The following is a 72,089-nucleotide window of genomic DNA, read 5'->3' on the forward strand; positions in this document are numbered from 1 at the left end:
AAAGGATGGGAGGCATACAAATGAACAGGTACGGTGTAAAAATTTGCCATATGAAAATCTGCCCAGTCACTCTCCAAATGCAGCTCAGAGAACTACTGCTCTGCCATTGTCAGCCTTAATTCTGCATGTCACTAGGCCAGCCTTCTGACTCTGTAAATGCACTAAGTTTGTAATAGTACAGTAAAGCTACTTAAGCATCAAGATAAAGGAGTGAAGAATCACAGGGATTTCAGAGCAGGTCTACAAGATTACAATTGAAGTTCATCCGTAACAGTGTTTCATTTGCAATAGTTTACAGCAGAAGATGCTTAGAGAGAGAGATTCAAATCCAGCAAGTCTGTAGTGATATTTTCACTCATCACAGCACCATTTTCCAGCAATTGCCCACTGCTACTTCCCCAGCAAGAGGCAGCAATTTTGTATGAACAGCCTTTGGTCATTTTCACTTCTGTAAATTCATTTCTTCCTCTTTTTGACCTATATAGCTTTAAGCATCCAAAATCTAGGCTGTGGAGAATTATGCTGTCCACTTTGAAGTTTTGAAAGTGTTACTGGGAGAATGAAAGTTTCCATCCAGGGAAAAAAAAAAAAAACCAAAAAGAAATAATATAACAGATCAGAATGTGACAACATATCTCAAAACCTGACATTGTGTTTGATACAACAAACTGATTTTTTTCTTAAAATAGCTTTCATGAACTGGAAGCATTTCTTGTCTTTTTTCCTATGGAATGAACAGAGTTAGCAATTTCTAATGCTTGCAACTTGAGATGTGACAAAGCGGAGCTGAGCATACTCCTCTGATCATAAAATCATAGAATCATTGAGGTTGGAAAAGATCTCTAAGATTATATAGTCCAGCAGTCAGCTCATCCCCACCATGCCCACTTAATGAACCTCGGTGCAACATCACCTTTTCCCTTGAAAACCTCTAGGGTCATTGACTTCACTACTTCTCTGGGCATGCTGTTCCAATGCATTACGTCACTCTCTTAGAATAAATTTTTCCTAATATCCAAACTGATAAGACATTGAGAGGTGGGGCAGTGGGTCACTGAATCTGTTGTTTCAGGACCTTGGTGTAATTTACCAACAGCAAACACAGAAGGAAGCATTTATTTCTGGTACTCCATATTCTGTCTTAAGGTGTGAGATGTGTCCTTAATGAGCTTAGGGATGTACAGACACGCTGCTGGGCCTTTGTAGTTAATTATTCTGACTCATTCACACATAGAAAGTGAAGGGCCTGGACACATCACCGTAGAAGATGCTAAACTAGGTGTAGAAAGCCCATGAACTTACTGTCACATACAGCAGAATCCTCCAGTCCCACTACCCACATGGATGTTTCTAAGCTAACAGACCAACCAGCAGAGCTCTTTTCACTTGTGACAGGTGACAGGAAGAGGGGAAATGGCCTTAAGTTGCTCCTGGGTAAGTTTAGGTTGGATATCAGGAAAAATTTCTTTACAGAAAGGGTTGTTAATCACTGGAATAGGCTCCCCAGGGAGGTGGTTGAGTCACTATCCCTGGACGTGTTTAAAATCCCTTTGGATGTGGTGCTCAGGTGCATGATTTGGCAGAGGGTTGTTAGCTAGGGTAATATGGTTATGTTTTGGTTAGACTTGATGATCTTTAAGGCCTTTTCCACCCTGAGCAATTCTGTGATTCTATGATTCACATCCTATCCCATGTCACTGATTCATCTCAAGCGAAAGCAGTGGCTGGATCCCTATCCCTGGGAATACCTTCATAAACTGTATTTCAGCTAATTCTTTGTGGAACTCTGCAAGTTTTACAAACGCATAGGATCTACATGCTTTATGACTTCCAGATGAAAGTCTCAACTGGAGGATATCTTTTCTCTCCAGAGAGCTTACTGCTGATTACACAGTATTACATAATAACTAAATAAGGATGGACAAGATCCATAGAAAAGACCACACATCAGCTTATTGTATGATTGTAAGTACACTATTGTGATGGCAAGTGTAGAAGCCGGCACCAGCAAAAGAGCACAAGAGGACAATGGGAATGCACTGCAGATTTCTAGAGCAGATAATAAATCACTCAGTTTAATCAGATTCTACAAGAAGAAACATCCAGCTGACTTGGATGCGAGTGTCAGCAAAGGTATATCAACGCATATCAAGTACTAGTACTACAATTTAAGTGCTTACTTGCTTTCTCTGGAAAGGTGATTAAAACCACCAAACATTTTTTCTCTATTACATAAGCTGGAGAAGGGAACAGGTTCTTGGGGGTGGAGGAGTGATGCATTTTTACACAGTTTCCTCCTCACCATGTAAATGGAAGACAAACCTCATCTGATCAAGAAAGACAAATGCATATTGGATGTGATATGAGAACAAAAAAATGCATCCCACACAAAGGAGAACAGAATCAGCTAGGAATTAACATTAAGCCTAGTGTGAGGATAACTTTGGCTCAACAGTCACCGGACTCTGCTGAGATTAAGAACAGAATTAATTGACTGAAGGGACAACTATCCTGCATTAATCTGGAAGCCCAAGAGACAAATAACACTTGGTGCAGATAGAGTAAGCTGTTGTGAAATGCTGTCATGTAGAGGGAAAAGATCACAATGCTCTTCCATGAGCTTGCCTGGAACATGCACCTAACAAACCACAGTTTACTGTCTCAATTTAAGCTACTATTGAAGTTACAAAGAATATATTAAGAAAACAACCTCAAGAAAATTACCGTGACCAAATGCTGGTGATGAGGGAAGGAGAGGTGAAGAATCTGTGCACATCTGCTCTGAGAAATTACCCCAAACCAGAGCAAATTCCTGCTTCCTCAGTCAAAATAAGGTTGGTGGAATATTTTGAAAGAAGTGTATCTAAGTCTCCTAAAGAGTGTCACACATTATCACAGAAAGAGCACCCCATGAACTCTGTCAGATCATTCCTGAGTGAGGAGGAAAAGAATCCAAGTAGCTAAGACAGGGACGGGGTTATTATACATGTTCTGTATAATACTGTGGTGGGTTATAGAAAAAAAAACACACTGTTTTTCCTACAATTGTGAAAAACTAGAAGATAAAATATGTACAACCAGTCACATATTTACATAATGATGCCTCTTGCGTAAGACCATTGCTGGGAATAAATGAAAAAATCCTGAAAATATGATAATTCTATTGTATGAATGGTAACCTATCAACATTTTTAGTTCCTGTTTCTATAGTCTTACTGGAAGTCAAGATACACATGGTCTGCATTTCACAATTTTGTACTGGCTGGGTTTCAGACTTCAAAGATGCTTGGTTAGAAAGGATGGCTTATGTGGGATGGTAGGCCATGTGAATATGGAGCTCAGACTTTTTAGTCCAAGAATTCAATGAACATTCTGGAAGTTTTTTTCCCTATTTAAGTGTTAAAATGTGCAAGCTATATATGAAACATTGCCTGTCTTCCCTTGACTGGAAGGTTAGAAACGTAGCTATTGAGAAATTGTAAAATAAATGTTATTGACACAATACAGCACAATATTATCAGTACAGTTCAATTGTAATGGTTAAGCCATAAAAGGTAGGCTTATTATCTTCAGATATGCTTAGGATAGCTTTTGTTTGAGTTGGAGCCACAGGAACAGACATCAGTTGTTTCCTTCTGTCAGTGTGCAGTTCTGCATGAGCACTGGGAGAACATTTCATTCCCGGCCACTTTTGGAGGGAGATGCATCCTCTTTAAACTCCTTCAGCCCCATTGGGAAGAGACTGCATTGTCTTCCCCAGCACTAACAAGCCCTGCCTCCCACTGCTAACACTGATTTCTCTGGAAGAGAAGCAATGGTGCTGCCTGTGATAACCTGGTGTTATGTCCTGTGTTCTGCAGCTGTGCTAAATGAACCTATGCTTGATTACGTTCTAAAACCCATCAGTCTTGCACAGGGTTTCTAAACCCTCCACAACCTCCTCAGCAGGTATAATGGCAATCACCGTGTTTAAAGGTCATGCTTAGGAGCTTAATTTAAAGCTTTTATAATAATGCAATTTAATTCTAAAAAATGCCATCGTCTTGCTCTCTGAGGACTCCCATCAGACAGAAGACACTTACTGCTCACACACAATTTTGATTTATTTATTCCTTTGAATTACATCTAGGTCATTATTTTTTAAAATTACTAATGCTTCCACTTATAGGTGGTAGGCAGACTTTCATAGCTGCAGTACATTTCAAATGAAAGTCATGTTAGTATTCATTTCTACAATGGAAAAATGCTTTGTGGCTTTTTGTAGGTTTTTTGTTCTTGTTTTTTTGTAGGCTTTTTTTGTTTGTCAGTTTGTTTTTAAGAAAAAAGGAATAAGACACATGCTACATGCTTAAAAGCATTTGAGCACCAGAAGGTTTTGTGTCCTGCCCACCTATGCAAAACAGATTTCCAACACGTGGTTTATTTTGATAGATGTAACAGCAGCTAAATAAAGCTGAAGAGGTGTCTCAGTGATGTAAGGACCATCTCTGAAACACTCAGACTCTCTGGAACCACTGTTTTAAGTCTCAGCAGGGTTGACTCAGCCCTTCAGGCAGACACTGTGTTTCATGCACCTACTACGCAGTGGGGTGAGACTTTATGAACCAAAGCCTCGGCTCCTATGCACAAAATGTGTATCGCTTGTTCTGTCCTAGCGCATTACTCTTCATTTCTTTTCTCCTTATGGCTATAAAGCTTTCCTGATGCTGGTGGCTGCCAGACTCTGCTCTGCCTGCTGTCTGGCAGGGAAGAATGCAGCCAGCTTCACTCATCCCAAGGTACTTTCAAGACTAGAGAATCTGGATGATGGAAAGCAAAACTGATGTTAGACTCAACATTTCCCTTCATAAGACCAGCTTGTTACCTGAAGCACAACTCTGTGTAGCCTCAACACAGTGGTGAGATGCTCCTGGATCTGAGGGTGTGAAGGCTGCAGTGCAGAGACATCTCAAATGCCTCTGTACAGTTTTCCCATGCTTCCTGCCTGTCAAAGGAAGGCCTGGGTATACTACTGGATATCTCTTGTCCATATTACATTTGGCTTAAACCTGAACACTTGTTGCAGCTAATGGAAGGCTCACTGCATAATACTCAGGCTTGACACATGCCAGCAGCATATGCCATCCTACCATATGGAAGGTCCAAGTTTTTCCACAAAGCATTTACCTTTCCTGCTGCTCTAACATATAACATGGAAAAGGAAAGGAAAACCATCAAAAATACATTCACGGCTAATTAATCTCAGTGAGAAACATGGGGTATAAAAAAGCTGAGTTTCCAAGAGGATTGTCCTAACTCTGAAGTGATGTGCTATAAAACCTATTTCCATTACATTAATATACTCTGGAGCAAGAGCCAGGTGGCTTTTTACGTGCCTTAGGAAACCTGCTTGTTCTAACAGAGTGGAGTGCCCCTTCCCAGCACAGCATGGGGGAGAGCAAAATAAATAGCTCCAGCGCCAAACTGCCAGGCCACCACTACAGTGTCAGCAGACAGAGAAAGTAGATAATTTTGTAAAATTCAGAGGGACCAAATTGCTCTGGGGGGGGCTGATTCAGCACCACTGAATGGGGAACAGTGTTGTCCTATTGGCTTAAAACCAGTGTAAGCGTGCAAAGAGTCAGATACCAACTCACGCTCATCAAAACTGAATACATAGGCATTTCAGAACATCTTTAGCACCCTTATATACAGACAATATAGCTGCCTGCTTTTTCTTCACATGACCAAAGTCCAACAAAATCTTCACATCTTCCCATTGACTCTGTGAACTTTAGATCATACCCCTGAAGCACAGAGAAGTGCCTGAATAATAACAGAGAGCCAAGCACATCAAAAACTATCTTTCAAGTAAGTATGTGTTCCCATTTAAATCCCTGAACCCAAATTACAGGGTTTTTAAAGAACAGTTTTCTTAAAAGCCAGGAACAAAGTACTTATATTAGCTATGCTGAAATGAAAAGAGGAACAGAAGAAAGCTACACTATTCATCTGCTATTTAAAATCAAAATGACTGTTATTTTAAAGACTAATATCTGCCTTAATCTGACTTACATAATAAAAATATTACATCTTTCAGCATTAAAAAGACATCTTGAAATCAAATATGTAATAATAACATCACAGAAAATAAGAAAGAAATAGAGATCTCCAGCAGGACTCAGCTGAGAAGGTGTGGTGACGAGAATAGGAAATCGTTTGGTTCTCACTGATTATAGCTCTTTGTATCAAAATACTTGAGGCTGAAATTAGTGTGATCCACAAGAGCAGGTGTTTTGAATTTTAATTTAAGATATAATTAGAGTCTGTAAAAAACACACGGTGTGATGTAGTAATTGAAAGGGCTAATCATGGGATGCTTTATTTAAAAAAAAATACTTAAAAATAGACCTACAAGCAAAAAAAAAAAATATCATATTTCACAAACAGCTATTTTGACTGTCTATAAAGCTGCAATCCATTACTATTTTGATTTGAAAAAAAAAATAAACATTTCACTTCTGTCTTTAAAACTGGCATGTAATTATCAACTTCTTTATCTTTCATTTCGTCTTGTTTATATAAACATTGTTAAAATCTCTAATGCTTGTACAATCACTCCATGGAAATAATTGGCAAGACCAAATATTGGTTTAAATGCCACTTGGATTAAAGGATTATATTTATACTGAGCTAAAAGTTTTCCTTTAACTGTTGCCTATTGTTTACAAATGGTATTTCAGACTTCAAGTGTCTAATCTCATTTTGTAGTGTTTAGAGCTAGAGGATGTCAAATTCTGCAGATCGTCCTGTTCACAAAAGGCAACATACAGTCCCATCACTTTTCTAGACACTGCTCTGTAGTGCAGGTTGATAACCAAAGGAACTGATGCTGGTAAAAATCGGTGCAATGGCTCCTGTCTTCTTAAGCTATTACCTCTGATTTTGAACTAAAATGGCAATGCAATCAAGCAAGACAGGAACAAATCAATTAGATAGTGATCACAGTGAAATAAATGAGTCCTTAACTTTCTAGTGCATAAACTTAAGACAGCCTTAAAGATTTCTGTTGCTGTAGAGTGCTGCAGCTCAATCCAAATTAAGCAGACTGGAAGAAGACATTTGAGAGGACTAGTTGTTAAAATTGCCAGCTGATATAACTGTGATGCACTGCTCCCTCCTTACACCAGAAACCAGGGCAATTAATGGGGAATACAATTCTCTGTGGGCTACCACGCTGCTTGGGACTATGCATTATAATACCACACTGATGCTACCTCCTTCTATCCCAGATGTATAATTAATGGTGAAGTTCATTGTCTACTTAATAATGAACAAAATCCATATCTGATAATTTATTTCTGTTTTTCAAATATTATTTGTATTATGACTGTCAGAAAACCAAAAAAAGCCCAGAAAATCTCTCTTTTCTGTAGTCATGTCTGTTAAAGACAGATATTAACAGTGAATTCTGTAGTACATTAAAGAGCTATCTTCCAGACAGTCTGAATGCCAGAGAAATGTGCATTTTATTAGTGCAGCGAAATGTTTCACTTTACCTGCAGTTCAGGTGACAACTTGCCTTCGGGTCTTTGGTGCTGAGATAATGCCAGTGATCCTCAGATCCGCTGCCAGCACGTCTCGTGGTGGAGTGGGGTCGGAGGGCCCATGGGCCTGGTAATTATTGCAATGTCAATCTGGCTGCGGGGCCTCCGCCAGCCGCCCCACAATGGGACCAGACAGCTCAATTTCTGCAAGAATTTCCCTCCACTGAAGCACACTGGAAGTATTTCTTCCCTGTTCAAAGAGAAAACCTTTCATTCTGAATGTGTTTTGAACTCCTTCGAAAGTGCAGATGTTGTTATAGGGGAAAAAATTTTCTTTCTTTTTTTTTTTTACCAGGCTTTCTAAACATATTATTGAGGGGAAAAAAAAACAACAAACTTGGCAAGGTTCAACTTTGCTAAGTGCCAAATTCTTCAAACTTTGTAATTTAAATCATCATCCCACATATATATTGGAAAGCCAGATGCTTTGTATCCTTTTTATCTCCTGTTCTATCAGTCAGGCACAAAGATTTCTGTGTGTCGGCAAAGTAAGTGCTGCTTCTCAGCATGGCATTGCAAAGAAGCAGAGGGATGTTTTCATTAGGCTCCCCTTCCCTTGTTCTCACTGTATTTCTGTTTTTCAGCTTCAGGCAAAACTCATAATAGGGATCCTTTCTATATTTAGTCTTGACGGCTTGTTTCTTGTATCACAGCTAGGAGTTACCCATGAGAAATGTATTAAATGAAATCTTGGTTACTTCAACACACTTCTTAATCTAATTAATCGCTGAGTGAAGTAGATTTCACCCAGATATATGTGTGTGTACATCCTCCATAAATTGTCTTCTACTTTCATAGTATCTTGTCAATACTAGTCACTGGTTGTGACTCAGTCACAAGGCATCTGCTGTAATCGTAGGCTTCCAGACTTCCATTTCCAGAGCCTTAAGCCTTATTTGACCAAATATTGCAATATTAGAAGACTATTCAATTTTTATGTAAAATTATATGTGGTGGGTAACAGTGGCCTGCCAAATCCTAGGTTTCCAAAGGTAAATGCTAATAGAAACAAAATAAAGAGTTAAAGATCACTAAAAATTACATGAAGACATACTACCTTCCATACAGAGAGCAATGCTTCAAAGGAACTATACAATATAGACACTGTTTAATGAAAGAGCTTTCAGTCTTTGTTTTAAAACTCACAGCTCCATGAAGACCTCTGTCTCTTTGCATTATCCAAGCTCTGGTTTGAGTACAGTATTTCTGGTTTTGTCGGTATTTTCTAATGCTTCTGCAAATCATAGTTGGGTGATTCACAAACCATCTTTAGTCCCTACGCGTGAGTCGTATTTGTATTTTTTGTCCTACTCTACAGAGAGTACTTAAATACAATATTTTTTGAAAAGTTCCAAATATTTGTGGATGCTGAGCAGAAAATCTCAGATTTTTTTAGATAACAAGTCTGTTCAAGGAAGAGCTCCTAGTGACTGCAGTGGCATCTGCTGTCTCAGAATAATCCTGGTTAGAAGGCACCATCTGATCCACCCCCCTGCTCAAAGAAGGGCCAACTTTGAACTTACATACAACTTTGAAATCAGATCAGGGTTATATTTTGTCAAATCTGAAATATCTCCAAGGATATCCTGAAGGAAACGAGTCTCTGCCAACACTTAAAGGCTGTTAACAAATCACTGGTGTCTTTGAATACTTGTAGACTTCAAGTTGGATATTAGGAGAAATTTATTCTCAGAAAGTGCAGTGAGGTATTGTGAACAGGCTGCCCAGGGAGGTGGTGGAGTCACCGTCTGTGGAGGTGTTCAAAAACTGGCACTGCGGGATGTGTTTTAGTTGGTGTGGTGGTGATGGGTTGACAGTTGTATTAAATGATCTTAGAGGTCTTTTCCAATATTGATTCAATGATTCTATGATTCATGCAGATGGGGGACAGCCAGAGTGAGATTGCACCAGCTGTCAGCTTAAGTCCTACCAAAGGCACCTTGAAAAAGCTCCATCAACACTTCCATGCTACTGAGAGGTAGAACTTCTTTTAAATTCATTGAGATATTGGGGTGTTCAAGTGATGGAAGATACAAAATCAGCTGTGTTCTGGATAGTCTATGTAAAGATTAACAAAGAATAATCAAGTCAGTTGCCATCAGTTCACAGAGAAGAGTCAAGAGTGAAAAAATGCCTGTTTAGCAAAAACTTTGGTTTTGTTTTGCTTTTAATTTAACATTTAAACACAAACACACATTAAGCAACCAAAAAGTGAGCCTCGAGCTTTCTGTTGCAGAAAAGCAGACTTAATACGGAAGGGTGTGCTGTAGGCAGCAGTCCAATAGCATAAGCGAAATTTGTAAAAGTAATGGTTCAGGAAGATTGGTCCAAAAGCATGTTCCAGCAAAGACTGGGCTGAAATTAATCACAAAAGAAATCTGCAGGAGCCAGGTAGCACTTTAACTCTAGCATAAACTGGCATTGCTTTCTTGGAATGACTGGAGCTATGCTGATTTATAACAGCTGATGATCTGGTCTACAAATGTTTTTGTATTCCAAACGTAATTATTTCTCAGAGTGTAAGGGTGTCTATGTCTATCTCTGTTCATTTAAGATTTCCAGATGCTAGTCTGGAAGTACGCTTACCGCAAGTATTAAATTGGTCAGTTTGAATGAAATATGGGTTTCCTGACATCCTCATTGGTTACTTTTCTTTGAACTTATGAATATGATGGTTGTTATGAAAATCCTTCTTGTTCTTTTTCACCATTGAACTTTTAGTCAACATAAATGAAAGGAGCCTGTTCTCATAATCCACAAAGGTAAGCCACATTAATGATAGTTAAATGTTTACACTGAATGTAGTTGTACATGAGGGTGGCTTCTTATATTTAGATTTTCCAACCTAAGGAAAAAAAATCTCCCTGTTTATGAGCTACCAAAACCTTTGATTTCAAACAACTTAAAGTGGCATTTCTCAAGTCTTGTATTTATGGGTACACCCTCAGAGTCTTTTTCACTGCACCTGTACAAACAGCAACAAAGAAAAAACATGTGAGTGTGAAAAGGGCCTTCAGCTTCCCCACCTACTTAATGAAACTTCCCTGCTATTTCTTTTTTTGCAAGCAAATGAAAGACAATAAATTACATGGGATGCTTTTTCAATGGCAGCAGGAGTGATAGGAGTGTCCTCATTTGATGCTCCAGGGGATAAGGCTTATAAATGGTGCCATAAAAGTCTTTCTGGGATGTGAAAGCTTGCAGAGAATGAGGCAGTTCAGCAAGCTCTGTAGTTCAAAACATTGTGTTGTGCTTGTCATGCGTCTGATCTGGTTTGTCATGACAAAGAATCTGCTTAGATTTGTGTAGTTCAACTGGTTTCAGCAAAGTACCACAGAATTGCGACGACTCACATGTTGGCTAGGAATCTCTACAATACTTGAAGAGTTAGAAATGTTACCAAGAATTGTGTTTCTTTTGGAGTTTTTTAACCTCCAAGATAGCTGACAGTCTTTTTTCTCCAAGTAGTCTTTAAACTTGATACGGGTAACTCAATTAGATGCAGGTTTGAAGTCTAATTTGGATGTCAGAGAAGAACTGGTTGTACCAGAAGGCTTTTATCAACAGACCCTGATTGATTTTAAATTAAATGTGAAGATAAATACAAGTAGTTCTACTTTAAGTTGAACCTATTGTTTATAATCTCAAAAAATGCAGTTTGATGAACTGGGAAACTCATGGAGTTAAATGTGAAAGTTTTCTGCAATTTCTGATTGACAAAGGTACCGAATTTTCTCAGGCCTACACTGAAATCAAAGGGAGAAGTACAGACCTAAATGGGTGTTCAAAAATAGCTTCCTAGGAACAAGTAGACATCCCATGAAGAACGGAAAAATAGAGTAATGCAATCAAGCCTTAGAGGTCAGGAAGTCTATGGATAAAATAATTGCCAAAAGACCAGCTAAGTTGGATTTTTCAAACACAGCTAAATCAAATAGAGATTATTTTAGCCACACAAACAAAAAGATGATTTATAGCCACTGCTCAGAGAACATGGTGCTGAAGTTAAGGATAATAAGGATATGGCCCCAAGATGAATACGTTGGCTCAGTTTTCAACAGGGATGATGATGTCAAACAAGGCTGCATTGCTAATGGGAATATGAGAATGGAAATGGAATTAACCACATCTGAGGTGGACGCAAAACACTAAAGAGATTAATGTGACTGAGTCAGCTTGCAGTAGAGGCACATCCTAGAAGAGCTATGAAAGAACTAGTTTAAGAAACTGCAAGTCTGCTAACAAAGATTTTGGATGTCATTATTGTACGTGATAGCTCTTCTCTGAAAAAAACGAAACTCTGGATCTAAGTTAATTTAAATGAGAAAAAGTCTGGGCAACCACATGTCTGACTTCAGAAATAAGTAAAGTTTTGAAGTGCACTTTAGAGGAAAAACAGATAAAGATATGAAGATGAGAATGGAATAAAATGCCACTCATTTTAGGATGGGTGGAAAATGCTGGAATAATCTGACAGCTCAGTGTTATTAGTAAGAGAAGAAGAAGCAACACAGTTACTAGGAAAGGTTTTGACACAGTGCTGCATAGGAAATTGCTTGTTAAACTGGAGAAAATTTGGATTAGTGGAAGAATTGTGAGGTGGAAAAAAAATGAAAGATCATGTTGAAAAGAGAAATACCAAACTGAAAGGAAGTTACTAGTGGAGTTCTTCCAAGATGTATCTAGGGACTAATGCTATTTAACATTTTTAACAACTTTGGCAGAAGAAGTAGGACTATGCTCCTGACATTTTCTGATACTGCAATATGTAGTGTGAATGTGGAGGAGGACAGTATACAGGAAGAACTGGATAAGCTTTAGGACTGGAATAATAGAAGCGGGATGAATTTGAATAACCCAAAAGGTGAGGTCAGGCACTTCAGGACTCATAATTTTTCCCCAAGCAGGAAGTTTTGAAAAAAGACCTGAGGATGGACTATTGGATCTCCAGATGACACTGTATGATGTGCCTGCAGAGAACAAGAATGTAGTCCTCAAGTGTATCAGTGGGGAATTTCACCAGAAGTAAGTATCAGTGCCATTTTGAGACACTTCCAGTACTTCAACTGGAAATGAAATTTCTAACCAGAAGAGCAATACATCTACAACACCCATCCATCAACCCAAATATTCTGTTAAAAGAGAACTTCATCAGTGAATGGAAGGGATTGCAGTGTGGGAGATTGGAGCCAATAATCCAATAGAACTCTTCTGGATCCACCTACTTTCACAGCTCTCACTGAGCTCAGACACACAGCTTGGTATAATCATCCAAAGACTAGCATACGCTAGAATTCTACTTTTGATGAAAAAATAATCGGGTATTTGTAAGAAATACCAGTGGCTGCTTTGCTACACCATTTGACTCACTCCATCCCCACAAATGCCACTTCTCTGGCAAATTATCTCCATTAATAATGCATCCCCCATCATCACCTTTAACAAGTCCTGCTGGCTAGAAACTTTTGATCTTTGGGCACTTCAGTAGCACATCTGTCTGGAGTTAGTAAATTTTATTATTGAATCGTGATCTTTCTTTTAATAGGCAATAGTCACTGTGTATCCCCTGAACCTTCCAAATAGGTCACATAGAAATGTAGTCTTTGTGATTTTCACATAATAATATCAGAATATGAACCTTTTTTTTTTTGCTAGCTGGGGCTTCCAACTCCACCATTTTTACTCTGAGGTCCTCCACAGCTCAGACGGAATGCAGGCAGGTGAAGGTTAACAAAGATTGTCTATATCCTGTCCTCTGACCCAGAGCTTTGGGAGTGTCTCTTTTTGCCAAAATTTGATTTCCTAGCAGTGCATAATGAAAATAAAGGACCATAAGTGTTCTCTACTTAGCTGTGAAGAAGAGCTCAGATGAGGTTGCTGTGCTCCACTCAGTACATGGAGAACTGCTCCTTGAACCTATTAACTTATTATTTAGTCACTGGATGGGCACATTTCCAGTAGATGACTGGATGTTCACATTCTTTATTTGCTAAAGATTTCTTTGACCTTGGTGAAAACCAAAAGAGAGGAAACAGCATTCAAGAAGGCAGAACTTAAAATGAAAAACACATGAAACAGGAACTCCCTACGGAACGGAGGAATGGAGCACTGGCTGAACTTGAGGGTGTTTGCTGTTCAGCAGCTTTGCCAGGACGCATGCAGAACAATATTTGAACTTTCCATTCTCCATGTGCAAAGGGGGAAAAAAATAATATCTGAAGTGTTTAACATGAGAGGTAGCATCACTGAGATGCAAACATTTCCTTTTAATAACAATTAAAAATTGTTGACTATTTGTTGAATTCACTATTAGCAACTAGATTCGAAAATGTCTGTCATTTTATGTAAGCAAACTAAATTTTAACTGATTTCTATGGTCACCTTATTCTTTTTATGAGAGTGAGAGGCTGCTTAGTGAAAGGCATGCACTTATGACTAATTTGAAGTATAGAAGATTTGTTACAGTGGCCCACACCTGTCACAGACATTGATTTATACACCTACTGGATTGCCATGTTAGCCTATGGGTAGCTTAAAATTACAGACCTGGTACAAATATACTACAGAATTACAATTACCAAAATTATCATCAGAAAAAAATAGAATTTTCTACATACCACAGTCCAAAGAACTATGCAGCATAGATGCTTTCAGCTCGAGCTTGCATTTCACTTCTGTACAGACATGTAAATGAGATCTACCTTGTCTGGAATACAAGGCTGATTTAATATGAGAAAAACAAATTCTGGCTGTGATAGTGAATGTAGTTCTTAAGATTGCTAACACAGACTCATCCTTCCAAGGCTCAGACTGATTTTGGGTGGGAAAATAAGATGGCATGAAAATCTTTTAAAATCTCTCACAGAATGTCCAGAACCCAATTTCCCACAATGCTGCAATGTAATGGTGACAGGGGACTTTGGATTGGTTGTTTGTCATTTAGCCTTGTCCCACAAAGAACTGTTTGCAGAAGACAGTTTCAGAATTGATGACCTCAATCATAAATACGATCTGCTTATGGCCCTGAAACAAAATCTCACTGCACATGAGTTTAATGGGCAGATCTCTCCAGCTAAAATAGTTATGTTTTGCCTCCAGTGGTCTTAGTAGGCTCTAAATTAGTGTTCAGCCTTAGGTATTTTCTGTGAGTATTTAATACTATGGGGGAGGTAAAACACTCTTTGCTGGGTAAGGAACTGTTTGGAGGGCTAGGCCCAGAGGGTGGTAGTGAATGGAGTTAAATCCAGCTGTTGACTGGTCATGGTGTTCCCCAGGGGTTGGTGCTGGGGCCTGTCCTTTTCAGTATCTTTATAGACGACCTGGATGAGTGCACCCTCAGTAAGTTTGCAGATGACACCAAGTTGGCAGAAAGTGCTGATCTGCCTGGGGGTAGCGGGGCTCTACAGAGAGATGCGGACAGGCTGGATAGATGGGATGAAGCCAGTGGGATAAGTTCAACAAGTTCAAGTGCTGGGCCACTTTGGCTACAACAACCCCAGGCAATGCTACAGACTTGGGGCAGAATGGCTGGAAGACTGAGTAGAGGAAACAGACCTGGGGGTATTTGTTCATGCCTGGCTGAACATGAGCCAGAAGTGTATCCAGGTAGCCAAGAGGGCCAGTGGCATTCTGGCTTGTATCAGAAATAGTGATGCTAGCAGGAGCAGGGAAGTGATTGTCCCCCTGTACTCAGCACTGGTGAGGCTGTATCTCGAATACTGTGTCCAGTTTTGGGCCCCTCACTACAAGAAAGACATCGAGGCCCTTGAGTGTGTCCAGAGAAGGGCAACTAAGCTGATCTGGAGAACAAGTCTTAAGGGGAGAGGCTGAGGGAGCTGGGATTTTTGAGTCTGGAGGAGGTTCAGGGGAGACCTTATTGCTCTCTATTACTACCTGAAGGGAGATTATAGAGAACTGGGGGTCGGCCTCTTCTCTTGTGTAACTGGTGATAGGAATAGAGGGAATGGCTTCAAGCTGCACCAGGGGAGGTTCAGGCTGGACATTAGGAAATACTACTTCTCTGACAGAGAGGTCAGGCAGTGGAATGGGCTGCCCAGGGAGGTGATGGAGTCACTGACCCTGGAGGTGTTCAAGGAACATTTAAATGTTGTTTGAGGGACATGACTTAGTGAGAGCTATTGGTGACACGTGGGCAGTTGGACTGGATGATCTTGTAGGTCCTTTCCATCCATGGTGATTCTGTGATTCCATGATTCTATCTGGGACAGAGACAGGACTGGGGAGCAGGCAGGATGCTTTGCCTGACACATCCTCTAATGTCCGCTCTGACATCTGGCCCTACAAACAGAAGGAATGTAGCTCTATTAATGACCATGATGAATCCTTTCAGGAAGCAACACAGACTAACCCCATTTTACTTCTTTGGGGCAGGGACAGAGTACAGAAGATCCATTCCTACCTCCTGCTCCAGCCTTCCTGCTCCCTCCAGACAGTACATTCCATGGAGACTCTGGAACAAACTTCCCCATTCAGGAGACTGCTGGTTGCTTATGTGAAGCCCCATCATCACCAAGCAAAGACAGATAGATACTGCTAACACCATCTTTCTGAACTGATGTTTTTGGAGGGCTTTAATACTAAAAATTGATCCTCTTGCAAAGGAGTGTATGAAATAAAATATTGACTGTATGTGATAAAAAATAAATAAAAAGGAACATTTTTCCTCCTAAAAATTGCAGTTTCCTATTTTAAAGGATGCAATTTCTTTTCCTTATGGAAAAGAACACTAAATGCATTGTATTTTTGCCAAGCTTTATGGGACTAAACAGATTTATGAAACACTCCTGATTGACTTGGGGTGTGAAAATGGCTTATATAATTCTAATAATCTGACCTTTCTGCTTTTCCCTTTGCCTTCTCCTTTGCCATCACTCATGCTTCAGGAACACACAGGGCTATGGAGGGTGGGTTTTCTCTGTCTTTTCTACACAAGAAAAGTCTTTTTTTCTTATTCTTCCATCATCTTCCTACACAGGGTCACAGCAGAGGAAGGCTCAAGGTCTGCAGCAGTCTATTTGGCTCACTCTTAATGAGAAAAATATCTGGGGATCATCTTTCTGAGTTCAGACAATTACCTGTACATCATCTGCAGTTTTCTTGTTGATGTGACATGTGTATAACGTTTCGGTTTTGAGACAGTTACATCATGTAATTTGATATATACATAACATCTGTAATGTAATTCACAAAACAAGCTGTGGCATCTCACATAACTCTATATTTACTGAATCTCAAAATACAAAGGCTTTTCTTTAAAGCCTTGTGTACTTTTATCTGCATAAAGCTAAAAAAAAGCCAGCACCAAAACCACCACATGATTCTGAATATTAATACAAGGCTTAGCTGTGAGCAAACATAAAGCAATACTCCCAAATTATGTACCCATGGTAAAATCTCAGCTGCAGTTAAAGAAATGAAAAGCAAGACACTCCTTACTGTTACTAAAAGTATCAAATTAAGGAATACCGGCTGTCTTGATTGACTGAGTGAGGTTGGAAGCCAGATAGAACTTTCATATGGGTTTTTTCTTTTGTGTGTCTTAAAAATTATCTTATTGCTGAATATCGTATGTCTTGCTGTGTTTCTAAATTCATGCACATTTCCTGCTAAGAACATGTGGAAAAGAGTAGATGGTTCAGAGTGAAATCTGGATGACATAATAAACCATGAGAGAGAAATGGGAAGGATTAATTAAGATCCAAACCATGAATCTATATCTACTGTTAAGAACACACCACCATTTTTTGTAGTGGAAGACTTTCGTGAGGCACAAATAGGAAAATGCAAGTATCAGACTGTTACAGAATGTTCAGTTTATGTATGTGGATGTTCTGAATGTAATGTCAACTTAGAAATGACAATTCTTTACATATTTCCTCTTTCCAGAAGTCTGAGCAGAGCTTGTGTAAATGTTCAGCGTAAACTTGATCTTTTCTTTTTCTTGAGTTCACTGTCTTCTGAAGCAGATGGACAACAAGCAGTGCTCTCCCTCACCTGAGCAGGTGAATAATGCAGTATGCACAGAAGCGCTGCTGACTTCAGTATCAAGCAGCTTCCTAAATACTGCAGCCATGAATGTGGGATACCAATAGAGCTATACTCAACGATGATTAATAAGCAAGGTGGTATTTCTTATTATGTTCATGCCTATAAATATGTTTCTGGACAGACTCTCATCAAACAGAAATTTTGATGTGTAAATATCTGATTTCCACAGAGGTGTAGTAGACATTAACTCCAAAGGAAGAGGTCAGAGCTCATCTTGCTGTGTGTCTTTGTAGAGGTAGGGCTCTGTAGAGGGATGCCATGTTCTCACAGCTCAGCCTTCCTAGGTCAGTTGCAGCAGTAGGGATGCCACCTCATTACGTGGGCTGTTGCCAGGCTTGCTTCCAAACTGCATCTCATGTGAGCATACCCTGCTGCAGCTGCAATTACATCGACTCATGACATTACACACTAATCACTTTCATGTGTGTTTTCTGAGACGAGGCAGAAAATTCACAGAGGATTCCTCTCAAAAATTTCCAAGATGTTCTGCAAAATCTGAACCAGTCACCTTTGGTTCCTTAGCTGAAGGAGGGAAGGCAATTTGTGTGATCTTATTTAAACAACTCTCTTCAAATATCATGATTTGCCACCAGAACTTACCTATTTCTCTCAATGACTGTCAAGGAGACATAGAGCTGAAGCCTTCTGCTCCAAGTCAGCCATCTGACTTCCAAACCCTCCAGCTGAAAGTGATGAAAGTCACACAGAATTTTCCTAAAGTGTAAAATGCTTTCAAATAGAGCACTTTTATTTTTGTGGTGCTCATGAATGTGAGGGCATCTTAGGGCTGTGCTGCCCTGGAAGAGGATGGTGGTAGCAATGATACCCACCAGAAGCTGGAGCGTTGAGTAAGCAGAAGAAAAGGGCTTGAGCTATACTAGGCAATTTCACAGCTTGAGTCCTTCTGTTTGAAGACGAGCAGAGCAAGGCAGTCCCCCATCCTTTCCTTAGCTAACCTAAAAAGTTATCGGGGTGATTTAAGATAAGTTTAGAGAAAGAAGAGCTATGGATATGTAAAAGGAGGCTTTCACTGTTTGTCAGGAAAGCTAGATCATATCCTGAGATCTTTGCTTGTGAAACTGAGATGCAGTCTCCTATGAAAAGAAAGAAAATAGGTGAGGTGGAAAGCAGAGGTCTTATGTTGGAATTAAGCTTAAGCCAAATAGAAATATCTGTACTAGCAAGTACAAATCTGCTCTCTATTGATAAAGTGTGGGCAGTTTTCTCTCTGTTATGTGCTTTAATGCAAATAATCTTGTCCCTGGGGAAACAGAAACTAGTGTGAATATTTTATGCTGTTGGTCATGGAGTAAGCAGTGCTTAATAGTTCCTCACTGTGGGAATAGCAGTTCAATGTCTGCTGTAAACCTGAGAGACTTAGATATTTTGATGTGAGAACCAACCAGACATCTTATTAGAAGCACAGCTTTCTTTCTGTACACATCCTGGGCCAAGGACAGTCAGGCTCTCTGCAAGTGAAGGCACTAACAGGCAGAACTTGAAGCTTTTAAGAATAATATGGTGGAAAATTTCCCCAAGAGGCTGGTTTGACTTTAATTGTAAAAATATAAAAATTAAAAAAAAAAGCAGGAAACTGTCTGTAGTTGTAGCCCTAGTGATCTTTTTCACAAGTTATTAAAATGAGTTTCCAGTCACATCATGGTAAAGTTAGAAATAAAACCACTGGAAAAAAAGAGAGAAAGAAATCTTTCTTATCTGGCCACCTTCTTAGAATCCTTCAGCCAAATTTTAACACATAAAAATATTCTATTATTTCCTGGTGGGAGGCAAAAGGAAGCTGTCTTGCAGAATCTGCTTCCTGGCAATCAGAAAACACCAGCATAGAAACAAATCCAAGTTTGTTCAAGAGGCAATTGGTTGGTATTAATCTTTATGCATCCCACTAGTGTTGAACAAACCCCTTACTGAATGCTGAGGAGTCTGAGATGAAGTATAGAATTAAATATTAAAACTTTGGACGTCCATAATTTCCAATCTATTTTTTTAAACAGAATGATCTATTACTGAAAACTGTGTTCCCTGTGCCAAATTCAGCCCTCACCATAGCAAAATGCCTCTTTTCTAAAGCAGTTTTGACCAGGGAGGGTCTAAATGATTGTTTCCTTGACATTGTTTATCTCTGCTGATTACAGTGGAAAAACAAAGCAAAAAATAATAATAATAATTTTAAAAAATCCATAAAATCAGAAGTTAATCTTAGCCAGGAAACAAGTAATACTGAGTCACTAAACCTGGCAAAGGTGGCTGTTTAACAGTAGGTCTTCTGAGCCAATTCCTGTATATACTTCATTGAAGCATAGCCATGGCATTTAATTTAGTTACAAGTGCCAAATTAAACACTTAATTGAGTTTTCTTTTACAAGTTGTCTTAACTTTGGCTACACGTTGCTGTAGATGCTGCTACAGATATTAAACTGAGTATAATGCTCAGACAGTGCTGGTTTCTGTGGGAAAATTCACCATTTCAATGCTGTTCTTTATTGTAATAAAGAAATAATAATTAAAAATACCTCCCAAAGCTGTAGTCACAGCCTTACAGAAAATGACCATTTTGAGAACTTACATATTGTTTCTGTTTCTTTACTCCATCCAAGGCTGGGAAGATATACAATATTTGGTGAATTAACATTGTGAAGAAGCTTTCGGGAACAGAATTTTCTATCAAGCAATAGGCTCTTGAATCTATTTTAACATTTCGTTCTTGGATGTGTAAACGCATTGTGAGAAGCAGGCCTACTAAACCTTTCATTCTTCTGTCATCCTCCTAATGAATCACAGAGAAGTTATTCTCAGCTTTCACTGAAACCACTGTATCTCTAATTCACTTAGGTCTGGGAAAATGACACCCTGACTTAATTAAAAGAGCAATGAACATAAACTGACTTCAGAGAAGAGCTAAATTCTTTCTCTCCCCGTTAAAAATCCATATGCTGAGTGATGTGCGGCACGTATCTTTCTACCTGCCCTGGATGACATGTTGGCACTGACTTACCATGGCAGGATGATGTTATCAGAGCTACACAACTGAAGTTGGCTGTATTTTACGCCCATGGCCCTGCAAGGAGAATCTGGGCAATGGCTTCTCTGCTGCTTTTCAGCTGTTCTCCAAGAGAATATGTGTTGCTAATCTGACACCTCAGTAGCACGAACAGGGATATTTCCTGGAAAGGGAGCCCACAGAGCTCACTCCGGTTCTGCACTTTCCATTTGTTTCCTCTAAAGGTCTCAGTGTACATCAGTTGCATATTTTGTGAGACAAAAACCTGAAGAAATAGGATAGGTTGGTTAGAAAGTTTTGTCTGAGTTTGGACAAGCAAAATGTAATTAGTATGTAGTGGGACCCCTGAAGTTGTTATCTCTTGAATTAAAAACTAAACACACTGAAGTGGTCACGATAGCTGATTTGCATTTTCTCCTGAAAGATGTTTCCAGGAGATCACGGTTTCTTTCAGACATGTGAATTTGTCCCAGAAGCACTACCAGCAGCCATGGCTGTGAGCTGAGGCTGGCACAAACCACAGCGGGTCATTCAGTAGAGATCAGAGTACAACAAAAGGCAGTCTGTGAAAGGGGAGTGGGTGTTTACAGATACCACTCTCAGGTGTGGCCCCTCTCATCAGAGATGGTCACTGACTGAGGAGGTAATTCAGGAAGGAAGTCTGGAAGCATGTGGGTGTGATTCCTGCCCCAGGGAGAAAGTGGAATTGTTTATTCCAGCAGCAGGAAGAAGCTGGCTCTCTGTTAAGGTTAGTCCATTTATTACCAGCAAATAGATTATTCACTGAGAAATGCAGCTTTAGCTGGCCTGTAAATATCCTTGAATTCAATCCACATCTGTAGAGCTGTTTAAGATTTTTAGTTGGTTTTTTTTCCTAGGTGGTAGATGCATAGAGATTTACTTCCTCAGGGTTAAGTGTGAGAGTGGAGATGGTAGCCTCCCAGTCCCTCACCATCAGAGCGCTCATCCAGCCTGTGCGTGATTTGTGTTTGGCTATACCTTCTGTCCCAGGAGATCTGAATGCATCAGCCCATCAGCCTGGCAGCTGACTCCACCACTATGCTCTGAGTAAGGGATTTCTGCATCGTGTACCACATGATACACAAGTTTGTTTCACGAGTACTCACTGGGAGAGGATGGCTCCAGAGCCTGTGACCTTTTGGTGTTCACCAAAAGATGCAAAACATCATGAGTCTGGGCCTTGTTCTGCTGGTTTTTAAAGCTATTTTAAACAAAGTGAAATGTTGACATGAGGATCAGGGCAAGCATTCCTTTTCTTGGGCACCCTGTGGTTTGGGAGCTGGGCATTCTGCTGAGTGCCAAGTGACAGTAAGAGGGGGGATGCACCGTGGTGCTGTGGTCTCTCTTGGTCTTGTCCAACACTTTCCTTTTTATAAAGACTACTAAAAAAGACAGAAACACTTTTTAATTGATGTGAAACAATTTATACAATGAAACATTTGAAATCGTATGGGTTGTTTGGTTGGCAGAGTTCTAGATAAAAATAAAACAGCTTTGCTTGAGTTCTGAATTCTGTAGTGGCTACTTTGGGAGTCTGTGTTTGATTTTATTTTATTCAATGGCCAAAATTTAAAAAAAACAAAACCAACAACAAGCCTATACCCTTACTGATGGTGTGATTTTATTTCCACTAACGGAGCCTCCGCCGTTTTTTTTACTGGCTCTGCTGAGCCAGCAATCAGCTGGTTGGGATTCTGCAACAGCATTTTTCTGCAAGCATGAAAGATCCATGTCCTGTGATTTTTGGCTACTGATTGGCTCCTTGTCTGGATTGCAAGTTGTTGTTAAGTCCTGCTTTACCGCTTCTTTCTCATTTTGCTGACATTACCATTCTTGGTGCCACCAGAGGGATGGATGCAAGTGCAAGGCCCCTCAGTTTAAAGAGATGAAAAGTTTTAAGCACAATCTTTTGACCTTTAAAGCGTACTGCAAAGACTGTCTATTTCCTAATGCTCTGGGGGAAGAATAGAGGGAACAAATGGGACAGAATATATTTTACTGCTTTGAATTACTAACTGGCTAAGTTAATTTAATTCTGATTTCCTTGAGCTTTTGTTCTGGCCTTGTATGTTAAATAATTGGTAACTTGTCAAGAGCTATGGATAGTCATTGTCTTTTGTATTTTAATTGTACTAAATAAAATGGGAACAATGGAAGCAAAAAAATCCTATAGGTGAGTCATAAATAACCATTGCTTGGTTTCTAACAGACACACTTTAGTTTCCCAGTTATAATGGGAGACATTATAATAAGGCATTTAAATGTGTACTGAATAACTGAGAAACAAATAAACCTGGGTTCATTATTGTCAAAAATAAATACTTCTTCTTTACAAGCCACTAATAAAAATTAATTTTTATTGTTGCAGTTATGTTTATTTTGCTAATAGAATAAACAAAGAGCAAATGACAAATTAGTAAGGTCTCTAAAAGAAACTACTGCTATGTGACAGCTGATCAGCTGAACTTGAAGTTATGCTTTGAGCCTGCTGAGGGAAGCATGAAATATTGTACTGAATTGGACACTAACAGGAAAGCAGAGAAAATATGCACTGAATCTTCAGAGGAGAACCTGGTTTTGAAATTTTACATTGAACTAAAGTGCCTCATGTGACTGCTTAAGTACAATGGCTGTGGTAAAGCAGCACCAATTATTTCCTTTAACATTTGTGTCTAAAACCAAATGGGTTGTGTAGTGAGTGACCTTTTTAAGTGTTTTCTGGAAGAAAATATTTATACTTCCACTTGTCCACATTTTGTGGACAAATTTCGTCTGTTCCCATCTGTCATACTTTTATCTACCAGCAGCCTAGATGAATCATGGGAAGCTCCATCTCCTTCAGTTGCACCATTATCCACAGCCAGCCTGCATGACCTCCGCAAAAACTCTGTCATGTCTGACAACAGCCTGCAGTACTGGGGTCCTCTCTGGCATATTGTGTTAGTTTTACTTATTCTTCTCAACAAATTTTTGCTCACATCATCTCCTCTGTTGATTTCTATCCAAGCTGGTATGATTTGAGAGACATCAGTTTTGCCACACTGGCATGAAGGGTCCTTACATACATTGGTTGCTTGGTCACTGGGGAGGAGGCCTTGAAGAAATCTATGTGTAAGTCCATGATGGACTGCTTTGCATTGCCCTAGGGATTTCTACAGCAAAATCTCCAATTATTTGTGGCCTCAAATTATATGTAAATAAAATATGAGGACAAAAATCCTATTATGTGGTGGGAAATATGTAGTTTGCATAAATGCCCTCAAGTTTTCTGTTGATTCTTTTCATTGAGAGCACCTGTATATTGCTAAAGAGCATATAAATCTTAGGCTATTTGCATTTTACCCGCAAAGACTTCTAATGAGTCTCTGTTTTATTTTTATAAACATTTTATAAGCTGCCTACAGGCTTATATATGCTGCTGGACATAAGTTTTTGTTAAAATGTGTCATTTCATTAAAAACAAAGAAGAAGTTCCCCATCAATATTCTAAGAATGAATTTTCATCTTTGTTACGTGGCTCATCAAACAAATGGTTCCAATTCTTCAGTTTTAATGCTAGGCAGATGTCGTGTTAGACAGATATTACCACATTTTTTGGAGTTCTAAATGTTAGAGGATATATTCTTGCAGGCTGTGCTGCAAATCAGACAAAAACTTGTCCAAAAGGATGTAAAAGAACACTTGTGAAGCCTTAGTATTCCAAAACCAAAGATGTTATTGCATGCTCTTGGCCCAAGTCAAACAAGAAGGGAAGCAGCACAGCACACTGGAGTAGTTAGGATTTAAGTTTCTCATTATGAGTTCAGGTCTGCAAGTTGATTAGCACTCTGGCCCCAGTCCAGCAAAGCACTTAGAATGAGAAAGTACATGGCAGTTGGGTGTTTAATTCCTTTAAACCTTTCTTGAAAAACTTAGCCTTAAGCATTAACTGCCATAGGTGTATTCAATTGTCTGAATTAGCAGGGTTTTGGTGGGGAGCTTGAGTACTTATCGTTCTGTGGCTTGAAGTCCCATTCACTGGGCTCCTCTCATGGAGTTCAAGCATAGCTGAACTCTACCAGTGTTTTCCTCAAAGCCAGTAGATCTCTTCAGTCTCACAAAGGTCACAAGCACGGAGCACTGAGTGAATTCTTGAGAGATGAAGAGAAGCTAAGAAAGCTGGGCAAGTGCAGGGAGGGAGCAAGATCAGGAGGCAGGAGTCACACTAAGAACTGCACATAACCCTCTTCCAGTCCTGATAGGGTTTTGAAACAAGTCTTCTAGCTTCTAAAGCTCACCCACACTCTCCAGAAAAAGAATGAAATTTCTCAGTAACAGCTCTTTTTTTCATATGCAATCAATCCTTGTTCATTTCCTACTTCCTCACACTGCTGGAGCCCATCCACTCTGTTGCCTTCTGCACTACAGCCTTTTACTTCCACATGCTACATGGTGATCAGTCCTGAAGGTAATGGGACTTTTGCAGCTCTCAGTTATCTCCACAGTGGTTTGTTTAACAGGTTGAGGGAAAACTTAAATTAGTGATACATTAATACAAGATATTGAGTATGTCTGGTCATGGGCTGTAGTACTCTGCATGGAAATGGTCTTTCTCTTAGCATAGATGCACTATGACTGCAAAGGCAAGTATTTCTTTTTGGTGAAGCGCATAATGCTGTGGGTCCTTTTAAAAGTTTCCTACTTTTCAGCTTGAAATATACCCTCTGAGGATATGTCTAATGAAGGTAGCTTGGGTATTGCTATTTCACATTGCGCTCCACTGAAGTTAATATATTCTGCTTCTCCCCAGGACTAATTAACTCAGATATAATTCTGAGCTAGCAGAGCTATGCCACTTCCAACACTTGAGTTAGCTCTTTCACAGGTAGATCAGATATCTCTACATGGGGCTGAATTATGCCAATGAGACATATTATGGGTTTCTAAGCAGTCCTTTTTAAGGAAATTCAAAGCAAGGAAACTAAAGAATGCAAATGGATAAAACGTGCTGCATGTAACTTGAATTTGTCTCGATAATTTGATCCGCGACCATTTCTATTTTAATAAACTAACATCTATTTTTGAATTAGTCTCTTTGTGGCTTAAAAAAAATCTGTTCTAAGCTGCAAGACCTGTCTCAATAAAACTGAAAATTAAATAAGAAATACCCACAGGAAACTTGCAGGTTTTTGCTAACATCTTAATTAAATCCCACAGGTGGAGGAAAATTAATTGAAGATTTTTTACCACTTACCCCACTAACTTTTCCTACTCCAGGGATTCAGATAAATGGAGTTTACAAATTCACCCACTGTTTTGCTTTAAAACTTCATGAAACTTTTCTTTTTAGTAGGAAGTTAATTAGGTATAGTTCTTATTATACCTTTTATGTGGGTAAAACTCCTGAGGCACGGTAAACATTAATTAAGCCCCACAGTGCCCTCTGAAGTAGACAGTTCTTACCCACAGTAATACTGAGAATGAAGCCTCCCCCCTCACTTGAACTGATGATGTGCTCTATCCCTGTAACAGCAAATCTACTTTAAATATTGAAAAGTGAATATATCGAATGAAGGAGAGCAATGAGCACCATGAAATATTTTCCTGTGCCTTCATTGTGCCTGAGAATTGTTGAATGCCATGAAGTAAATCTATTTGGTGAAACGCTGTCGCAACCTACTGTTATTTAGATCTTTGCCTCCCCCAAATTTGTTACCTATTCCATGATGTTTTATGTGCCTATATAAAATCTAGGTATTATTCAAGCACCAAACTTCAAAAAAGGAGTTTGGATCTTTTTCAGTTTCTTTGCCAAAAATTATTTTCAATAGTTTAGGCATTTTCCAGTCAATAGTTTACAAGTGGAATGTTTCTGGGGGTTGTACGTGTTTGGACCATTTAGGGAGTCTTTGAAGACCTGAGTATGACTGTACCCACATGTCTCTTCTGACATACTTCCGTAGACATGGAGATGTAAGAGACTAATACATCTGCATCAAATTAATATTGTACTGGAATACTGGTGTAGTAGTGCTGTCGTAACATGATACCGTAGAGGAACTGCAATGACTGTAAGACTTTCATATGGTTCTGGTGCATGAAATCCATTAGTGTCAGCTGCAGCTTGTAGGGTTGTTACTTACAAACATGAGGGACCAGTAAATAGTCAGTTTGGTGCCTCTGAGTGTTATCAACTCCAGCACTGCATTTCCCTGATAAGAAAACAGATTCAGAAAAGAGTAATCCTTTTTTACAACTTTTGGTATCCTAGTACTAGCTTCCCTTACAGTTAATTGATTCTTGTCATCTTTTGGCCTACAAATAATTTGCTAAAATGTGCCATGTTACTGTGTATTTCAGGTAAGCATCTTTGCTCCTCACAGAATTACAAGATCTTATTGTTCATTTAGAACTTCCATAGTTCTGAACACCTACGAATATAGGCACAGCAGATCTGGTCCAAGACCCACCAACACTGAAGGAAAGACTCCTTTTTCCTTCATGGGGTTCTCAAACTATCATCTTCTGCTTTTCAATCAGGAATTATGCACAGACTTACAGGCTGCAACTGAACTGACAAATCAGGCTGGCAGGAAGCAGTTTCTGGCCCTGAAGGTGACTGTCAGAGGATGATGTGTCCTCATAGGGAAACTCTTTCCCAAGCCTTTCTGCCTCCCAAAGGAATAGGAATCAAGCTGACAGTTTTGGACTTCTCACCCCTGTCCATGTTCCGCTGCTACAGAGCTGCTTCACTGTATGGTGAGGCAAGAAGAAAGCTAAGCATGTGAAAAGGATAGTGAAACAAATAAACTGTAGCTCAAATTTTACACAAACATCATAGCTTTGGGCAAGACTCTCTGAAGACTGTGGGACTGCAGGAAAAACCATAAACTGGATTAGATCAAAGATCCAAGAGCCTGCATCCAGGAGTGTCAAATAGAAGATGCTTAAGAAAAAGCATAAAACCGTGACAAGCATACAATGAAATTGCCTTGGAATAGTCTTGCAGCTTTAGTGATTTCTGATGCAGGTGCTTCCTGAGCCAGCAGTATTTTCTTTATATTTATCAGTGCAAGATGGATTTCTCACCCATGAAGTTATCCAATTTGTTTGTGAGCTCTCCTAACGTGCTAATATCTGCAACAGCCTGTGGTTGTGAGTGAATGCGAACCATCGCATTTGTCCAGTTTGAATTTACCACTTAGCATCCCCTGGTCCTTCAGTTTTGATTGACACTCTGTAGCTCTTGTACTGAAACAGACAATGAATTATTTTGTGTTTGCCTCTTGCACCTTACTACTGCATTTTGGAGAGCTTTTGGAATGATGGCCTACATGCTGTCCATCTCCCTGCCTGCCAAGGAGTTACAGCCCCCAGGCAGACGAGACCTGGCCTTTTATTCAGGTTTTTTTCTGTGTGATTTTTTTTTTTTTTCTTTTTTTTTTTTTTCCAAAAGGCAAAGCTCTTAATCATCATCATTGGACAAAATCTAGCATAGCTGTTAAAGCCTGATGCAGGCTTTCATGAAATCTGCCTTTTCCAAAAGCTCTGAAGGAGGCAGGCTTTCATCAGTGAAGGATAAGTGGCACTTGGCAGTGTCCTTGCAATGATCTCTGATGTAGCTGCAGGAGTGTTTTGCTTTATGACTAGGAAAAGGTAACTCGTGTTTTTTCACCCACATCAGCATTCTTCCCTTTCCGAGTGTGTACTGCTTAGCCACAGAAAATTACAAAAATCCCCAGTGTGAGAGGATTTAGCGAAAGGAACAACGCCAACAGTCTTTTATCTATGCTGACTGAAAGTTAATCCATATATGCAAGAATCTGATGTTTCTGCTTACTGGGAGTGACAGATACATAATAGAATCTCTTGAGCGTTATCACTTCCCAATAACAGAGCTTTGTCATCTTTTGTCTGACTCCGGCCTATGCAAGCCCTTTGGAGAGTTTAAAATTCCTAGCACAAACTACAAGAATCTACCTCAAAGCTGTCATAGAAAAATGGATTGGATACAGATTAAAAAATAAATAAATATGTAAATAAGCTTTGAGGTCTCTGGGAGCCCTGCTCATTAATTATTTGAAAGTGATGGTATGCACAGGCTGAAACCCAAGAATAAGATAAATACATGATAAATAGTGAAAGTTTATATGTAAATATAGACTCTTTTTCTCTTCTTTTATTGTAAACCCCATATTTTCTCTTTCTTCTGTCTTTTTGTTTATTTGTTTGTTGTTAGGTTTTTTATTGTAATGATGCTGTCCACTTATACTTGATGCCTAATTCACAATCATCGCTTTTCAATTTTGAATCTTGGAATTTACCAAATCCATAATCACAAAGTGAAAGAATGATATTTCATAGAATCATAGAATCATAGAATTACCGAGGTTGGAAAAGACCTCGAAGATCATCAAGTCCAACCACAGCCTAAGCATAGTACCCTAAATTTCAGACTGTAGTTTCAGAAAGACACAATGGAATAGACCATGAGTCACCAAGGACCTGTAAGCAAACAGAAGACGCCTGCTGAGCTCAGGAGCCAAGAGAGGCCCGGTGCAATTGGGTTGTTGTTGCACCTTCAGAAAATGTACTGTGAAAAGAAGCTGATGTGTGATGTGAAAATACAAGAGGATGCTTATGGCCCTGCAGCAGCCATGCAGATCTCTGGAGTATAACCAGTTATGGAGCAAATGTAGAGGGTCTGATGACCTGAAGGTGTGATGCTGATGGGATGATGTGGCCCTTTCCAGAAAAATGAACTCACTGATTTCTATACTTCACTTGGAACTCCTGTTTGAAACTCTGTCATTTAGGAAAATGGATGGTCTTAGTCTGCAGGAATTTACTCACTCCTACACACATCATTCTAGTAGTTAATCACATTTAAAATTCAGAATCTTATTTCTAGACTGAATTTTGTCAACATTCATCTTCTAGGCACTGAATCTTATGATGATAGCTTTTTTTCCTGCTAGATTAAACACTCATTCAATTCTGCTGGATAAACTACTAAGCTTGTTCCAATATTTAGCTTGTATTGACTTTCAGTCTTCATGCCTTACCATGAAGGCTTGTGTCTTGCCGTATCATCATCTTGCTCCCTCTCATCTCTCCTTTGTGGTCCCACCAAAAAGATTTGCTTCCTATAATGAGGCATGCAACTTCAGGGGACAAGTTTTTCATAAATTTTACAAGTACTTAATTTTTCTGTATTGTTTTATGTAATAAAATATGCTGATGCTGTTATCTCCATGCTGACCCACACAAATCTTTTGTCACTAGATTTCACTGCAGCATCAAAAGATATAGGAACTGCCGAAGTTTGATGAAACAATAACCTGTATGTATTTTATATTGTCTGAGGAAAAAACTAATCATTTTTTTCCTGCATAACTGTGCTCTTACACTCACATCTGCTGAGACTGCAGTGCTTCGTGGGAGGCAGTTTCTACAGGAGTATGTATCAAGCTATCTTTAGTGCCGCAGTGACTGCGGCATTGTTCGTTGACTATTAGACTATTTATCTCAGTGTGCAAAGAACAGCAATAATAAAACAGGCACCCAAAGTGGATATCAGGAAATAGCTGTAAAGAATTTGTTCTGAGAAGTATTAAGATCTACCTCAGAGCAGAAACATGCAAGAGAGAGAAAACAAAGACACCAAGCTGCTATAACACTTCTTCAGATACCAGTCCTTAAGGCAAATACTCTCTGGGAACCAGACTTGTGTCTGGTATATCTGGCTGATGTCCAACTGTATACATACAGAAGATACGGCCATTGATTCCCAGTCATATATTATACATCATGTTTTATCTTTAAAAAGTGAAACAGCATTTCGTGAACTGGCTGGGTGAGGGAAAGTCTAATCACGTATTATGAAACTCTATAAAGTTTTTTGTAATACTTGTCAGAGAGACACAAAATAAAAATTAATGCTAAGCTTAGCAATACAAAACTGGATTGGTGATATAAAACAGGATCACCCTGTTCTTCATTGTTTTCCTTTGACTGCTGCTGAAGCAAATTCTACCTGGCAGCAGGTACAGTCATGGCCTTACCTACTTCAGATCTTGGCTATATCAACTTCTTAGCCTTGCCATGGCCTTTCAGCACTGACCACTGATTCTACTTTCCTCCAGTGAGATATACAGCAAAGAGTGTTACAATGTCCCCAATCAAGGAGAATCTTACATGGAATTAGTAGGAAGGGTCTTTGGAATCCCTAATATTTGTTGGAGGACTCTTCTCCTTTTAAACATGATATGAATAATCTTTTCCCATGTCGTTTTTCTTTTTTTCTTTTTCTTTAATGTTAGTGACAGAGAAACAGCCTAATTTCATCAGTATAAATGAAGCCCCACAGTCTCTTCTCTGATTTCAGCTTGTGCAACTGTGTCATGAGTTTGATCTTGGGCAGACTTCATAATGTTTCAAAATAAAGTAACTGATGATACATATTTTGATCTTGCATTTTTAAAAGGAACTGAAGCATCTGTCTTGAAATTGTTCTTTGGCAAGTATAATTAATTTTTCAGATATTAATTATGAGTGCAGCTGGCACTTCTCCAATGTGAACAGAATTCCTAAACAACCTTCTTTGCCATTTATGTTGAGCATTCTTCAGGAAGACTTGGCCTTGCCCTCTAACCCTACTCTTTAGATACATGTTTTGAAGTGTTAAGTGAAGACACAGGACACATTTCTTGGGGATGTAGGAGGCAAGATTTATTTTTTTATGATTTAGTGAAAGACATTAATGTGTTTGTTAGCTCTTATTTCTGTAGCTTCTATGCACAGTACAGAGAACTAAATGAAAACAAGGATATTAGAAGCTACTTAGTATTTGACTCTCATAGAATTCTTATTTTATCTTTACTCACATGGCATTTTTTTTATGCTGTTTAAGTCCTTACAAATCTCACTAACTTTGTTAATAATGTGGTAGTCAGCATTCATATGTATGTAATTAGTACTGGTAAGTACATAAGTATATACTATGGTAACACTAATGGAGTAGAGATGAAATTATAAATACTTAAATGGTATAAAATAGTACTTCTGAGTTGTAGTTATATACAAATGTGAACAGGCTAATCTGTACAATGGCTTTTGGGGATCAGTATCTCACATAGAATTAGAGAACCATTTACACTGGAAAAGACCTGGAAGAGAGCAATAAGGTCTCCCCCCTCAGCCTCCTTTGCTCCAGACTAAACAACCCCAGTTCCTTCAGTCTCTCCTCAAAGTGCATATTCTCCAAGCCCTTCATAAGCCTTGTTTCCCTTCTTTGGACCTGCTCCAGCACCAAAATGTCCTTTTTGTATTGAGGTGCCCCAAACTGAACACAATACTCAAGATGAGGCCTCACCAATGCTAAGTACAGGGGCAGGATGACATCCCTAGTCCTGCTCACCATACCATTACTGACATAAACCAGGATACCATTGGTCTTCTTGTCCACCTGAGCACACTGTAGGCTTATATTCAGTCAACTGTACATCAGCACACCAAGGTCCCTTTCCACCATGCAGCTTTCCAGCCACACTTCCCAAGGCCTGTAGACTGCCTGGGACCGCTGTGATCAAAATGCAGGACCCAGCACTCCGTCCTATTGAAACTCATGTAGTTTGCCTTGGCCCATTGATACAGTCTATCCAGGTCCCTCTGTAGTGCCCTTCTCCCCTCTGGCAGATCAACACTCGCTCCCAACTTGGCCAGCTTCTCCACGAGAATGTTGTGGGGGACAGTGTCAAAGGCTTTTGATGTATCACATCTGCACACCTCTTAAATACCCCCAGGGACATGGACTCCACCACCTTCCTAGGAAGCCTGTTCTAATGCCTAACTACCCTTTCCATGAAGAGTTCTTCCTGATGTCCAATCTCAGCCTCCCCTGGCACAACTTGAGGCTGTTACCTCATGCCTTATCATTTGTCACCTGAGAAAAGAAACTGACACCCTCCTTGATGCAGCCTTCTGTCTGGTTGTTGTAGAGAGCAATGAGGTCTCCACTCAGCATCCTTTTCTCCAGGCTAAATAACCCCAGTTCCTTTAGTCACCCCTTACAGCATTTATCTTCTAGTCCCTCTACCAGTTTCATTGCTTTTCTCTGAACGCACTCAAGCAACTCAGTATTCTTGTAGTGAGGGGCCCAAACACAGTTTCTGAGTTCTGAACACAGAACTCAAAGTGTCACCTCAGCAGTACCACGGAACAGCCTAATATGCTCAGGTAGTCTGAGAAGAGTTGAAAGAAAAGTATCATAACATTATAAATGTTTTAAAGAGGCAACTGATTAGGAGTGCTATGAGACAAGTTAAAAATCATCAGTCTGGTTCAAAATTCTTGTAACTGGCATCATGATTAGAATATTTCTGAAAGTCACTGTGCATGTTTTATTTGCCTCTGAGCTCTCGAGCCTTTAGAGATGACTTGTGTCTTGCTTCTTTCTTCTCTCTCTTACCTAAAGAGCTGGAAAAGTAGCTTTACTCTACTTGTGAGTCTCACCCACACATGTTCCAAAAAGCTGAAGCTACAGGTAAAACAGCTAATATCACAGGTCTTACATAAAGTCACAAGAGCTGGGAACAGTGAGCCAAGCAGAATTCCTTTTGCATATTAGCCTTCTTTTTTTTTTTTTTCTTTTTTTTTTTTTTTTCCCCAGAACAAACTCAAAGACATGTCCTCATGCTAACCAAAAATTCTGCACTCCTCCTTTCCCATGTCTGCCCATTCCTGGAGGTGGATTTTGGAAAACAGCAAGAGAGCACTGCTGTTCCTTCCTTTTCCAGATCCTTTTTCTTCTTCAGCTTTCAGCTGTGTGGGAGCCCTGCTACTGTAGTATAGCAATCTCTACAGAAGGAATTATTTTGAGTATGACAGAGGATAAGCACTGTGTCTCCTGTTGTTTTCCACATACATTATGCCTAAATAGACTAACATTCTCCTAGAACAGAAACTTTTGCTGATTCAGCCATAAATATTCTTCCCGTGACAACTGAAAACATAGAGAACTAAATGAAGAGAAATAAAACATTTTAACCGACACAAACAATAGCTGTGATTCAAATAAAAATGCAACAAAGCCCATAAATTTAGGAAGGCTTGAAACTTATTCAGGTGAGACTAGTTTATAGAGTGGCTGAAGTGAAAAATTCAGTGATGTTTATAACAAAGCTTCTGCAGTAAGAAAGAAATGAGAAAATAATCTAACTTGATACTGTTGAAATTCCTTGATCTTTGTGGTTGGAATAATAAAGAGAATCAATGAATTTTGATATGTGCAGCCCAGAGAAGCCAAAACAACACTTTGGGATGGTAAACAGTGCAAGAAAAAAAAAAGATTTCTTCATGAATATGGGCTTTAAAAAAAAATCTTCTCCTAAAAGGAATTTATTAAGGTTGTGAGAGCTGGCGAGCCACGCGACTGAAAGAGAAAATTCCCCTCTCAGTTCTGCAGCACAGTGATTAATTACAGTTTTTCCATCCATCGTTGTGCAGCAATCCCTGGTGTCATCAGGGCTGTCCTCCTGTGGGGGAAGAGCAGACTATTGGGGGCAAGAGAGATGATGCATTTCATCTGCAAAAGTTATAATATACATGGGGGTGTTAAACACGCTGAATCCAGCCCTGAGATATTTTTTTCTTCTACATGAGACTGCCATTGCACAACTCCCACCTCAACCAGTTTTGACATAGGTCTGGTTCTCCCACTCAGCAGCTTCTGAGAAAAGGCTTGACCTGCCAGGTAGTTTCCCCAGGCTCAGGCCCTTCCTAACTAGCAGTTGCATGATTATACTGGAGATAGCCATCCTGATTTCATCATCATGTTCTGATCTTCCCAGAGCATCCTCTATCAAACAGTGTGTGTGTGCCATCCTGGTCTGGTTCCAAACAGCCACCTGTCAGTGGAAGTCTCCTATGGGCTTTTCCCCAGCATCATGCATGCTGGCTGATCCCCCTTGGGAAACATGAGGGGTGGGTTTTCTGCCAGGGCATCTTCTGCTCCGGTGTTGGGAGCATTTGCCAGGAGTGCAGGTGCATTCAGTTCCTGTCCATAAGCAGAGCCCAGACTTAATTGTTGTTAATTTGAGGTTTAAAGAGAAAAGGCTCGGATAATGTCATAGTTAGAATTTAGTAATTTGAGTGCATAGATAGATAGGATTTAAGAAGTTATATCTTACATCCCAGCGCAGTATTTCAATTTAAAGTTGGTGTTTGGTGTTTATGTTCACATTACTACTTACACCTGTTCTCAGTTAAAAATGGAGAGGTTAATTTTTCTTTTTAATGCCGTTGTAATTGGAGTATGCCAACATTATGTATATTTTGTTATAACATATCTCAGCATATCCTTCTACAGCTAAAACATAGAAGATACCTGGAACTACACATTTCAGGAGTGTTTTCAGGCCTTGGTAGGAAAATGTACTAAATCATGAAGCTAACTGAAAGAAACTGGGAAAGAGAGCAAGATTGCTTGACATTCTCTATTATATTGCTGTTCTTCTAGTAGTGCTGTGTTTCTAATTTCAGAGGAAGCTTTGCTGTCGCATGACTTTTGATGATCCATGTTTTGATTTGGGTGGTTTTGTCCTTGGGAAGTGTAATTACATATCAGATATAGATCTACTCAAACAAGATAGTTCATAGACTACTTTAGATCCTGTAAAACTGCCAAATACAGAGATGTCTAAAATTACCCTTTCCTTTTTCTGATCAAGAACATAATGGCGTGGAGGTTATTTTGTATACAGACTATTGTCTTCTTCCTTCTGGAAAAATAATAATTAAAAAATAATAAATAAAAAAAAGATCTTACTTGACAAGAACTGTAGTTTATACACTGGATTTTAGAAACCTCTAAGGCTTTCTTCCTTAACAGTGAAAACACTGGAAAAATTAATGCTCATGATAATTCTGTTTTGGATACAATTAAATGTTAAAAGTACTCTAAGGTTACCTTTAGAAAAATCTTTAATCTCTTTTGCTGATAAGAACTTTCCTTTCTCATTTGAGTATTGGCCAGACTGATCTCCTCATTCACACTGTAACAAATGTTTTGTTCAATCACTAGATCTGCTAGTACCTACAGGATTAATTACAGCGAAAAGCTTTATTCAGCATACGAGTTTTTCAGCCCTGCCTGTGGTGTTTATCCAGTTGTACTTTCAGATCTTTCTTTTATCTACTCATCTTTGCCTTCTCTCTTCCTTTTCTCTCTCCCTTTACTTTCAGTATATACACGTCTATCTGGGGACATTTCAGCAGGTGGATAGCCTGAAACTCGGATGATTAGTGTGATGTCTGTCAGATTTCACCTTTGATCCTGTTGTTATTTTAAACTAGAAAAACAAGAAAATGCTTGCATACTCCTTAAAAGGGAGTGGGAATCATATGGATTTGGTCTTAAATGGGTAAACACTAACCCCAATTAGAGTATTAAAAAGCAAAAAAAGTGAAAAAATGTCTAATATTAACCATTGGTTTGCTATGCCATGTGTGTCCACAAATAGAGCAAACAAGTGCCTCATATATTGGAATTACGTGGATAACTGACAGTGTGCAGTGTTTGCTCTGAAGTCAGAGACCAAACTCAGATTTCTGTCTACAGAAGCCCTGCAACTTCTGGCAGGTAGGAGTTTGTCTGTTGGGCTGCTCTTATCAGTCCCTACTCACCCTCACTCTACATCAAGGTTTGACACTGGATCAGTCAGGGAAGGCATTCTGACTGCTTTTTAATTTTCTGTACTACAATATCTTGTAAGAATAATCTCAGGTGGCTATTTCAGACCTCACATGGAACAAAGGATCAGAGCACCTCCCTTCTCCACTTCTAGCATGAACTTCACATTAGCTATGTAGCTAATGTCCAGATCTTCCAATAACAAGACCTCTGGGTGATGACATCAGTGCAGGATTTAGATATATCATCCAAGTATTCTGCTTTGGTTTAGAAGAGTGCCACTGGGGCTACTTTAATACCCAAGTAATGTTTCAGTGTCCCATGTGCTCTCTGTCTCCTGATTGCAGCAGCTATATAAAGACCATAGAATCCTAGAATCACAGAATCACAGAATCACTCAGGTTGGAAAAGACCTTAAAGATCATCAAGTCCAACCACAGCCTACTACCCTAATTCTAACAACCCTCTACTAAATCATGTCCCTGAGCACCTCATCCAAACAAGTTTTAAACACATTCAGGGGTAGTGACTCAGCCACCTCCCTGGGGAGCCTATTCCAGTGCTTAACAACCCTTTCTGTAAAGAAGTTTTGTTCCCAGGAAATGGTAGAGATTAAGACCTCAGAAGATAAAGAGGAAGGTCTCCTCTCTCTGTGGCAGGTTCAGCCAGCTCTGTGAAGGTGACACACTTGCATCTCTGTATTGACTTTGGGGCAGACTTAACATCTTGTCAGTCAAGCTCTTAAATCCAACATGTTGAGGCATTTGTCTCTATTCCTGTTGCACAAGCTACAACCAGCAAATAATGGACGTTTTTCTTCTTTGCAACACTTTCAGTGCTCTGAGAAGTAGCTCTCTGCAACCCAGAGAAAACTATCAGTTAAAGATCTTTGGGGTAAAGCCTATTGGCTTTTTGTTTTGTTTTGTTTTGTTTTGGCACTGGATGGCAGAGACATGGTTCACACCCCGAAATCTGGTGATGGCCTTCCTTGGCTACCAGTGTGAGTCCCGGTCTCTTGGAGAACTTGGAAATTTTCCAAGGAAGGTATAACAAAGACTTGGGACACCAAGTTTAATTTGGATAATCTGGACAACTAGATTTGATGGGCAGGAATACCATTATCCATGTCTGGCTTCACTATGCACAAAAACCTGACTTGTTTACGAAGAAAAGGGTGCCATAAGAACTGGGAGCACTGCTGTCTTGAGGGGCTCTGTCTCCCTCTGCTCTTATAGCCAAGCACCTGCAGGTCCAGTGACCACCTACTTAGCTCTACCAAGGTTCTATATAGGGAACCTCCCAAGGGCACGGAGTACATACCTGTCACAGAGTCACACTATGACTTCAAGGGGGACGTGGAAATTAGGCAGCCCTGACTTCCAGATAGCTCTTCCATTACCACAGCATCTGAATCTTCTGAAAGTAGGTAAATATTGACTTGGTTTCAGAGAAAGTTAATTTCACATGATTTTCCAACACTGCATTAATAAGAAACTTGAAATCTAGTTAGATAAACTGTCAGTAGCGCCAGCCAAATAATTTACATGGGAACAGCATGTAACACATTCTAACACAATAGAATTCTTTAACCAAGATCAGCAATTAAATTTATACACAGATCTGACTGCTTTTATAAAAGCCTGAGAGATGCGTCTGGCTTTCCAGGTTATTATACGATTTTCTGACACATAAAGCTTTTTGTTCAGTTGCCATTTTGCTTCTCCCCTCATTAAATTACCCCCTGCAAATCAACAAGCAGCAGTAAAGCACTTTAAAGTCTAAAATGAAGATGCAAAACAAGGTCAATTCCAGGATGAAAAACATAATTACACAATTATATGAAAAAAAGAGAGAAAGAATACATGGTGCTTGTAGTGCATTTTTTCACTTATAAATGTTACACTAATTGCTCCTGACTGCAGTACATGGAGGAATTATCTGTTCAGGCTGCATCTCCTTGGGTGTCAACTCTCTCAGCTGGTCTTGAAGCCTTTCTCTTGCTAAATTTCATCTGAGCTTGAAAGCATTCAGTTGAAGTTTCTTTTGTGACATTTGGTTGTATGTTAGACAGAGGATACATGCAAACCACCTAACTCAGATCAGATATGGCCCTATTTTACTCCAGCCCAAGCCACCGGGGTGAGAGCCCCTATAAAGTAAGTTTCTGAGGAGCAGCCTCACTTAACAATTTTGAATTGCATTCAACCTGTTCCTCCATGTTCATTATAAAAAAACCTCAAAACCTAGGAGACAAATTAGGTGCCTAAAATTCAGTGGAGTGAATGACCTTGCAATGTGTTCACCTCTTTTAAAACACCTTTCACAGCCAAATGTTGTGAAATATTTCCAGCCATGTGGAAGCTGCAGAATCACAGCTCATACTTCGGGGGCCACGATCAGCAACTCGGGTGGACTTCAGAGCCAGCAACAGCTCTTGGCTGTGCAGGGGTGGAAGAGCCTGCCAAGTTGTGTCTGTATTGCATGACCCAGTGTTTGCATGCTTTATGCAACAACAGTTACAGGCCCACCAAGCCCCTTCAGTAAAACCATATTTGTTTGAATTAGCATGCTTTGTAAAAATATCTCTTTATCTCCTAAAGTCAACTTTGAGAGAGCTCACAGGTTAGGATTATAATGTGCTGTTCTCTAGTCTCCAAGTTTCTCTGTTTTGGTCTGCTGTTAATACGCTCAGATATGAACATAAAACATTACATTCTTCTCTGAACAATTCAAGAAGCACGATCAAGGTCACAGAAATCACTCCAGGAGGTCTGAGCTCAACATCTGCCAAAGCATTAGAGAAAACGTGTTTTTTCCAGGAAACACAACAGAAGAATTCAGGTCAGATTACTGAACTGGAAATCAAAGGCCACAATGATTCCTGAGACTTATTGAAATGCGATAAAAACAAGAACAAATACATTAACCTTCAAACTAGGATACACTGTGAATAAATCCATTGCTGGCTAGAGAGGTTGCTGCATGGACATCTGAATGTGCACTGTAGAGGCCAGTACTAATGGGAGGTAGTTTAAAGGCTCCTGAGGCCCATAGTAAATTAGTACTTGACACTCCCACATCTGCAGATAGAGGAAAAAAGCACTAATACCACTGGTGATGCTGTGTGTAGGGATATGGTTTTGGCTTGAACTCACCTGAACTCTGTGGGATCCAGGAGGACAACTGCAAGCATATTTCATGAAAGGCTCCATTATTGGTGTGTGGCTTTGAAATTTTCTGAAGCATTGAGACTCCAACTTGGAATGGTTAATTCACATCTCAGTTGCCAAAAAGTTTCAAAGCAGCGATGCTGACCAGATCAGAAATCACCCACTAACAGGACGTTGGTGTTGAAAGAGGAACAGCAAACTTTGACAAGAAGCACCAAATTAATAAAAAATACTCTGGTGGTAGTAAAGAATCGAATGTCCCAAAATGTGTTAGAAGAAGTATAATTCACAGGAAAAGAGAGGACACTGAATGAGGTATGGGACTTCTCAGAAGAGAAAGGATCCTTCAAGCCACCAACAAAAATGTTGCCTTTTCTCCCCTTCCCTTAGAATTGTGGGCAGCAGCTGACAACATGAAATCTGCCTGGGAATTCAAGTCAGGAAACTGGGAGACAGCCAAGAAATTCTAAAATGCCATCTTTTAATAAAGTTGAAGAAGTTTAAGTCTGCAGAACTTTAATTTCACTGGTGGAAAATTTATAAACAGCAGAGGCTCAACTGTAATATTCACGGTAAATTGCTACTCAGCCCCAGTTTGAAATTGTACAGTGGGCTGAAGCCATGGCAGAAGGACTCCCAAATAAGTGATTTCTATGTGTACTCTGCTTAGTGCAGCCCAAGCTATGTGAAGCTCCTTGAGCTGCTGAACGGTGAGCAACCATGCTAATTTTCTAATGCTAGATGTGAGTGCAACTTCATCCACTTGCACTTCTTTGTCATTCCATGGCCATGGTTGCACAGCATGCAAAGAGGGAGCTGGTGTCTGCAAAAGGATCAAATGGAAATATATCCTCATGGTACACCAAGAGGAGCTTTTGCTAGCATGGCTGTGCCCATCAAGAAGGGCTTGAGTGGCTGTGTTTGGTAAACAGGATTGTATTGCTTATTTAAACCATTAAAATCCTAAAGGCAGACACTTGCTTTGGCAAATACACATCAAGTAGTGGAAGGATAGCTTGGTTTAAGAGACTGATGAACATGGTACAAACATAATTTACCCAGATAAGCTGCACTTGTACTAAGCAAGTGCTTTCTAATTTGCGTGTTGTCCAAAAGGTGCTTTCCAGGAAGGTGATGATTTTGTTGAATGGTAGAAGAAAATGCCTACCACACTGAGGACTTCTGCCTCTTAGAAGCATGGGGGCTGTCCTGTCAGCCCTGTTCCTGCATGAATATCTTCTGATTTCATTTGTTCATATATGCTTTCTAAGTCATTATATTTATCATTTCTAGATATTTGCCTGTGAAGCAGTACCACCCCCATGTTTTTCTATGTTGTCCTTCTACCCACAGCTCTAACTCCAAAGGAAAGCAATGATGCTGGGAGGACCAGGGCTCAGTGGCAGTCTGCATGCTCCCCCACTCTCTCTGCTCTTTTGGGGTATCTCACCCTTTGTTCATATTTCCCCAGCATCTGAGTTCTCTGTTTGAAATTCTCTTCTCTGTGGGGAGCTTCTTGGTGTTACTGAAAAGTGGTAAAGAAAAATGTGTTATGAACAGCCTTGGTTGAACATGACAGTAAGTGTGGTTCACCTTTATTCAGCCATAGATTTTCCCTTGGTTTTCACTGTTCTGGTTTCCATTTTCATGTTGAAATAATCTTTTCAGGAAGCTGGATTATCTATGCAATTGAATTAAAAGGATTAGGATCTGACTTTCAGTTCATTGCTTATTCTTGAATTTATTTTACTGACTGCTAGAATTCATTCTCTTTTAAGCAGCACTTCGAGGCTCTCTTACTGAAATAGTGTCCATAATTAATCTGCTTATAATTCATAAGATGTTTCCCCATATCTTTTGTATTAATAATAAATGTAAGGTTCTCACTTTTATATAACATCAGGTGCAATTACCTTAAGTCAAGTGGAACTTTGCAACTTGCTGACATTTTTTTTTACAATAGTTTATAGTATCTGAAATTACTTAGATTAACCAAATGGAAACCTCAAGATCTGCCAAGGTCTGGAGAGCTAGCTAAGCAATAATCACTGGATAGAGAAATAAAAGGATTATGTTTATTTTAGATCATAGATTGGAAGATAATTTACAAGCTTCATAAAAATTGTTTTGGTAAGGGAAGAAAGTCAGGGAAGTTGATTCTTGTGGGTTTTGATCCTGTAGCATGCAGTCCTCTCTGATGGGGATCAGCAGCTTAATGGGAAGAAGCATTCCAGGACAAAACAACAGTAACTGAAAAAATGCCTCAGGCAGAGCATATCCACAATTCTTTCTAATAGCAAAAAGTTTTGGTGGCTAATGTGAAGCAACGTTTATTAGGGTCTCACTTTCACTGTGCACCACAGTCTGTAATTTCTTAGCATTTTATACTTCTTTTTTAACAGTTCTTTGTAATTAAAGTCCTCAACTCTGCAAATTCTTCTTCAGCTTTCTTGCCCGGCAAAAAAGTGTCCCTGGGCTTTGGACACACTTAAGACAGAGTTTAAATACTGATGATGTGAAGATTTCAGTGATGGAATTCCCACTAGAACTCCAGTTCTGGGATCATTGCAGCAGAAACCAGCTCATAGGTCAGAATACAGGTGTATTTGTGTAGGTACATCTAAGTTTGTAAATATCTTCTTGTAAAAAAATAAAATAAAGGGGGGAGAACTTTCAAAATAGAATTTACAAACAGAAAATAAATCTAGAAAATATATGTTAAAAAATAAACATCTAGAAAACAAGTTCCAGTCTACCTCTAGCTTTTAATATTGTTCAGAGAGCAGAGGATCCAACACATGCATTACCGAAGAAATGTGCTGTTATTAGATAGTCATATTCCTAAAAGTATAAATAAAGTTTGAGTTTATTCAAAGAAATTGAAAACAGACCCCAAATATTAGGCAAATTTAAGGAATACTCATGCATTACTGAATTCTTTTCTTTGTACTATCTTTCTGAATGTGATAATAAAACGTGAATGTTTTATGGAGGGAGAGGATGGAAAACAAAGATGTGAAATGTCATAAAAACAAATTCTTTAATTTAAAGTTTTAATATCGAAGAACTTTTTTATTTGCAAATCTTCATGCAGCACGACACAAGTCATGGAAATACAGGGAAGAACATTAGAATTGATGTTTGCCTTGTGAAAGGTAGGAGAGTTGAAGGTAGGATTTAAATTCTGTTTAGTTAAGCTGCAGTTCATAGTTTCATCACCTCTTTCATGATGCTATTTCTTTCGCTTGTTGCTTTGGAATAGACTTTATTCATTAGTCAATAAGAAATTGTTAGCTATGCTGAATATTTATGGTGTCCTGTATGTTCTCACCGTGTTTGAAATGGAGTCATCTTCAAACAGTCAAAGTTTACAGCATTCACCCATCATCTTTATAAGCAGAATACCCTGTTATGTTCTCATGGGGGTCCAGAAAATCTTCAGTATTTGAAGATCAGTGATAAGTGCTATAGATTTAGTAGACTATACTTCAGCATAAACAACTGAGTGACCACAGGGTTTATTTCCATGTAGTTCTTTGTGCTTTCTAAAAATTTCAGATTCAAAAATAGCCACCTGAATGAAGAGAGGTTGAAAATCTGGCAGTAAAGCAATGGAATAAAAATTTGGACAGAAGCTTGCTTGACTTGGCCTGCTCACCGACCTCACACAAATCCAACATCACATTTCCTGAAATACTTCATCTTCTTGAAAGTCATATTTTAGGCATATGCTACTGCAGTCTGCAGCGCATGTATAGAAATCATCTATAATGCATTAAGTACCAGCTGTAAAGAAACAGTTGCAATTCATGCTGCAAACAATGCACCAGGAAATAGACTGGCTTTCAGCAGAAATTAAGGCACACAAAGGGAAATTGTGTTTTTTTTTTTTTCAAGCTTGGTCTCTACAATACTCATCCCCTGGGTTGAGATCTGCAACAAGCGTAAAAAGAATACGGAGGAAAGGCAATGAAATCCACATGGCTAATCACCTCCTAACTTAAGAGGAGCAGACAGAGAGCAGCAACTAGGAAATGTAAGTTGGGCCTACTGTATGAGACCACAGCCACTGTCTTGTCTCTGTGCACTCAGAGTGCACTGACCAAGGACATGAATGGATCTAGCAGATAACCACATTACACTGTTTAGATGTTTTCCAGGCTATTTTTTTTTTTTTTTTGGTGTTTCAGCAGCAAGTTGCTAGAATTTCTCCACTGCTCTTTACTTGCCTGTGTCAAAGGACTGCATTGTGGTATAAAGGCCAGTTTCATGTCGTCCCACTTCTCACAATTACCTGCTAACTTCTGAAAAATCTGTTTATTGCAAATGACATTCTTCCCATTCTTGCGTGACCCATAAAGGTCTTGGGAAGAGGAAGATACTTTTGTTGCCTGTTTGTGGCTATGAGGTTAAAATTACAGGGTCAGAGACATTTAAAGAATTTCCTATAGCATAAAGTTAAGACTGAACTTCTATGAATCTTCCAAGGCAGTACATGAATTTTATCCAGAATCTCGAGCATGCTCAGAAGAATTTGCTATGTGAAATGTAGTATCAGAGAGGGAATTTTTTCCTTCTGACCGGTGTTCCTTATCATGCGACTTTGTTTAGCTACTTGAGTATTGACATTTACAGCTTTTTAACAGCTTCTGAAGTTTTGTTTTCATCACCATTTGTAACACAATTCCATATGAGGAAGATGAATGCATTTTTCTTGTGAAGTTTGGTTATGAAAGGATGGGTATACAACAGAGGCACATCAAGGTATTATTCCAAGTTTAACAGCTATTTCTTCAATGTCATACTAAACTTTTTGAGTAAGTAAAAGTTTAAGTTCAAGCTCAAGAATGACTTTACTGAAATGGGACACATCCTTGACTGCCTTGCCAAGCTGGAGCCTAATACATGCAGTAATTAATGGCTACATTATATAACTATTTCAGATCATCACCTTTAATCCAAAATGGATTAAGAGCATAAACCTTGAAATAAGATCTAATTTTGTTGTTACTGGGCTGGTGATTTAATTTCCCTAACCAGTTACCGTGTCCTTTACAGATAAATATACCCTTAACATATAGAATTTTAAATCTAGCTGCACGGTAATGCATACAGATGTTGTCCCTTCTGCAAGAAGCAATTTCCATGTTAGCAGTGCGCAGCTGAGATGAAAGCATCACATAACTGGGTGAGCCAGTGCCATGCTGCAAATGACCGTGGGTTCACTACAAAGAGCATCTTGGTGCGGCACCCGCGCTCCTCCTGAATTCCTCTGGCCACCTGTGTGCAGCTGGGGAGGCTTTGTAAAATGCAGATAAAAATAGAGAGCATGCTGCAGTCCTTGAAAAGCACTTTAACAATGCTGTGGAGGGGAGGGAATGAAATTAAAGGGCAGATTTTGATCAAAATCGCCTCTGGTCAATTATCTCATGCAGTTTGTGGTGTGTGTCACTGAAGTTATCTCAGCTTCTCCCCTTTTAATGATCCATTCTGCTGTAGTAGAAATAGTGAAATTTCTTTCAAGAACCCAAGACAAAATACAAATCCAAGTCATTACGGCTTGAATCTCATTCAAGATAGTGTTACATGTTAAATTCGCTTAGCACAAGAAATCCGATGCCAGCTTTAGAGTAGTTTAGCTGTATTCCCATTCAATGCAGCATATGCTAACCATACATCAAACTTTCTATGGGGCTTTGTGGTAAGTACAGCAATCATTTACAAATGTACAATTCTTTAGCTATGCATATTTACTGCTATTATTTTAACAAGAAATTTCTTTTAGAAAAACTAGTTTTTTGTCAAGTATCTGATAACAAAAGTTTCTGGTGGCTCCTGCAAGATACTTCTCCACAGCTGCTGTTGCTGTTAATTTAGAGTGACGCTGTGTGGGTTGGGCTCCAATTGCATATTCCTTCAGGTTTATTATATGACAGAGCAGTGAGTCATGACTAGGGCTGATAGAGGCAGATGCTGTGCTTTCCTTTTTGTACTGAGATTAGTTTACATTTTAATTATATTTTGACAGTATAGGTGGCCTTTCATTAGCGTTACAGGGCTGTAACATCACCCACAGGTGGAAACAGCACACAGGTTCCATCACATGTGGGTTTCCTTTGATACTGTCACAGCAGCACCAGGTAGGAGCTGCTTCCTGCATTCAGGTTGTGGAGGAACAACCCCATTGGGATCCACAGGTCTTTACCTCTTACAGTCAACTGATACTTTCTGCTTTCCATTAAGGGATGTAGCATAAAAAAATGCAATCTAAGCATTGTACAGGTCATTCATATGCAGATCGTGCTGTGGATGGATGCTGGTGAATTCTCTCACCTCATCTGCTGTGTGGCACTGGGTCAAATGAAAGAACTGGTAGAAACATGACATATTGCCACAACAAGAAGAATCAAAGCAGAGGAGTGTGATGAGGAGAACTTTTTGCTGTTGCAATCAGGCAACTGCACTTCATCCTCTAGATCCACAGGGAAGGCAGATGTGGTGCTTTGAGACCTTCCCCTCCCTTGACTGCTCCTAATGTGCTGCCCCTTCAGATTATCTTTTCTGGGGGTTACCTTAACCCAGAAACATCACAGAAGTCTGCCCCAGCTGATCCTCTCTGTGGACTGCTGCAAGCAGTTATAAAGGCAGCTAAGGACTGTTTTCAGTGAGGAATGGCTGGCAGCATATTTAGACCACAGTCACACAAATCACACACTCATTGGGTGGCTTGGAGGGGACCTTAAAGATCATCTCGTTCCAACTTCCAAATAAATGTCAACAAACTTAGCTCACAAAGCCTACCCAGAAATCTTGTTCTGCCTTCCACGTTCAATGTAAATGAACATGCCTTTATACTTGCTTGGGATTTTCCTGTTGAAAAATGCTACTTCTCATCTTTCAATAAACCTATGAAATGCATAAAGCTTGCACATTTGCAGTGAAGCTCAGACAAAAATGTAACATGAGGTACAAAATTATTTTCCTTTGCATTACACTACAATTTAAACTACACTTGGTTACATTGTATCTAGTTCTGAGAAGCATGAGTTAAGCATTCATTTTGCAATTTCTAAATAATCATGCTCAGTGCATCACCTATTCAGGTAAATTTTGGTCTTATGAAGCAATCCGCCACCTGTTCGATGCATTATTAACAACATTTAATAGGAGTGCAGTTGCTTTTAACAATTGGTTGCAGGTAGCAGAATCACAGAAGAGATTTCCCAGTGCAGCCTGAAACACAGGCTAGACAATGGGAATCGGCATTGACCCTTTGTCAGGTTGGCTATGGACCTGCTATTGTTTGCCCATCTGCTCCATGCTTACTCCAGGTATGACCCAAAGCCTGCTTCTTACCAACTGTTATACCTGCAAAACTGATACTTCTTAAAGGAAGACTTGAAAATGAAATAAGGAACGTGACTGGGTTGGAAACACCGCTGTGTTTGCATGGAAGATTTGGAACAATGCAGCTCACAGCCCTTTTAAAGTGCAGTAGATGGCAATTAAAATAAAAATGCTCTGTGTTCAGAAACACCAAATGGTTTTCATTCTGAGAATGAACTGATATGTTAAATGAGAGAGAAATTACACAAACAACATCCTGGAACCCTGCAAACTCTGAAATGCAGAAGAGCAATAGCAGACTGACAGGAGAATGCAGCAGGTCAGTGGTGGGAGCTGCTATAGACTCCAGCTTCTCCCACCCTTCTTTGTGTTTCTTGTGGGACATTAATAGGTGGACTGAGAGAGAGCAGTATGTTGGAAAGAACAAATATTTTAAAATCACAATGATCTATATGTAAAATATTTGAAATACCTCTAAGGAAAGTAGGAGCCGCATGTTTTTCCTCACATGTCAAAAAAGAAAAAGCTGAACAGTAGCCCCCTAAAAATGGGGAAAGATGAATTACTGCAGAGGGAGTACATAAAACTGAGAGGAGAAAAGCATCTGCAAGAAAAATCTGTGCAATCACAGAAATAAAAGCCCACATAATTAATCCGTACCTTTTTTTGGACTTCAAATTTGAAGTCCAAAAACATAACAACAAGCTTACAATTAACATGAGGAATCAAAGACAATCTTGTTGTCTAATGAGAAGAAAAAAAGATATGCAAAACGAATGACCAGTCAGGTATCGAGAAAAACAGGGAATATTTCCATCTGGTATTTATGCAAGAATTATGAATCAGGGACAGATGAAAGCTTTGGTGATTTTTATTCTCTAAAAAATATTCTATGTTTCTTTCTATATCCGGAGTCCTTTTGCAGAAAACACAGCTAACCCCACTGACAAAACAGGGAGAGAGCCTGCCTCAGAATAACCTGTTGACATATGGAGAATGATGGAAACAAATGCTGCCTGGATGTAAGCAGAAGGAACATCTGAAATGAATCATTTGAAAGCTGAGCGCACGTAGGTGGATCTGGCCAAATTAGACTTTGCTAAAGGGGGAAAAAAACCCTTGGGAAAATAAAGGAGAAGGCAGAATGAGATAATTGTTAGAAACAATAGTACTGTAATGCTTATGGGGAATGGGAATACTTCAGCTTACAAATCAAAATGCAGAATTTATGTAGGCACCATGAAACTCTGATTTGGGCAAAGGATCTACTAACTTTTTTCTTGGTTTAATTGCAATTCTATTAGAGGCTTTATAAAGGATATCCCAGTTAAGTTTAGACTTCTTGTTTACAGTATGTATAGACTTAAGAAAGGATTTACAAATATGCATAGTTTGCCAAAAGTGAAAATTCAAACCACATTGTGTTCTGTATGGGAATCATTTAGTCACCTGTGTTATTAGCTTAACCAGACGATTGCTCATGGAGCCCTGTAGCAGTTCCTGTTTGCATATCACAACTGACCATTAGAATGGCCAAAACCCCAAATTACTTCAGCACCATCACAGCAGTGCTGCATTTGACTGCAGATAAAAAGATTTCCCTTCTGCAGTAACTTCTGTAAGAAACCGCAAGAATACTGACCTAATTTTAGTTTCTAAAAACTCCTCTGGAGTTATTCTGAGAAAAATACACATGTATATTGGCTGAGTATATATAGACATGGATATACAGAAACATAATGTTGCTTTCTTTTTTTGGTCTGTGTAAAATTTGCTCAGAAGATATTAGCTTCTGTGGGGTTTATTAGAAGATAAGTCAGAGTTTTCTTATACTTTTGCTTATTGCATCCTTTTTTCATGACGTTTTATGCAGAGATTAGGTCAGTTTCACATCGACTGTGCAGAATAATTTACTGAGTTGAAACAGCAGATAAGTCCAAACAACACAAATACAAGACCTCCTAAGAATCCAGTTTAAATCATGGTATCCAGTTTCCAAAAAAATATACTCTGAAAAACAATAAGGTTCTCTTTACGTTATCATCTCTCCCAAGTTCTCTGAACAGTGTTAACTTCCTTTCATATTGAGTCCAAACCTTTATGATGTCCACGAAAGCCATGATGACATTAATCAAAATAATTTCCTGCTTATACCAGGAAGATGAAATCTTTCCAAACAGTTGACTGTCAAGCCAAAGAGGAATAAGTGTACTGTTTTACTGGTCCGTTTGAACAATGGTTGGGAATTGGTTTGCCTTCTAACTTGTTAATAACATTTCTCAAAATGAAATATGCAATTTTTATAAGTTATCCCAAGATTTGATTGCTTTTTGCTCTTTCAGGTTGAAAGACAGCATATGACACAAAAGCTCTGTCATGAATGGAATTACCTCTTGTTTTGAGAAGTGAAGTATCTGCTTCAGCCCTGATCCTTTCTGACATCTTGAAATGTTGAATTGATATCCAGTGGACTCTTGAACTCTGCTATCTGCCAAGAAGAAATTTGGGCCTTCGAGTTTTCTTTCATTCTAGAATGAAACCTCTAGATGTTATCTAGCTAGAAGTATATTATCCACCCCTTGGAAATCTGGATAACAGATTTCAGAAAGGTGTCTGGTGCCAATTTTGTTATAACCATCTGAATCATCCGCACGAGTTATAAATCCTAAATATCAGATATTCTTTCTCTTTGAGATTTTATTTCCACCTGCATCATTGCATGGGCTTATAGCGCACCAATTTTCCTGAGCCCTCCTGTGAAATGAAGGAATTAATTCCACTCTTGCTTCAACTCTGACTTTAAAATACCCAGGAACTGTCACACTGCCCAATTGTTTTGGTAAAGTGTGAACTGCACTTTTGCAACGTGTGATAGTTGAAAATTTTCCCAATTGGATGGGATTTTTCCCATCTTATGTAGTCTTCAGTCCAATAAAATATATTGTTGCTCTTGGTGGTCTGCAGTGAGATTTCCAGGGAACTCAGCCTCGTAGAAGGAATAGGCTCCCACAAAGCTGCAATTAGACCTTGCTCAGCACTTTTTGAAATGATTGTTTCAGTATATTCCAAAGCCAGGTTTTATCCAGTAGGAGTGGATATCCATGCTTCATCAAAAGCTGCACAAGTACAGACTATATATATATATATATATATATATATATAGTGTTATATATATATATATATATATATATATATTTCACAGAGGATATTCAAATGATTGTAGCTCATTTTGTGGAATAGGTGTTATGCTCATTAACTTGTTTCTTAACATCTGCATCACAGCTTTGGCAGATCACAAGAGACAGTTTGTTGGAGCGTGCTTTCAGATGCACATGATGCCAAAACTTATGTACTTATTTCCACCTGAAAAATCAGTTTCCAATGTCCTTGAAAAATCACTCACCCCATACAGCTGCATAGAGACCTTTATGAAATGAGAGGAATATTTTAGGGAAGGAGTTTGCAGTGGAGAGCTGTCACACCATGGTACAATACTCTGTGTTCAGAAATGGAGGTGCCAAATAGTCAAACTTAATGTATGCAGTTTTAAGTCAGTTAATGAAGTGCCCCATACTACCAAATTGTGTCTTACAACAACCAAATATTACTTTATATATATATATATATATATATATATACTATATATGTATATATATATATATATATAGTGTTTTTTCTTATTTCCTGAACAGGTAATGCTGCTCCTTTGTCCCAGATGGAGTATACAACATGTTGTTGAAGTGCTTTGAAAAATATTTAATTCAATAATCACAAAATCACAGAATTTTAGGGGTTGGAAGGGACCTCTGGAGACCATCGAGTCCAACCCCCCTGCCAAAGCAGGCTCCCTACACCACGTCGCACAGGTAGGCGTCCAGGCGGGTCTTGAATATCTACAGAGAAGGTGAATCCACCACCCCTCTGGGCAGCCTGTTCCAGTGCTCCATCACCCTCACTGTGAAGAAGTTCCTTTGCATATTGGTGCAGAATGTTCTAAGCTTCATTTTATGGCCATCTCCCCTTGTCCTGTCCACACAGACCACTGAAAAGAAGTTGGCCATGTCCCTTTGACTCCCACACTTAAGATATTTATAAATATTAATAAGATCCCCTCTGAGTCTTATTTTCTCAAGGTTGAACAGACCCAGATCCCAGTCTTTTCTCACAGGGGAGATGTTCCAGGCCCTTTATCATCTTTGTGGCAAATAATGTCTCTTAAAACTTCTGTAAAAAAGCAACAAGAATAAAAGTTACAACTGACTAAAGAAATCTGAGCTTGCAAACAAACTTTGCTTGCAAAATTTTGTAGGATGATACCCCAAATTCTCGTATTTGGGTAAGCCCAGGGCTGATCCAGAATACACTGGTGTGCAGAGTTCTAAACGATTGGTTTGTTAGTTATATCTTTTTCGTGATTTTTGATGAAAACGCACTTCCAGAAATATTTAATTCTCTTTTACCCTCTTCCTGTCCAAGTGCATCATTTTAAGTCTTCAGAGTAAATCTTTATACCTAAAACAGCATTTCCTCTAATCTGTCTCTAGACCCTGTCAATACGCACTGAGCTTTTCTTATTCAATATTGTTATTTCTTTTCCACATTTTATTTTACATGTTAAGTAACAAAGATAAGTTTCATGCATTTACACTATTGCATGTGTGGATTTCCAGACATTGGATGGGCCCTTGCAGTGGCAAGGAAAGAGATGGAAGAATTAGGAACTGGAAAATGGGAAGCAGAGAGGACAAAGTGAATGAGACTGAGCAACCAAAAACTAGGGAGAAGAAACACCCAAGAAATAAGGTCAGTGGCACAAATGGTGAAAAAATACTGAAGTTATTCATGCCCTGAGGCACTCCATATTTAACCATGGAGTAGCAATGCTGTGCTACATTTACAATGCAAATAGAAGGATCTTTCAGGTAACAACAACTGACAAAGTGCATGCTGAGGGACTGCTAAGCAGAAATATGTCTGTATTTCACTCTTCTGTGCTGTAGAAGTCTCTGTACTGAGGCTGTCCTATAGCTCTCTTGGTTACAAGCTCAACTGCGCAGTCAGTGCTCTGTGTCCTGTTCTCATGGTGTGTCTGTATCTAAGGGCACTCACCTCCACTTCTGGCATTCCTGGCAGTTCTGCTTTTGAGACATTGTGCTGTTAATATTTCATCCAGGAAATATTCTTGTATAAATCTTTCATACTCTCAGCAAATGCTGTATACATTGGCTGGCTTCCTGGAACAGTTTTAAATAAGTTCCTTTCAAATCGCATCTCCTTACCACTTAAAATGTCTTATAAAGAATGAAACTGCAATCACAATTCTCACCTTCGTAAAGCATCAAAGACTGAACTCACTTTGTTGAAAGGTAAATCTCAAAATGATAATTCCAGAAGGTCCTGATAGTTTAAGAACTATTTAAGAACAGATCACAAAAGTAACACCGATCACTAATATCTGTTGCCCTATTTTCCAGTTAAGCTATGTGTTTCAAATTTGTTCTTCCTGGTTAAACATAACTGAATTACAGCTATTGCATGACAACAACCTGGAACCCTTCCAGCTTTCACTCATCCATTGCAAGACTAATTATATTGTATTAAAAGACATATTTAAGTAATGTAAATTGTGCCCCCATAAAGTCTGTCATCATTATCAGAGTCTGTATTTCATATTGAGTGTTTAACCCCATTCCATTGTTCATCAAAATAAAACACACACAAAAAAATGGCCTGCTGTCATATGATTCATTCCTTCTTAAAAGAACCTATTGAAATGCTGGCACGCAGGTTACTTCAGCAAATATCCCTCCTGGCGACAGGCAGCCTCATCCTGCTATCTCTCCTTTTACTCATCAGAAGCTTTGTTCATTCACAGCTTCTTGGACACAGTTATCTAAATTGTACCAAGAGGGTTGCCAGCTGGTTTTTGGCCCAGCCACCTCCTTGTAGAGGTCTGCCAGAGGCTCCAGGGCAGTCTGGAGACCAGTTCTCATCAGAAGCCTTTGGTATGAACCACTGGAGGCTTCTGGGGTGAGGTGTGGAACAGGAGAAATATCCTGCAGGCAAACTGTGAGTTGTGTGTGAGGTATCCTGGAGGTGGAAGGCAGCTGAATCGTGGCCCACACTGTGATTCTAACTGTTCTAACAGCTGCCTATAAATAGGACTTCAGATATAACCTAAAGATCCGGAACAGAGAAGATCTCTGATGCAGATGCATACAAGTAGAATAATATTGCACCAGAATAACATTACACCTCATTGGAGCCAGGACTTTCAAGCACTCAAAATGATCAGATTTAGTGCTGTGCACTGTCCAGATCATGCTCCCATTTCCTGTTTAATTGAGGAGCATCTGGGAAAGTGGCCAGGAAGAAGCTGGTTTCTCCAAAAGAGACATTCAAGAAGCTCTCTCTGGCTGCCAGCTTCCTCAAGGGCTCCAGACGCAGGCAGGAAAAGGGCTGAAGGTTGCATACCTTGCTGTAAGGACAGCAGCAGCTCTCTACTACATCATGCCTTCCCTGAAGGCTTCTGAGCATCTAATCTCTCCAGACATGCACTCATCACATGCCTGTGCTGAGTGCAATGACCCTACACAAGATCTAAGCCATTCAGCAGAAGCCTTTTAAAATCCAAATTGCATGAAGATGAAAGGGATGACTATCAGAAGTCTACTGTGTTTCAGCCTTCTGTCCAAACCCTTTCCATGGCAGCCCACCACTCATGACCGGAGTTGCAGTAGAACCCCATATTGCTCTTGGCTCCTTTCCGCAGTTCCTCAGCAACTCCTTGCTAGCCAGGAGCTGTGTGTTTCATAGGGCGAGGCAGCTGGCAAACTCTTAAAGCAAAGACTTGACATTTGAAATAATTATGTGTGCAAATTGTCTGTCATTTAGGCATTGGAGCCCATAGCTGTCTTTTGAGACCACAGCCCTCATAGGCAGCAGAACAGGGTGGGAGCCATGGCAGGGCCTGAGCCGGAGCTCACTTAATCACAGAGTCTCCTTAAACAGAAGCAAGTTGATGCACCGTGTTCAGGCTAGAAATCTAGGGGTACTTATGGCAAGGTCTTGTAAGGCAGCCTGGGAAGAATAAACATGTAGATCTCACAAGGAGGAGGTAAGCTCCCTGCAAGCCTAATCAAAGGAAGAGAAATCACATGATGTGGTACTGATTACACTTATGCTCTGTGTAACAAGAAAACACATATGCTTTGTGCACAGCTTGGAGGATGATGTGTGTGAGCAGAAACAACTGCGCTGCAGCCCTTCAGTGTCTGCACACCAGGACTCTGCTCAACACAAGATGATAACAAGCTAATAGGTATTTCCTGCATAACATTTACAAGAACAAAAAGGAAGAGAAGCACATGCCAGACATCAGCAAGATGTGGCCAGCTCCCAGACTGGGAAATGCACCCTAGCAACAGATCATAACCAAACAGTGCAGCACAACACCGATGACCAGAGAGAGGCAAAAGCCAGCCTGAAGAACAGATGCTTTGCACATGTGCAACAGTCAACCTTCAAATTGGTGAGCACCTCGGTAGCCATCAGTCTACCTGACTGAAAACACACAGGTCTTCTTTCAGAGATGAGGATTATTTTGAGATACCCCAAGTCCTAACGACTACAGATGGCAGAAAACAGCTGTACCAAGAAAAACATTTTCCTCTCAGTCTCAAATCAATTGGCCCAGCACATGCTCTAATAGCGTCCCAGCTTAACAATCATGACTTATCTTTTGTATTTGCTCTGGTTCAAAGAAGTGATTTAAGAGGTAACACTTGTTGGAGCGATTCTGTATAGAAAACTTGCTGGGTCCTCTCCCTTGGCCAAACTAAAGCCGTGGCAGAACCTAACACATGTTTTTGAGATAGATGAGTCACCTCTCTCATGTCCGTCCAGTGAAAATATTTAGGATGTTCAGTGTGATTAAACTGTTACTGCTTAAATTCTGTAAAACTGCAGAGGAGAGATGATGTGTCAGGTTGGGGGGAGAAGAAATGCTAACACTGCTGTCTAGGGAGAAGAGAAACCTCCATTTAGATTCAGTGAAAAGCATTTTATTTCAAGATAAATATTATGATATTTCATTCTGAAATGATGCATTTAATTTTGAAATCAGCCTCTCTTTTAAAGAAAACAGCAGCATGCGAAGCACTCAGTGGTGGATGCCCCATTCTCAGAGACACTGAAGGTCAGGCTGGACAGGGCTCTGAGCTCTCTGATGTAGCTGTAGGTGTCCCTGTTCATTGCAGGGGTGTTGGATTAGATGACCCTAAAGTGCCCCTTCCAACTCAAACGATGCTATGATTCTATAAAGCCTAGCCTAAACTTCCACTGCTCCCCTGGTTGTAAGGGAGACCATTGTGTGTCCTTCTCCTTAAGAGCTAAAATTGCAAAGTTAAAAAGGACAGCAAAGAAAAAAGGAAGGAAATCAGCAAAAAACAACCAACCCTATGAAACAGCTGAAAATGACCTGATGCTGCCTGATAATCCAGGAGGATCTCTGACCTCCAGCTTTTCCTGAACTCTGCATTCACTTGTCCAGCTACTTTAGTGTTTTTGGGCCAGAAACAGCCGCTGAGAAGCTCCCCAGGTCAGTGCAGGGACATTGCTGCATTTACCAAAATGGGACTCTGGAGACCGGAATCAGCCGCTGGCTCGCTCTGAAGATTACGAGTGGCTGTGAGCAATTTCCCAGGTCTCACTTCACTAAAATCATTCCCCAGGAGCTGAACTTAATTACTTCGGTGGGATTCACGTATGTTCTTAAGTATTTTCCTGCATCAGGACATTAATTGCTCTGTGCCTTTGCTCCCCATCTGCAAGATAGGTTGAATGCTGCCTCACGTGCTATGTTTAGATTTACGTTCTTGCATCAGTCCCTGTCTGCTCAGCACTTTGATAAGGCTGAAGTTTTGTTCAAGCTGTTGCTGGACCTTGTTGCATTTCAGGCTTACAGAAGTCTGAATACCGGTCACATTTCTGCAGCTTTCATGTTGAACACTGACAAAACATTGAGTTGCTTATTGATATGGGAGCAAACCAGCAAGCAGTACTTTTCACTTTAGCTCCATCACAAATAGAATAATTACATGGCACTTTGAGACAATTTGCTAAAGATGTTCACGCATTTCAAGAGGGTAAAATTACTTTATCCAAAGCAATTACAAAACAGCTAATTAGTGAAACTGACTGTGAGCTTCTACCAATGTGCTATGTGGAGATGCTGCTTCTAATGTCAGACAACAAACCTCCAGCTTATGAACCATTTCCAGGTAATGAAGAAACTTTCAATGCAATAAACATGCTGATTTCAGCTGATATTCCCTAGGCAAGATACTCACAGATCTCCACATTAATGTCAGTTTTCCCTTCATCAGCCCTCCTTGCAGCACTGCTCCACCAGAGCTTTGCCAGGTGAGTAGTGGCAGTGATGGGAACAGCTGGGCAGCAGCCCCATGAAGGAGGAGCAGCAAGGACACCTGCATAGTGTCACACAAGAGAGGTACCTCCTTGCTGCTGCCTTCTCCCCTGAGGGATTTTGCTATTTGCTCTGGGATGGGTGGCCACAGAGAATGGCTTTGAAAGAGGGTTGTTTTTTTTCTTTGAGTATATGGATTAATTGCAAATTAATTCATTCTGCTCTGTGCCGGTAAGCCGATGAAAGACTGTGGGGAAGTTGTCTCTGCTGGATGTTAGGTGGGCTTTGGTGTGAGCCAGTGGGATGTGCAGAAGCAAAAGAGACTGAAATTCAGAGATTCACGTTTAGATTCCTCTAGTTGATAGAAGAAGAACAGATCATCGTCAACATGTCCTTTGCAACAAAACTTCTTTAAATTCCATAGGGAAAACAGTCACGTGTGAAGAAAAATGCCATTAGTTGGTTGTTGTTGCCCTTTTGCTTTCAGATGGAATATATCTTTTGTGTATGGAGTAATCATTGCAGGCTGCATTAATTAGTCTTCATCATATTCAGTGGATGCAGACAAAGAGTGATGTATCTTTATGGGGTTAATAAAACACAAACCGGAGATAAAGTGAGAGCCTGGCTTTTTTTGTTGGAGAACTGTTAAAGCAATTGCTGGCAGAACATTACACCTTAGTGTAGATCTAGGGACATTTTGCAATAAATAACTTTTATAAAAAGATCCAGACTGTGAATTTAGCATAGAATTTTAAACCATCTGTGCGTTGTCACTCTAACCCTGAGATCTCAGTTATTTGTGTACTTTACACAAATCTGATTTAGGATCTGATCTAACTGGGGATAGGAAGGAAGCGCCAAAGACTCAATTAAAATCAGAGACAATAGAAATAACTACTTAATTCTTCATAAGTATAGTATTTCTTTAGTTTTAAAAACACATCCATCTTTAAGCTCCTCTTCCTCTGTGTTATAGTAGTTATAGCTTATATTTATAAAGACACAGATTCTAAGATATTATGCATACTAAAATTCACAAAGTAGAAAAAATGGAAAGTTCTTCCATTCCTTCTTCTCAGATGCACTAGAGAAGAAACTATACAATATATAGGTGTGCTCTTCATGTATAACTTATTTTTTCACAATTTACTTGCTTCTTGGATAGATCTCTCCCTTGTAAGTACAGGAAATTGTAGCATTTCTGTTTCAAAAATAAAACATCTTCACCTGTCTGTCTCTGTGCAAGTCTTTGGTAGCACTGTATTAAGGTCATAACTAAAAGGCATTCTGCAAATTTAATACTTAGATGGGTAACAAATGCATGTTCTCAATCATAGAAGACTCTAAATGCGACCTGTGTACATCTGAGCATCCAAGTTAAAAACAGGTGGTAGATGTGAATTCTACCTCTGAAAACAGAATGAGATGGACTGAAAACAGACTGTTAAGTATTACATGCTTTTTATACTCTATATCTCACTTTGCTGTTCAGCCATCACTCTAAGCACTATTATAACAATTCTACCTCCATTAGAAGATGGAGTTACCTCGGGCAGATTCTGATTTTGCTTGCAGTTAGCATGTTTGAGACCAGAATGGAAGCATTTTTGCAATCTGTCTTCTGGCTACAAGAAGACCTTGCTCCTTATATTTAAGTGTATCAGCCTTTTTTTTTTTCTTTTTTTTTTTTTTTCAGCATTTGTCTAATCAATTTACCTCAGATTCCTTGATTATGAAAGTTAAGCAGTGACATGTTGCCCAATTCACAACTAACCTCTTCTTTAAAATCTTCTGCAAAGAGCTGACCTTCCCACCTGCCACAGCTACAGCTGCATTGGTAGCATAGCTCATTCCTATTGACAGCTGTAGAATGATTGCAGAGCAGGTCAGGCTGACTGGTGGGCATCAACAACAGACTGTAATCTGGAGGACTTTTTCTCCCTGTTTTGGCAGTTTTTTTAACTAGCTGCTGATAAGAAGTAATAAATCTACTCAAGTGCTGACAGTGATAATCCAGGCAATTGTTGCTCTCTAACTGAGGTGGAACAGGTTTTCTTTGGTTTGTTTATTTGTCAGACATAATCTAACACTTTTCCCCTTCTGCTTGTGAGAAATTTACTGCATGTTCCCCTCTGGCCAGATGTTTGAGACAATGTCATCCTAAAAGAAAGCTGTATATTTGGCGATGCAACAGAGTCCAGACTTGGCAATCACCATTAATCTATGTGTCAGCCTATGCTTTATGTGCCTGCTCCAGCATAATGGATGCTGTCACCCAGATGGGAGGCCCAGGAGGCATTGTGTGTCTACCAGCCCTCTTAACCCTGGAACATCACTAAATCACAGAGATGCTATATCTGCTAGGTCTCCCCTGTCAGGCCTGGAAAAGACACCGTATATACAGGTCTCACAGGTCTAGCATTCTCACTGCCCTCTCCATTGTCAAAGCAATCTCTTCCCAATACTTTTTCAGACAGCCCTATCAGGAGCTGACAGCCAGAAAAAACAGGCCCACATGCCTTATCCCCATGCAGCAAGTGTAGTTTGCCTGTTCTTTGCCCCAGCCCAAGCACCTGTACAAAGCTGAGCTAACTTGGGCCTCAGACAGAATGGTTTACATTGTTCAGTAGGTGTGTCACTGTAACGGGATATGACCATAGAAGTGGAATGACCTGCATAGAATGAGAAAAGGTAGAAGTTAATTTTAAATTCTGTATACATTGTTTTACTGCCTGATGTTCAGATGCCATTCAGTTGGCAACACTGACTGCCTGTTATTTAGGTAACTTTCAATCTAAAAAATGGGTTTTCCAATTGCCCTGTTGGCTGCTGACCTCTTGTTTGGTGCCATCAAAAGTGTAAATGTCCAGTTTTTACCAACAAATCAAAGAAAGTCTGAATTTCTTGCTTATGCACACAAAGACTCTGACTAAAGATGTGACAAAGTTGAGGAGCAAGGTGGGTGTCCTCCCCTTCCTACAGGCAGTTTGAGATATGCCATGTAGAACCCCCCATACTGAACTACTGATCACCTCCAAATATGTGTCCCAGAATGAAGGACTGCTCCCTTTCCCCCAAATGTGAGTGGTTAGAGTACTCACCCAAAGGACCAGATGCAAAGACTTGCCTCTCTTCTCTGAAAAGAGCTGTCCTTCCTGCTATAGATTCTTATATGCTGTGAACCCAGATAGTTATAATGAACACCAGATTAATTTACGCAAAATGACATGTGGAAGAGGGAGTATAAGCTACAGCCTAGCAGTTAGGAGATAGGAAGGAAACGCAGTGGAGAAGATTTAGTGAATACGGAGATCTGAACTTGAGCTCTGATAAGGAAAGAATGAATTTTGGAAAGGAGATGGTGAGAGAGGAAATCCTTTCTGGTTGTTCTTTATGAGAAGGACTTGGCAAGACCTCCAGACTCTAGGAGAGACTGCACATTTGAAAGCTGCTCTCTGGTGAAAGGATGTTCTTCCCTCAGTCTGTGATCAGAGATGGGACCCGAGAATCACTTCCCCCCAAGCACTCCCCCTGAATAGGCTATTCAAAACAACTCCTCCACGCTCAACTTGCAAGCCTGTATTCTGATTCTGGTGCTAAATCTCCCAGTACACTGTAAGGAGCCTATGAGTCTAAATTCATAGAACAATAGAATCGTAGAAATACTCAGGTTGGAAAAGACCTCAAAGATCATCAAGTCAAACCATAGCCTAACCATAGTACCCTAACTCTAACAACCCTCTGCTAAATCATATCTCCAAGCACCATCTGTAGGTTCCACCTTTTGAGCTAGTTCAAAACATAATTTTGCTTGCGTTTCCAGTAGGATTATCTAGTTTTCTAATATCTGAGACTGTTAGCTGCAAAATAAAGGGCAGCTTAACATGGATCTTGAATTAATGACACTATTACATTTTAATTAATGATTTAATTTTCCCAACTAGCTTAATGTGATGTTTGCAGTATGAATGCTTCCCTTTTTCTGAACTACGCAAAGTAACACTGATCCAGTCCTAATAGAATAAAATACTCAGGAGCAGTTTATCCCACATGCAAAGTAGGATAATGTAATAGAACAACAATGTTTGATGTTACCAGCAGGTCATCTGTACCTAAGCAGCTGTTTTTCTCTGTTGTTTTTTTTTCTCTTTTTTCATTTTCTACTGCTTCATACTATCTCTGCTTGAGATGTGATAAAGAAATTATGAGAAATAGAATATCTGTTCCCTGTAAGCTCATTTTCTTCCTGGTTTAAAACAAGAACAGCTTTATTTTAACTTTCTTTTTAGCTCTGAGCAGTGGCCTCAGGGTCCACTGCTTTGTCAGGCTCCTCTACAGTGGTCACAGTATCTGCTAAAATACACAATTATTTTTAATGATTATAGAGCTTGAACTTTATTTTAATAAAGAGCACAGTTTGGCTCCTGTTTTTCACATAAAACAGCTGTTATAAATTCCAGGTTTAGTTTTATTGGAGATTTTTTTTTTAAATTTTTATTTAATTTTTTTTTTTTCAAATGCCAGAGTAAAAGCAGCTCAGATATCAGAAACGCCTTTCTGTTTCATCACCTTACAAATGCCAACAGTACATATGGATGTTCCATAAGTTTCTATCACCAAGGTGTTAGTTTGTAATGGATTGCCTTGTAAACACAAGTTGTGTGTATTTTACATTCTGGAGTCAGGTGTTCTTTCATGTCAGTTCAGATGTGATTTACTGTAAATAACTCTGATGTTGCTAAGAGACAAATTTCAAAATATGTCTCAACCACAACAGTATTAATATTAAAAAACTTAAATTAAGATATCCATAATATGCAGGATACACTCCAACATTTTCCAATTAGGCCAAGTAATGTTTTTCATTTGAGGGAATATGACTTACTGACAGTGGGAGGTCAGCAAGCAGCAGGTCTGAGACATCCCATAGAGTGCTTATTGCCACCATACTTCAATGGTCCCTGCACTCACACAAGCTGTTTTTCTGTATGTCCACAGGCTGCTGAAATCAGGAAAACGTGCATTTGAAAGCTCTATGGAGACTGGAAAGTATATCTTCTTTATACATAAAAATCACTTTGATGTATTAACTGTCTTTGAAGACACGGTTAATCTCACAGCCAATAAAGGAGATGATTTGCTGAAATAAAGCAGTTCAACAGGAAGTATGGGAATTAGGAACTGGAAACTCAGTGTAATAGTGTGTCTGTAGAAGGAGAAAAAGTGTCACTAAAAGTTCAGGCTGGGGCATTCAATGTTGTTTTCTGGGGAAGAATCTAAAAACAATATCATCTAATTTCATGTATTTCAAAATAGCCTGACCAGGGATGACAAGAAACAGAAGACAGGGAAGAAGGAATCACCTTAACACAAGTTAGATCAACAGTATAGATGCTACTCAGGGACATTCAAGCATTCAAGCAAGTTTTATACTGAAGTTAAGCTACTGGATAGAGTACATTATTAATTAATGAAAGAGGAGAAGGGGTAATCTTCCTAGATGTCAGTGTGAGTGAGTTTTCAAGTGATGTGCACTTTATCTAACACCACTGCAGCACATGTTCACTCTTTTTGTCTATCCATTCAGGTGCAATGGTATAATGTGCCTGAGTAGACATGGGTGTGGTCTCAAACAACATTAATTTTAATTAATCAAAAGATACTAATTGGCTCTCAAGTGAATGAGAAGCTAACTCACGTCTAGGGATTTGGGAGGGTATTGAGGAAGCAAAAAGGTGAGAACTAAGGGAGGTTTCCTCAGGTTAGGTTGTGGGCACTTTGAAATTTAATAATCCTGATATATCTCAGTTCTCTTAAGCGGTTGTTTATGGTTGACCTACATTACTAGAACAACCCACTACACCCTGTTAGTTTCTCTAGAGAGAACAGAGTTTGAACTACTAAAAAAAAAAACCCAGACATTTTAAAATCAGCATTAGTGGCAATGGCAAGGCCAGATGGAATTGAGCCAAGGGAAGATGCAGCAGCCAGAAGTGGGAAGAGTCAGCACCCTTGTCATGAGAACAAACACCTGGAAAGCAGTAAATGGAAAAGGAAGAAACCAGAGTAAAGACAAGGAAGAAAATGATAAGAAAGACGTAAAGAGAAAAAATGGGAGGATTAGAGCACATAGTCATTATTATAATTACACTGACTATGATAATAGGAAATTTAATTGACAGTACAAGCAGCTCCTGGCATTTGGATTAACTTATCCTTAGAGACAACGAAGTAGACAGAGAAAAAGTATGTGTAGTTTTGGAGTGCTTGAATCAGACTGCATGAACTGTAAGAAAATATGTGAAATGCAGGAAAATTACACTTGCTTTTGCTGCAAAATCAAACCCAAGTTGTATACTACTGGACAGATCTGCTCTGAAATACCTTTTTGAGCATTGACTAGTTTTGAGAAACAGGTGCTTCGTGCAGCTTCTTGCCCAGAGTTGTGAGATGCCAAGATTTTGGCAATGACTACACTAAAATCTCGCGTTTCCTTCAGCATGTGCTCTTCCACCATATGAAATGTTCAGGGTATTTTTGAATGAACAAGATTTCTTGACAGTAGCAGTAGGAATAAAACTAATTACATCTGTTTGATGGTAGGACCTACTTTAAGATAATTTGCAACAGGCTCCCCAGGGAAGGTTTCCCCTTTGAAGCACTTCTCACTCCAGGGTTCCCTTTTGAAGTAACTCCCTCCCTGGATTGCTTTTGAAGAGCTGCTTTTCCTTTCCTACAGTATTTGGGTTCTGCTTTGTTGCACCTTTCCCACTGGAGTTCCACAGCTGAAGATTAGTGAGTAAAAAGAGAAACTTTTGATTTAGATTGGTTTCTCTTTCATACCATCAGGAGGAGAGCCTGCATTCTCCCAGAAGAAGCCATCCAGAGTGGACCAAGAAAGCCACTGCAATTCATTAATCTCTTCATTAGTACCATCCAGTCTGACCAACATTCCTGTTTTGCCTCAGTGCAAAACAAATCCTTTTCTTTCCTTCTTTCTTTTTTTCATCAGGTTAGGTATCTGCCCTCTCCTTACCTTCTTTTCCTGATATAAGTCTCTGTCACATGCACACCCTTAATCCTAAGGGAGTTTGTAATACCATTAGCAGAGTTGAGCAGTTTGGAAATTACACTTTGTTTTGACAGTAAGACAAATCCACCACAATAAAAGTGTCATCTTCAACACCTTCATCCACACCTGAGGATTTGCCAATGGTGAGCAGTGACACAGGAATCTAAGGTTTGGTGCTTCTGATTTTTTTTAAATTAAAGATGACATAAAGGTCAGAAAATCCACAAAGTAGAGATTAGTAGAAACTAAAGAGTTCTACCACAAACCCAAGAAAAGCTTCTCAATCCTTCCAAAATGCCCAATCAACACCTTGCCACACTGTGACATGGGGCCACAACATTAATGTTGCATTGTATTGCATATCCCATCAGCTCTCCATCAAGCTTTTTGGCCCCAGTGTTTTTCCACAATTTGGAAACCACATTCTTGTATCCAAGCAAGACACTCCAGTGTGCAGTTTAGAAGCCTGTATCCACATGCACCATCAAATCTCCCAGAATAGCAACCTGCTGCAAGAAACATGACCAGACACTGCTCCTGACTGTCACCTAAGCTGATCTAGAGATGGAAGCACCTGATGCTACTGCTACCTTGGGGCCAGCTAGGATCAGTGGAACATTGCCGATATGGCCAGAGATATTATCGAGTGCAGATTTGGAGGCAGTTCCTCTTATCTGTGCTCCCTTCCTGAGTCATGAAATGGTTGAGTTTGAAAGGGACATCTAGAGGTCATCTGGTACAACTTCTCGAGGTCATCTAGTAATGTCTGTAAAGCAAGAGCAGGTAATAAAGTATAGGTGCTCTGGTGGGATCAGTAGTTGGCAGCTGTCTACCTGGGGCATCACTCCCCTTCCTTCTTCCCAGCTCTGTACAGTAGCTCCCCTGAGCAGGGCCTCTCTCTTCTGCATGTGGACATCAGCAAGTGGCACAGACCAGCGAGCAGCACCATGGCTCTGCACCAATAGCCACACGCTGGAGTGAGTGATGGGTCTCTTCTGGGGCCAGTCCAGAGGGCAACCATGGAAGTGTGCAAACTGTGACAATACCAGGCAGTGTATGAGCTGCCCAGAAAACCAGTCTGAAATGGAAACCCGTTTTTGAAGATGAGGACAAAAATGCTCTTTGAACAAGGAGGTGAACTGCCTAGCAAAATGGCAGGTGATACAGGAAATCACTAGTAGCACTTTCACAATGAATCAAGCTCAGTGCTCTAGATAATCAGTGGAATAACATGAAAAGTGCATAGTTAGCCAGTGTTAATTTAAGAATGCTATGCTGTTCAAAGCAGATTTTTAAAACACTGGAAGTTTTTGCATTTTATCAGGGTCATAATTGAAATGGGAACAAATGTGTCCCATGAGCAAATCAGTCCAAAATAAATGAGAGTGGGAAATTTTTTTGGCTCCGCAGAAAATCAGGTTAAATTAAATCAAAATAGCAGAAAATACTGAAACAAATGGAAAAGAGACAGTTTAAGCATTATTTAAAATGATATGAGATCAGTGGAAATCCCTCTGAAATTCCATCATCCTCATTATCATACTAGAAAAATACTATTTATGGAAATACTGGGGCCTTCCAAATATAGAGAGATGCTACCAACACTACATTGTGCCCTAGCAATGGTAGCCTTCTCTTTCTTTCAGTGCTTGTATCTTCCATAAACTGGAGTTTAGATAGTTACAGTTCATCTTCCTAGAAATTGCATTTAACACCAATGAGGAATTACTGACAATTTGTACCTTACAATCATCACAGGGCTTGTTCAGAAGGCATTGTTGTATGCCATAGAATGTTTAATCATTCAAATCTCTATCTTCAAACTCAAGATTTATTTTCATTTTTCCCAATATTAGTGCTAGTGAGGAAAGTTATCCCTGCCTGTCACTATTGCTGCCCTGTCCCTGTCGCCATGCACCTTCATTAGGCTGAATGTACTGTTTGTGTATCCACAACAAGATCATTGAAGTGATCTGAGGGTTTGGTGCTGGGGGAAGCCTGAAGAATGCATAATTCCAGCACTGCTGCCAAAGGAAATTTCATATACATGTGTAAGTTATGAATTAATTATCTATTGATGGTGAAATGATAACACTTTCTGGGCCACCCAAGGTGAAGTTTCAAAAGCACTTCTGCATATCAAAAGCTAACATTGTATCAAGCAGGTTTTCATTAGATAGACCATAAATTGATATACTAATTACATTCAATACCTAGTCTTTGGGCTACATGAAATCCCCAGTGTGGCGTTTACTTTAACAAATTCCTAGTTAAAGGACTATTACACAAAGTTTAGCCCAGAGTAGTGAAACTCAGTGTTGGAAGGATGGACTGTCCAGGAGCACATCCACACATGCCTCCGAGCTGGCAAAGAGCTGACTGCAGAATTAAGTCACAGAATCATAGACTCACAAGGTTGGAAAGGATCTACAAGATCATCTAGTCCAACCATCCTCCCATTACTGTAGCTACAACAAACCACTAAACTATACCTCGTAGCTCCTCATCCAGACTCTTGAACACTGCCAGAGACGGCGACTCCACCACCTCCCTGAGCAGGCCATTCCAGTGCCTGACCACTCACTGAGATAAATGTTAGTGGAAGGATAGAGGGAGGCTTATCCAGTGCTCACTACTGCATTCCTCTTCATGTACCTGTTTGGCATCCTTCTGAGATAAAGGGCTTCACTGAAACTGCACACAACCATTCACATCTATGTCCTTGCCTCCTTTATGTCATTTCATCAGCTCACAGAAGGCTCCAGAATGGTTCAGAGCTTGTGCCAGGTATGTACAGGTGTGTGGCCAGGAGCTGTCAATGGGGATGGGACATGTGAGGTCAGAGCAGGACCTGCCCTTTGATCCTTTGTACTTATTGTCCAAATCTAGCAGAATTAAATGAATAAATAAATATTTTTTTTGCCTGAAGAAACAAAACTTGTGTTATTTCTTGACCCCGCACAAGTCTGTGAAATGCTGATGCCCCCAGCACTAGGAGTGATGTGCAGAGGAGTCCCCTTCGGAGTTCTTTACAGCCCACGTGTTGGACACTCAGGGATTTTTATGTCACCAAGCTGCAATGACCTCCTCAGAGGTCTCTAATGCTGACAGAATTAGAGTTGTGGGGAGCCCCACAAGGAAAGTTTGCACAAACATACTGTCACAAAACAAACTGATGGGGACCAATAGTGACTCTAAGCATTCAAAGTTCCTTGCCTACCTGCCTAGATTAGCTGGCAAGCAGCTCAAAATGCTGCTGTTGGCCCTCTTGCATACTAAACTCAGTTTTACTTGTAAGATTAATGTTGGCACAATAAAAGCATTAGGAAGACGCTAAGAATCTTTCTGACTCATTGGGTAGGAGTCACCTCCTCAAATCAGAGACAGTCTGGAGTTAAGCACGTGGTCTGTGCCCACTGTCTCACCTCTCTGGTCACTGGGTGCTGAAGGGCCATGTGCTCTCCCCCGCACCTCACAGTTATCTCACCTAGCATATGCTCTTCCACCATACAGAGGGGCCCAGGGGAGCAGATTGACCTAAATAACTGCTGGAGGTGACAGAGACAGTTTCCAGCTGATCTTTATTCCCATTCTGCCTCTTTAAAATATCTACACTGCAACACAAAAACAGAAAAGGATAAGGCAGAGCAAACTGTGGTCTGTAACTTTCCCATCATCAACACTGAAGCTGAAGCAAGTGACAGTCATCACTTGGTTATGAGAAGCTATGCACAAGAGAGTTTCAAAGAAAAATACGACACGGATCAAACAAAACCACAAGATCTGGATCTTTTCCTGATGATTAAGTTATTTGAATTTATGAATTCTAGTTATTTCCCAAAATGGCCTGAAATGAATTTATTAGCCTTCTCAAAGTATTATGAATCAGCCAGGAGCTGACATAGACCCTGAGACATATCACTCACTCTGTCCAGAAAAAGCTACAGAACAAAGGGTAGGGCTCATAAACCACATCCACTGGGCTCTGGCCAAACAGTGACTGTGATAAGGGAGGTGACTGAGTGGGAAAATTAGGCTGATTAACTTTATCAGCAGGAAGGTGAGGAGTGGAAAATCCCTAAGCAGGAGAACAAAGGGGCAGGGGTGATAGAGCAGCAGTTTGAAGAGGGAGAAGGCTTTGGGCAAAAAGGAGGAACAAAGGCACATGCCTTCATAGAGGACTCCTATTCTCTGCACCATCACCTGAAGAAACAGAAATCCATCTGGAGAGGAGGGGGCTCCAGGACAGGGCAGGACAAGAGTATTTATGTGCTGCAGGGACAAAATCATGCACAGTCTAAGGAGAAGGAATAGGTAAGCGAAGGCAAGAGGAAGCTAATGTTGGTATTTAGCAAATCATTTCTGGATTTTCCCAGACATTTCCTCACATTTTTTCCCTACCCAGAAGCTTTACCAGGAGATATAATATTGTTTTTGCCCGTTAAAGTCACAGAATCATAGAATCACAGAATCATAGGGGTTGGGAGGGACCTCCACATATCAAGTCCAACTCCCTGCCAAAGCATCAGTCTTCTGATAGTGCAAAGAAAAAGAGAATGATAAATAACGCTCATAGAGTTGCAAGATTTCCAGAAGTCCCAAACAAAATGCTGTTGCACATGGTAGGCACAGCACATAAAAGATGATGCTGGGGTATCCCAGAAATGCTGGACTTCTTACATATACAACTATTCCGAACAAGCACTCACCATGAGCACAATTCACACACCAGAAAGTAGAGGCATCATGTGTGTTGTTCTTGCAGGTGTTTGGAGTATCTTCCAAAAAAAGATTCAGAAAGATAAAAAAGATGCAGAGTCCCCAAGTGTTGTTTTGCTGAGATCTCATTTCCTTCTGCACTGTCTATCATCAGGTAGGACTGTGCTGAAGTCCTTCAGAGAGTCTGGGTGCCATCACTTCACATTATTTCAAATATCATTTTGCTTCAAATACCAAGCCCCCATTAGGACCTAAAAGATAAACTAAAACTCAGCAGGCAGCAGTCTAACAGATAACTAGCAAGGGATGAGTATTACAGCTTAGCTAATCACTTTTCTTCCAGAAATATTAAATATCTCTTCCTACATACGAGGAGACTTAACAGGGAAGGTACTCCTCCAAGGTGACCCACTAAGCCAAGTGACAGAGATAAGAATAGACTCTGTCTCCCAAATCCTTCACACAGTCTGACCTGTTAATATCCATCACTTGTGCAGCCACCGCAGCAACAGTAAGGACATGCCAAGGTCACTGTGGGGAGCTGAAGACAGTGTTGTGACTACTGAGGCACAAGGCACAGAGATGTTTCAGGAAATGCGATAAAAAAGGAGATCCTAGGACAAACAGGCAATTAAATAAAAGTGGACTGTGTACACTAGCACATGAGACAAACAGAAGAGTATGGAATCAATGCCAACAAGTTGTGAAGGAGAGTGTGACCCTCTGTCATGATTACTTACCCTGTTATTGGGGAAAGTGAGGTCCCATTTGTGTTGGACTGCTACTCTGGCTATGATGTGCAGAGATGTGCTGTGACTTGGAAGTTCCTGTGTGGGGGGAGAAGCCAACTATAACCCACCACAATATGAAATGTCTCTTGTTTACTCCTGCTTACAAACAAACCTGACTTCTTCACTGATTTTCCTATGGTGTCTGCAGGTGACTCCATGCAAGCTGTGAGTGTGAAGCACAGCCCACAGCCTGCTGCACCCCTCTGAGCACATACAGGTAGCAGGAAAGCCAAGAGGCACTCAAGGGCCCATACCCATAGCACAGGGTGTGGTGGAGGAACATGCAGCACTCTGGTGGTGTCCCAGCAGTGATAACAAGGCTGCAGGCTGCTGCACAGAGATGGATAGAAAGGATTACACAGTGGAAAGGAAGTAGACTTGTATACCTCCTCAAAGGGCAGATATTTTCCAAGATATGGGACTTAGAGGAATGCAAAAGCACTTGAGAAGCATCAAAGAAAGCCCCTGGTACACTGAAGGCTGGACCTTAAGAGACCAGGGAGAACAGAATGATGGAGACCATGAGCTTCTCAGGACAAAACAGAAAGGTGAATGTCCAGGTAAAGCTGGAGTCTCCATCACTCACAGAAGAAGTAGATGGGATCTGTAGTCTCCACACTACTCTGTGTTGCTCAGCACCCCCATTCTCTTTCAGTAAACAGATTGGGCAGAGAAATTACAACCACTTACTGCAGTGAGGGAGTGAGATCATTTATTCCAGCAATGTCGCTGCTTGCCACCACAAGGATAGCACTCCCGCAGAACAGTCTCCTGGCAATACTGTTCTGTTATCAAGCATCATAAATCTTTTTGATGAAGAGCAAGCTATTAAATGTTCAATGCTTTGCTAGTAGTGCACTAAAAGTGTATGGGAGGTGTTTGCTGCTTCCTGAGCACTTTCCTGGGATGTCTGTGTAACCTTTCCTGGTGTCAGCTTTCCTTCAACATCAGCAGTAATAAAATACTGTGGAGTGACTTCATTCATTGCCTTTTACCTCTGAGAGCCTACGGTGAATTTGTCTCAAGTTTTTAAAGTGTATTCTCAGTGGATGGATGGAGAACAGGTGTACCAAACTCACTTTATTTTCCTTTACGTGCTTTATCCTACAGCTGAAAGTGTTCAGCTTGGAGCTATATGTCAACATTTCAAACCTTGAAAATGTGACAGGTTGGGAATCACACATGCTCCCAGAATAATCAGTTAGCCATAGTGATTATGTATATGCTGCAGCTGAGAAAGAGACTTACGGGGACAGGCTTGGAAACCGCAGATGGTCTTCTAGGAATCACTCAAGTGCAGCGTTTCTACTTCAGTTAGCAGTGCCAGTGCTGAAGGAGGAAGTAATTTTAATGGAGAATTTGGTTTCCAAGAATGTCATCAAACAGTTTCTCTGGCCCAGACCTGTGTCCTAAGTCTCTGCCCAGTGCATCACCCAATTCACTGTGTTTTTGTCAGTGAGATGCAGGTAGGAATGAAGTCTTAAAAAAAGAAATATGGCCATCAACAACTTTTCAGTGTTTCTCTCAACCTGCTCTCATCTATCCTTCATTGACGTGCAAAACCAAATTGATTAGTTAAAGCACTGGTAGTTTCCATTTTAGCCTCTGTGGCTTTGCACTGGAATGGAATAAATAGATATATCTGAAAATTGTTCTGGAGGTAATTTCTGTTAGCTAATATCTGCTGAAGTTTTAACAGAGCCTGGCCCTCTGCTGATGCTCTGCTTAGCAGGCACAACAGCAGAAGGCAGCAGCCTCAGGGTTTGGAGGTTTAACTGCTGATTTGACTCCAAATCAGTAGCTAAGCTTGGCTTTAACCAACAGTCAAAACCAACTTTCACCCTCTCTTTAGCTTCCAGTGAACTGTGGATATGTGTCACTAACTGGGATTTGGGTGAGATAAAGATGGGCTTTTGCAAATGGAAATAAACACCGATAAAGCAAATCTTGGTCAAACGCAAAAAAAGCCATCAGTGCTCAGAAAACCCTGCACAGTTTGCGGTGCTTACAGACCGTTCATTTTCTCCCTTCAAAATCAAGGGAAATTCTCTGGTTTCACAATGCAATAGGTTCTTTAGGGATATTTTTTTTCTAGATATAGCTTTAAAATTACTTCATTAGAGTTAAAAGGGGTTCTCACAGTGGATTGGCCCTTGGTTGGCTGTATGACACCACAGGAGAAGGAAAACAAGGATGACTACAAACCTCCAGGGTCAGCTCAGACTTCAGTGTAAATCAGAGGCACCTGTTCCACTTATGACCCTGCTTAGGTGTTCACCAACACATAGCAGTCATTCTGACATCAAGCGTGCAGCTGTGGGGACACACTGTATTTGAGAAGAGGCAAAATCATCACCCTTGTGGTATTTAGAGCCTGAAGTTCAGTAAAAAAACAAAACCTGTTCATGTTTGCTAATGTCACATACATTTTCCTGATACTTCTCTGACCATTAGTTTTGTCAGTATATTTGTTGAAGGGCAAAAACAACAAAAAAAAAGTTGCAATGGGAGCACTGATATTTAGCAAAAAATAGCTATCATCAGTCCTGTCTTCACATGATTTTAATGAAATGTCTTTGTAAGACATGAAGCATGACTATCGCCCAGCTTCCCATCATGGTCTTGAGCTTGCAAGGTCACGGGGCAGTACGTAGGCCTGAGGAGGAACATGAAGGGAGCCCTGAGTGATGTGAGCTGTCTTGTTTCTCCACCTCTATCTGATTTATGATCCTTCATGCTCACCTTGTATCTGTAATGCAGCTGAGTGCAGGGAGTGCAAATTTCTGAAGAGAGAACATTCCATAATAATTTGTCTCACTTTTAAAAATATTAACAAACTCTCAAGAGTTTTTAAAACCACAACCCTTCATTCTTTGCTTCATGAATGTTAGTTTTCAAGTATGCTGAACTAATATGACAGCGTTGCAGCTGTGCAAAAGAAAAATGGTTAAAAATAGCTGTAGTGCTATATCCACAATTAATAACACCTCACTCATCATGTCCAAGCATGACAATGCCAGGCCAATCGCATCATTTCAATGCCAGATGCCTTGTGCAAGTGAACAATGAGGAATAGAGTACAGAAGGAAAGGGAGTCCCACATATGAGAGTGAGAATTGCATTGCAGGAAAATGAGAGGACTGCATTGTGCAGACGCCAGTGGGAAAGCAGGGATCTGCACTTGGCAGAAGAGAGC

The 72,089-nt window shown here is 39.9% G+C and overlaps 1 long non-coding RNA gene across 1 annotated transcript; it reads left to right on the forward strand.

Annotated features, from left to right (window-relative positions):
* The first annotated feature begins 4,989 nt into the window (after nt 1-4,989).
* LOC107309695 lies at nt 4,990-16,672 on the forward strand. The gene is made up of 4 exons (XR_001553289.2): nt 4,990-5,850; nt 9,467-9,564; nt 12,494-12,611; nt 15,978-16,672. It is a non-coding gene; the product is annotated as an uncharacterized LOC107309695 (long non-coding RNA).
* The last annotated feature ends 55,417 nt before the right edge of the window (nt 16,673-72,089 follow it).

Source organism: Coturnix japonica, chromosome 1 (genome assembly GCF_001577835.2).
Source record: "Coturnix japonica isolate 7356 chromosome 1, Coturnix japonica 2.1, whole genome shotgun sequence".
NCBI classification, from domain to species: domain Eukaryota; kingdom Metazoa; phylum Chordata; class Aves; order Galliformes; family Phasianidae; genus Coturnix; species Coturnix japonica.